This window comes from Acromyrmex echinatior, chromosome 16, assembly GCF_024713525.1.
Source record: "Acromyrmex echinatior isolate Ae372 chromosome 16, ASM2471352v2, whole genome shotgun sequence".
Classification (NCBI taxonomy): domain Eukaryota; kingdom Metazoa; phylum Arthropoda; class Insecta; order Hymenoptera; family Formicidae; genus Acromyrmex; species Acromyrmex echinatior.
Window position 1 is genome coordinate 1,304,143 of NC_141867.1, and position 62,083 is coordinate 1,366,225.

Genomic DNA, 62,083 nt, shown 5'->3' on the forward strand with positions numbered 1-62,083 from the left:
ACAATTTATTGTACTCGTCCAAGACGAACGGATGAATCGCTCTTAAAGCTCTTACCTCTCGATTGATTCTTCTTCTTGTGAAACGACGAGCTGTCAAAATTCATAGCAATTCTTTGAAAAAGAAGTTTATCGTATATTTGATTAAAAAATAATAAAATGAAATATTTCGTTAATTAAAAAAAAATGAACTCTACAATAAATTTGAAAATTAGAAAAAAATTATAATAAATTATATAATATAATAAATTAATATAATATTCATAGGTTCGTAGACGATCCATATTTATTTTTATTCTTCCAATATTGCCTGTATATTGAAGTCATCAATAATCAATACATAAATTAATCATAAATATTAATCGTCTGAAAATACTATATTTTTATATTACGTTGAGCCAATTAATTTGTACTTGGCGCAGAGGGCAGATACTTAATAATATTGCTTTGTCGTGACGTATACTTTTTATTTGACATCACCTCGTATTTACACTCATGAAAGTCCATAATAATTATATTAATTGTTACGTGATAATTACAATGAATGTGCGGCCGGTAAACGTTTAAAACCGCGTGTCAACGATAGTAAGGAGTAACAAGTCGGTTAACGGTTTCCATTTATTTCCGTGCTGCAAAGGCCAAGCCTCTCTCTCGCGCTTCTCTAGTCAATATTATTTAAGGAAATTAACTAGTCGGCGTGATATGGATGCTGTTGCGGCGACTCGCCCTCGAACAGAGCCATCTTCAGCCGCTTATTCTTGGCCCTGCGGTTCTTGAACCAGAATTGCACGTTCTTCGGCTCCAGACGTGGAAACTTCTGGCGATAGGGCATCTTGTTCAGCTCCTCCGTGTACGACAGAATGAGCTATGGACCGATCGTAAAATCATTTTTTTTCAGCGAATTTTCCGTGAAAAGAGTGCAAATTAAAAACTTCTCATAGCAACTTTTAGGCTTCAGCTATCTTGAGGCGCCATATTAATTGTATGACGTTAAAGACGAGAAATGACATGCAATAAATTAATTGTTACGAATAGCTTTATCTTTTTTCCTTTAAAAACATAATAATTTCGTAATTCTGAAATCTGTGAAATATGCGGCAAACTGAGATATCTGTTCAACGGCGGTATTTGACAACTGAAAAAGATGTACCAATATTTTTGAAATTCAGGAATTATTTTATATTTCTACGTGACATATCGAATAGAATGATTGTTTTTTTGTCGCATATTTTACAGATTTCACAATTACGAACTTATTATATTTTTAAAGGAAAATAACAAATAAAGCTATGCGTAGCAATTCATTTATTGCACTTCTCGCCTTTGACATTACACAAGTGATATCGTCTCGAGATAGACCAAGTTTTTAATAAAGTTATTTAAAAACATTCTAAGCAAGGAAGTTTAAATGTCAACTAAATATATCATTCCTTACTAATTCATGAAATTTACCAATATAAAATAGAATGCGCTTCCGTGCATAAATGTTTTGATGTAGGAAACATTTGGAATGAATAAAATTTGAATTATGACTGAAATATTTTGTTCCAAGTGTAATTATATCTACAAATATGTTATCATAATCCATAGAAATTTCTCATAACATGCTAATATCGCCATCGAATGAGGGACAAATTAGTGCGATAGCGACATACATGTACGATCGATTTATACATACCGCGTGGCTTGGATGAGTGCTCCGCTTGAACCAATACTCTAATCTCGGCACTTCCGTCACGGGATCGATAAACGTCCGGTTCCTCTTCCTTCTCTCGTCGGCTAGCATGCTGGTGGGACAACCGGCAGGTCCGCGCGGCGGCAGATAATGCGACATGTACATTATACCGTGACCGAACATGGGGCTGGGTACCAAGGAAAATCCTGGCGGAATGGGGCCCGTATGCCTGGTTTCGTCGTCCTCGGAACCAGAGGAAACCCTCGCGTCCTCTTGCTTTACCGAGGCTGGAGTAGATGTCGGCGGTTGTTGCTGATCCTCGGGTCTTGTAGTCAAGGACAGTGGACCGACAGGTGGACTACTCGGTGGACAGGGTGACCCCGATGTCGACTGAAAGCAGCGATTAAGAATCTCATCTCTTTTGAATTTTAGGATCCATCAAATATCACTCAAGGATCTTATGTAGAAATTTCCGAAAATCGCAATTTTTATTTTTTACTATTTGCCATTTGATGTTTCTTTCGAAAAGATTTCAAGGAAAATTATTATAAAGATTTCTTTTGAATGTAATGTTTAATCTTCGGTGCTTCCTAATATTAATTTAATATTACAATTTTCAATTCTTTCACAAAACGGAATGTACCTGATGCCTAGTGTCCTCCTCTTCGTCCGTGCAGTCCTCGCTAACGATGCTGGCGCCCCTCGGGCTAAGTCCAGGTGGACTGCAGCCATTCATGCTGGCTCTCTTCTGCGCTGCCCTGGCGTTCTTGAACCAGTACACGACATTATTCGCGTCCAGTGGTTTCCTGCCGCGACGCGACTCTAGAGAGTTCAATTCCGCGACATAGTGCTGTATTTGTTCGCGTGACGGATGTTGATTCTCAGCAAACCAACGCTGGAGACGCGGCAATTCGAGCTCCGAGTCGAAGCTGGTCCTCATCCTGGTCTTGTGCGAATACTGAAGAAGTGCCGGATGCGGTGGTCCGATCGGACCGCCGCCGGGAGCGATCGTGCCACCGCTATCGGGCTGTGGACTTTGCGTGTGATGATGGTGATTGGAAGTTGGTGCTATTGGATTTATACCGAGACCTATCTGTTGTTGCTGCAGCCACGTTTCAAAATTTCTCTTTGTCTCTTCTGACAGGTCGTTGCCGCCTCGACAGAGGGATAGCAGAGTCATCTGCAAGAAGAAAACATGATCTTTTTTCAAAGACTTTACTATTGTATTAGCTTTTATTTAATGGTGTTTAATTGCAAATAATCTCTTGTCACAGACGTGACCTCTTCTGTGTATACCCACTGATACATGGAACTCCTAGTTTTTTAACGCCGATTCCGAATGCTTTTCTTAAAAGACATTATCATGACATGTACTTTTAGTTTGCCATACCTTCCGAAAGGTCAATAAAATAAAATTTTATATATGTATATGTACATATATGTTTTGGGTGGATTTAAATCCGGATCTTTAACACAGAGAGCAACTCTCTATTACGATCGCTAATGTGAATAACAAATCTTGTAAAAGATTAATTAATAATTATAATTAATGTAATGACTGTTAAAACATTTTTGTTTTCTTCGTTTTTCTATGTATAATATTATAGATAATATTAAAAATTTTTTATTAAAAAGACTTTTAAGTACGTAATCGTAAGCGCATTGCAATCCTTCGTATCACATTACATTGTTTTTTTTTGAGATAAGTAAGAGACAAGATGAGTAAGAGATACCGAAATCGAAACCAAATTACCAAGACAAATTTATTACGTGAATTCAAATTCTTTCGATAATCGATTTCTCTTTAGCTTTTCTTGTTAACGCGGCTGGTTGTAAACAAGCGTTACAAAGTGACGTCGTTCAGAATCATCGTCGTCATGGCATTAAGATGACAGATTACGGAAAATTTCGCTCAGGAAGCGGTACGCGCATCTTATCTGGCCGATGATTTATAAGAACAAATATATCTTCGGGCTGGAAGATCAGGCGCTTGACGCCACTTTAATAACGCGGTAATCCGTCGTATCCCTGGCACCTTGGTAGCGTCAGATACTACCAAGACGACAATTATCCGGCCGCCAGCGGCTTCTCGCTAGTCACCTCCTCGAATTCTCATCCGCCTCAGTTTTACGACACCGCACTTAATCACTCCAGGTAGGCAGGTGAGGCGCGAGTCTTGACAGGCGTTCTCAAGATTTCAGAAATCGTTCAGCAAACAGTGGTACGCCGTCGAAAGCGGGACGGCCGGCTTATCTGACAACATTGCACCGCGATTTGAAAGCCTGATTTACACGTATTTATTATTTAAGAGCAATTGTGCACAGTAATCGGCTGATCCATAGAACGGTGGTAAATCAATCGCGGTCATGAGATCCAGAGATCAAACAATCCGCGAAATTGCAGTAAGTTCGTGAAATTCATGACGCGTATATCAAGAATTATCGCTATGACTTTCGCATATCATCTTTGAAAATATCACAATTATCAATATGTTTTGTACGTCCATAATTCCGATGTTTTGAAAGAAATTTGTAATAATAAAGTAACCAGTTTTCCTATATCTTAACTATTATATATAAAAATTGTCCGTAACTAATTTTTTTTTATTAAACTTTTATAAAGATATGCTGCTATATTTATCGCCATTCTTACATAATTCTTTATCACGAATTTTATTTTGTTAAAGAAGGATGCTACAATCAACAAATCTCTATTAAAGCTAGTAATCTTTCTTTTTACGTAAATATATATGTGCATATATATTTATAAAAATGTAAACCAGATTTTGGGATGTACGTAAAAGAATTTTGTGAAAATATATAGTAAATAAATCATAAATGCCGCTGCCACGCTATAAATATAGTTGAGCCCTAATCCTGATATCAGACCGACGTCTGTTAACATCACTGTTCTACATTTCAAACTAAATAGGATTCAAAACAGATTTTGTTGCTTTTTATTGTTTGAAATCGCGTTGACACTGATGATTTATGTTTGCCGATTCCAATTAATGCAAATTTCACGCTCCTTGAAAAGTATTTATTACCTTTCCGAAACTTTCCATTATCCTGAAAGAAATACGAGCACCAAGTACGTCTCAAAAATCATACTTTAATGCTCTCCGTTTGTATGACTTTGCATGTTTAAAATTCTAATCACTCTGTAACGAAAGCAATTTTGATATATCCGAATGCCACAAATTGTGCACTTCATCTGAATCACGGATATCAGAGATAACTGGTACCAATCTCATGATAAATATTGTTGCATCAAGATAAAAGCAAATTAAATTTACGAAACGCAGAAAATAATAAATTTTTTGTCATTTACTATAGCTTTATTAATAAGCATTTAATTTGAATTTATTTCTATTTTACTTAAAATTTATTAGGTGTTGGAATTAATTCGTAGCGTTTTTTAATGAAAGAATGTTATTTATTTCACATGAGCATTAAAAAATACATTAATGAAAGTACTTCCCATCACTTGTAAAACGCTACGAATTAATTCCAACACCTAATAATATAAAAAATTAATAAAAGTGTTTTTCCAGATAATATAATAAAAGCGTTTTCCTCTCAATTCAATTTTCTCTTTGAGAGAAAAGAAAGTTCCCTTACATTTGCAAAAAAAATTCGTAACTAACGAAAAATCTCTGAACCTTCAAATTTCTTCAAAATGATCATACATAAGCGCGAGAAATGGAATAATTTCGAATCTTCCGAAAAAGATGCCATTGTCGAGGAATATCGTATGTAAAAGGAAGCGAGGAAGGGAGATGCTTGGCAGCACGTCTTCGTGCATCATCGTCAGATTAAGCCAAATCTATGCGAGAGACGTTGGTTCTCCATCACAGCGGTTCGCCATTAGCCGTCGGGCTACGAAACTCAAGCAGGAAACGTTTGCCAGAGAAAATTGGTAATCATAGACCACCGTGAGCGGCATTAAAGTTCGGGGATGGGCGGGTAGCGGGATCTTCAAAGAGAGTGCACTTAGATAATGCCGGCTCGGAGGAGGCAGGGTACTTCTCCTCTTTCCCCCGATACCGATATCGAGGGGCTTTTGATGAAGGCTGCGAATTTGGTTGAGTAAAGGGTAATCCTATCACACGCTACGAGATCTTCCGCTGTCGGAAGGGCACGTTTGCGCGTGTGGACCAACCCGAAAAATCGCGCGTCTATTTCAATCTTCGGGGAACGAAGTCTTCAGGGAGAGAATCGCGCGACCGGGATAAACTTCCCCGAGAAGTCATTGCGAAAAGAATTTTCACATAGTTAGTTGGAATAGTCGGGATTACTTTAATCAGTTTTGTCGCTGGAAAGAAAGATTGAGTGAGAGTCACTAGTTCAACGTTAATACAATTTGTAAAATATCATTTATGCAAAATTGTTAAATCGTCAGCGAAATATTGACATTGTGATAAAATTCTTTAAGAAGTTAATTGCCGTTGTCTGTTTCATTAAGATCTTGATTAAGATGTAGTTTCAGAGAAATCTATTTTTACTTCTTTAGGAAAGAGATAAATCAATTAAAAATTTGCGTGATTAAAAATTAACTAAAAATTTGCGTGATTAAAATAGTGAACATTACGAAGTAAAATATTTCAGAGTAAGATGAATATTCCAGAGTAAGATGGAATTCGAGAAAACTTCATTATTCGAACGTTTCGATTCGCGCGGGAATGAAAGCTACCAAAAGCGCGGTGACTTCTCTCGACTAGTGATTCGAAACCAAGAAAGCATTTATTCAAGGTGAGGATCAGCGAGCCGCGAGCAAGAATTTACCGAAGATTACCACTTGCCGTTCTTACGGGAGGTACAAGAGTACCGAGCCGGAGGACTTCTTAATGAGATTAAGTGCCCCGACGACAAACACTCTTTGGCTAGATTTACATTTTATACATTTTTAAGCGGTTGCCTTACTACTATATTCCTTGCTCCGATCTCGCCTTGAATAGCCCTTAAATTTTCTCGATATACCGCGTCATTATTTAACCTCGTTCTTTAAATAAACGTACAATACAGATACATATATATATATATTTTTTTTGTTTCTTTTTCTTGATCTTTTTTTTCGTACTTATTTTTACTAGTACTGAGATATGATCGAAAATGAAGAAGGCATAATACGCCAGATGCGAAAGATAGGAACTATTTTGTTGAAGGATCTAAAATTTTACTGGATACAGATCTGAAGATACAGATCTTTGTTAGACTATCAAAATAATTATATTTAAAATTAAAACAATGATAAGCAATGGTAAAAATTTTGATATTCTAACAACCAGTTTAAATTTCCATCAAAATTATTTTTGACGGTCCAACTAAATTATTTTCAGATCTATATCCAATAAAATTTTAAATCTTCCAGCGAAAGTGTTCTTTCCGTGTGCAATATTCAGAATAAACTTATAAGTTTTGTTTGAATATAAGTACGTCTCGCTATTATATTCATTATAAACGTTTGACACACACACACACACATTATATAATAAGAAAGTGCTTATTAAATATGATATAGCACTATGGTATAGCATTCCTTTTTCCAAGTATTAGTTGATAAATTTTGACACCTAAAAACTCTCGAGATACCTTACCTCGTCCAAAGGGCACCCGGCGGAGACGAGAAGCGTGTGGCTGTGCAACAAGAGCAACCTCAGCAATTTATTTCTAACTTCAGCTGCCGGACTGGGAGGTGGCGGCCTGGATCTGTACACCTGAATCTTCAGGGTCGCCACCGATGTCAATTCGGCCAAAATATCTCCTACTGTCAGTAGTGGTCCATCGGCAACTTTCTCCATCGGCAAAGGCTTCCAGTTACGTATAACGATGCTCCCTCTAGCACTTGGTATCAGATCGCTGGAGTATCCCAGACGAACAAGTGCCTCGCCCACCAAATCCTGTCAACAAAAAACAAAGCTGCTATCAAGATATATTTTTATATCTAGATACTTATAATAATTTTAGTCAAAGAAATTTTCTACTTTCTTAAACTTTTTTATTCGAAAATAATGCATATGAAAATAATGCATCCCGTTCTTAGAGAAGGCTTTAATCTCTTTTCTTTTAAATTTATTTTGACGTTTGTTATTTTATTTTATTTTAAATAGTAAAAATAGTAAATTTCATTAAATATATAAAATATATTGATTGAAAATCCGACAATCGTATCGGCACGCAATTATAATTTCTGAAATTAATTCATTTAAATGAATATATATAATAATTCAACATTCAGAGCGTAGTGGCGCTTCGTATTTAAAGTAATGTATCTAAAATATATTTTATAGATAGTAAAAATATATATAATAAAAGAAAATTATTCTTACCTGAAAGGGCATAGCTGCCGGAATAATAACGTAAGAGTCCGTCTCCACTTGGGGACTTCGCCATTTTTCACGGCTGTTGCTCACATGGCTTTCCACAATATTGTGAATCGTCTCCACCACACAATGCACCGGTAGATTTTTCGCTGCGACAGACAAAAGTGTTTGCATGAAGTAACGTACTCGACAATCCGTTCTCATTATGGATAACAATAGAGTAACGAATTTACTATGGGTAACAAATTAGTTAACAATTGCGTCATTTTACGACTTGTAATTTAATTGTATATAACGGATAAAAGTTTTCATTAAAAATTCGTAACAAATTCCATAATCGTCTTTGGAATTTCAACTAAGTACAAGATGTGTAATTTTTCATACAATTACATCGGTTTTTAATTAAGAAAATCTTTAATTTCTACCATGTAATTGCTTAACTTTTTTATCAATTTCGATTACAAATTTCTTTCACGAAAATCCCTACTTTTTCTCTGAAACTTACTGTTTTATCTTTAAATCATCACGTATAAATTATTCAACGATTTCTCGAAAATTTGTTGTAGTAAATCTGATTAATTTAATTCGAAAGCTAAAGAGAGTGAGAGAGATATTTCCACGAAGGCTTCGTGAAGAACTCCACGAGAGTGCCTCAAATCATCTCGTAGCTTCAGTTGAAGCATTAGTTTCTGTACATCCGGCTGACAATAGGTATAGTCTTCGGCGTTTCGGCATCCAAATTCGAGGGGTAGGATGATTCGCGGTGCGCGCATTGAAGATCGCTGAGAGAGAAAGAGAGAGTTACGCGAAGCGCAAAAGGAAGAGAGAGAGAGAAGTTTAACTCCGGTGCTAAGCATATGCAGATCCACTCGTCTATCCCGAGACAATGGGACCTGTGCGATGGCACAATAGCTGCGATCCTTGTGTAACCCTGACTTAAGTCCGAGAGTCTATCCCACTCCAGGTCATAATCCCAGACTTCTGCGAAACCGAGGAAATGGAGTGCGAGAAGGAAGGGAGAGGGATGGTAAAAGAAAGACTGTAGAGGAGGGAAGGAAGAGGGGAAAATTCCGCCCGCACAATTCCACTGGTTGTATGGTGCCTGTATTTATCCGTTAAAGGGAATCACCAAATTCTCAACGAGATTATTGAACTTGCTGTTTACTGATATACTCATATATCCCGCATTGTTCGGAATGCAGAAGTATATTTTTATTATGATATCAATAGTCGACGTCAAGTGTGTCTACATAAAATGTGCATCTATAATAAAGATATTGAAAAAATGACGACACAATGATTAAAGAAATATAAATTTAACTACAAACAGATACTTTAACAGTGTATATTTTGTAACTTTAATAGAAATTTAGTTTAGAAATAAGAAACAATAAACGGCAATGAAAGTCAAGCGCAGTAATTGGAGCAAATTAATTATTTATTGTGTTTTTCTTTAAGTCATTCTAGAATCTAAACGTTTCGACTTCATTCTGAGCCATTACCAAGGAGTAAATTTAATTAATTATACATGATAAGTGTGTGATTATTTTCTCAAGCTCCAAATTAGAATGTAATGGGTGTATTTCTCACATTAGTTGTAAGATCAAGTGGGTTTTTGAATCCAAAAGGAGTCAAGATTACAATTAAAAGCCAGTGAGCAATCACATTAATCAAATAAATAAAAATTGACGTAAACATTATTCAGTACGATATTTTTGCAGCACGATTATCTGTGACGAGTGCAAAATCAGCTATACAACAAAATGATGATAATTTAGTTTAACATTTAATTATGATAAATATTATTAAGTATCCAAAATGCTAAAGTTTCAAGTTTTATTGCGGTAAAAAATAATAATTTCATTCTCGTTTGGAAAAAGTTCATTCAACTTGAAATTCATAGAAGCAATTATAATAGTTTAATATTTCTATAATAGAATAATAGATTAAATTTTTCCTACAAATTTATTTATAAGAGTAAAATGATATTGAAATTATACTTCTTACGAACATGATAAGCTAATCAAAGTGCAATATGGATTGTATCCGAATTGATAGATAGGTCGAATGTCTCTTGGCAAGGCGTTAAGTCCCCGTCAAAGATGACCAACAAAGGATTTACTGCCGGCGGCATGATATTAGGTATTAATGGCCGAAACTTCCATCTAATACGCCGGACATCATAGAACCCATTCCCTACGTTGCATAAGACAGGTCGTATCTGGCGGGTCCGAAGGCTGACCAACGTCCACCTTAATCTAGGGACGTATAGTTTTCATTAAGGCGCCCCCCGTCCTTGCATCGTCTTTGTACCGGGATCAGCTGGTTTAAGGTGGGCTTTTACGCCGCAGGATTTAATCGCAGAGACATCGTATTACTCGCTCTGTTTATTACCGACGCGTTGTCTTGACATAACTCTGCGATACACTCGTTGTTTGATCACAAAAGTGTCCACTTATTTATTATACAATTTAAGATCGTTCTTTCATAAACTGAAGTACTCACTGTGGGGAGAATTAATTGAACTTCCATATTTATTTAGGAATAAAATCGAGAGACTGATTATAAAAATATATAACTTTTATATAATATATTAATAATAATCAAATAAAATTCAAAGTGCATTTCTTAATTGTTTTATTAATTTTTACACTCACAACAAAAAACACGTTAAAAATTTATCGTAAGGAATGCGAAAAAAGAAATGTAAGAGGTGGCAACTACTCATCCGCGAAATCTTTAATCTCTGCAACCGCAAAGACATTTCTCATTTCTGGTGCAGAACCTATCGGGCTTCCGGTTATCTTCCCGCACGACGGAAGCGTCATGCCGTTTCGTCTTTGACAGCTCTCGTCGAAAGATAAGATTCATCCGAAGGGCAACCCTTGAAGAAGTGAAACCAGTTTCTCTCGATGGCTCTTTTTCATCACGACGGCTTCGTCTTGCGTTAGCGATTTCTCGTATTGTTAAGTCTTGCCACAGTAACATCTATTTATCACTAACTTGATATATTCTCTTTTATGATAATATGTATTCAAAATTACAAATTATCGACAATATTTGGAAATATGGGATTATAAAATGATAAATTCCATTAAAGTTAAGCATACAACAAACTAAAAAAATTAAGTTAGACAGTAAAAGAAATTATAAATAGATATGTAACAATTATTAAAATTCTCCATCAAAGATATTAAAAAATATATTTAAGAAATATTATATACTAAAAAAAAAAAAATAGTTTACAAAATTAAAGAATAAAGCTTCCTAATATTTTGTCTTTTTCCTTCCGCTTTAAAATCCGCTTTTGTGGCCAAACGCATCGGACTCGTAGAGTGATTATGGGAGTCACAACTTTGCAAATTAACAGAACGCTCAGTTCTGCACCGAGGCGGTGGTGCAGATACAAGATAAAAAGTTGGAACATATTTTTCGACACCCTGCTATCGCACACTCCGCACCGCCGCGATAATGGCCGCGTTCGGCACGGAAAACGCGATTTGAAGGGGGTGCGGCCAAAGAATCATCGCCGAATATTTCTTTCCGCGTCTCTTCACGACCCTCGTTTTCTGTGCGCGAGATGATTACCAGTGCGTTCCGAGATTACCGAGGATCTTTCTAAATCATTGACGGGAAAAGTACACGCCATTTAGATTCATCGACAGTGACGTTCCGCAGCTATATCAGTATACTCGGATACGATTAAGTAGAGCGACGAAGGAGAGGGAGAACAAAATGAATTTAATTTCTTGGAGACTTAAAACGGGGGAGGCGAATTTAAATTTTTTATTTAGATATTTAACACTCAAATTAAATTTAAGTGTTTAAATTAGAGAGAAAGAAGAGTCATAATTCGATTCAAATGCTTGATTTTACTCTCGTGAGGTGTGAAATGAGTATATTTAAAAATCTATAAATAATTTACGTAACGTTACATGTAGTTAAAAATATCATAAAAACTTTAAGCATTTCTAACAGTCTATATACATACATCAGCTACTTTAATAAACAGAGTTGCACTCGTGCTTATCGAGATAAAAGATATAAGTTGTTAAAGGATATAAGAAAATTATCGCTTGTCTGACATCTCCATCTGAAATACCTCGACTGAAGCGCAAACTCAGTGCATCGCAGGGACCGTTAGTCTTAAGGTTTCTTCTGTGTCTTGATGACTCGGTAATCCAAGACGACTCGACTTAATCTCTCGAAATCGAATCAGGTTACGAAGCCACGTTTAAATCGTCCGAATAATACTATTCTTCTGGGCTGACCTGCGCCTGTTCATTGCGGCCGATCAGTGTCCACGGTCGAAAAAGCCAATTTGCAGTTTGCGTGTCCAAAGAAATGAATTGTGCCACCGGGATATCTAAACCCAGCTGTGCGGCATGTGGCGGAATTCGCAATCCCTGGAAGTTGGCTGTTTCCGTCCTCGGAACTTAGCCTAAGCGTGCTGTGCACCAGAAGGAAAGTGTGGGTGGTTTCGGTATCTGGGGCTGATCCGGCGGATGTCGGTCTTTACAGATAAGCGACCGGCTCTTTCGAAGTCTTTATCTGCGACACCCGTTCTCTTTCTCCCTTCCCCTCTCTTTCCCTTCTCATATTTCCCCTCCTGCTCTTCCACATCTTTTTATTATTTTCCTCTTACTAACGAGCTGTTCGGTTCACTCCAGTCATCCAAGTTCTCGGATTAATGTTCGCTGAGATTTTACTATCGCGTCTGTCCCATGTAACATTACGTTTAATTGATTAATCTTATCGATTGGTTCTTGTTCGTCATGTATTTATGATCAATCGATCGAAAATACTAGATACTGATAACCTCCTTTCTCGAGAGTTGTATGTTTCGCGCATGCAAAGCATGTTATTGTTCGTAAGCTTGCGTGCAATTTAAGCTCTTTTGATGTTGCTAAGCTTGTCCGTTGAAAACAACGGATAAGATATAATGAGATAACCTTCCAGCTAGTGCTTATAAGATCACCGACCACGCGACGAAACCTTCTAAATCTAAATGTTAGCTGATTCATAGCGACTAGATCACGCATCGTCGCCAACGAAGTATCTTAATAGCATCTGTAGCTCACTTCGCATTTGTGAACTGACATATCTAGATAATTCGCAAAGAATATAAGATCAACAGTATATTTTCATTTTTTATTTCAGCAGGATTATTCTATATCTTTTAATGTAAATTTTGTTATCACTATAACACTGCTGCGCAGCAACATTGCAACGATAACGAAATTTGCATTAAGAGTTACAGAATAGACCTGCAGCTATTGAAACGAAATAAATTAAACTCTTACGACTTCTGAAATTTATATACGTACAATTAACTTAATTGATAATAAAAAAGTTAGAATTTTTTAATAGAATTTTATTATTTACACCCTCCGAAGTTGTCGAAATATAATACTGTTGTCGAGATCTTTTACTGACTCGTTATAATTTCTTCTAAAATCTTCAATGCTTTATCCTTTCAACTATCAAGAAAGTTCATAAGGCTGAGATGACAGCGTATAGGTTAAGAAACGGTTAGATTAGTCCTAAGAAAAAAAACGTACATCTTCATTCATTCGAGAATGGATTTGGTCGATCCCTTCGCCGAGGAACCCGATCGAGGTGATCGTCGGTTCGGCGAACGTACCATCGCTCGCTGGAAGCAAGGGTGAAAACTTGCCCTAAGATGCTTAGAGGGTAAGCTCTTATACAACGTGGAGAATAAGAGAAGGGTGTAGTTCTCCGATACTTTACCGTCGCATTCTCTGTCTGCGCTCTTCACGCATACGCGCGTTATGCGCGTACACGCGCGACCGCGCGACTCGCACGCACACGCGTGATCGGTCCGTGTGTGCGTTTTGTGTGCGTGCGGGCAGACGCACCGCCGTGTGCCCCGCGTGTGCGGAAGATTAAAATTACTTCGGTAAACTGCCTCGCGGGACGAAAGGGGTGGTGGCGCGAAACGGGCCCCCGAAGAGGGCGAACGTCTCGTAAATTTCTCGGCTAAGAAGCTTAATTTGGATTTTCGGTAACGAGTTATTGTGAACGCCAACTCATTGGGGGATGATTTAGGTGGCACCAAGGACAGGTTCCGGTCGTCTATTACCGCCGCGCGATAGACGGATTATTCCTTGGATTCTGAAGAGTAATATCTAGAAACTTCTTATCACTGCCAGGACGCATAACCGCCTGTCACTCTGAAAAGTTTTCCCGAGCGGAAGTCGTGGTGGTGATACGGGATCACGAACGCCATCACCGAAGTGCCCAATCTTCCAAATATTAACGCCCGAATCAGGAGAGACCTATCTTTGTATTAGCATATTTATTGCAGTGAACTTAAGAACTCATATCACATTCTAGTCGAACTTACGGGAATGAAGAAGGGATAATATTTCAATTTATGTATTTATATATATAATTTTCTCTCTCTCTCTCTCTCTCTCTCGCTTTCTCCCCAAATCAGAGAGAGAGAAAATCCGATTCTACAATATATTCTATAAATTTGAAATAGAACACGTCACGCTTTCAATTATACTAAACGCAATCTTAATATTAAAACCATTTATCGCTTCATGTTGATTATAAATGCATAGCTTCTCTTTTTTTAATTTCAATATTCCATTAAAGAATGTATTAATCATTGTGCAGTAATTCTAAATTTGAAGCGAAAGGACTTTATCCCTTTTTCAAATGACAATTTAATTCAAGAGATTATTTAAGTACAACGGATAATGCAAGATAGGCTAAGAATAGATGCGTAATGCAAACTTAAATGTTCCGGATTAACGTGATTCCGGCGTATAGTGCTTCTACAATGTCGCAATAATGACGAGCGCGAACGAAATAAGAACGAAACAGCACGCAATGACTCGGTCTGACAAGCTGATTTAGGAACAGGATGGAGTCCTGCGCGAAATCCTCAGAAGGAAGAGAGCTGATCCTTCCGGCGACCGGAGGAGTCCTGCAGAATGACGTAGTAATCCCGGGGGAGAGCCTCGGCCTTAGCCTTAGCTTAAGCCATGAGGGTTTGCATATAGGGTGGGTGGAATGGGGCCGACACTAAGACATCGGGCACATCCACGGCGTGCACGCGTCCTTAAAACACGGATATGCGCGCAACGAGGCACCGGCGCCGCCTAATCCACGAGGGTCTCAAGCAAAACCCGAATTCCCATTGGCTGGAGGAATACTAACGGATTTGGCTATTCCAGTCGCTCTGACCGATCTGAAATATTTAGCTGGATCGACTTGGTCGGGGACAGGTCGAAAAGTGAGATCAAACAAGCTCGCGAGTGTACTCGGGGCGCGTCGAGGGATTATGGGTGCAAGACATGCTCCTTGAAGCGACTTGCTCGTGTGACTTGCATTTTTCGCGACGATCTGATATAATGAACACCATATTACTGTCATCTTATGAAGCTGGAATCACAAACGTTAAAAAGCTTCTTAATGATCGTGTTTACCAACCGTCAATTAATTATGATTTTTATTAATCAATGAACTTTTTGTGCAACTAGAATGAATGACAAGTATAACTAATCGCATCACGTGCGGTTTTCTCCCCAAGCTTCAATGGCATTTCGGAGTGCAGGAGTTAATTGAAACACGGTTGCTGTGGATGGTTCTTTTAAACAATGACGGCGTTTTAGCGACATTGTGTTAAGGTTATGCGTAATCTTCGACGGTTTCTTCGGGGAGTAACTAAGATCGAAGTGAGAGTAGGAGGAGCGGAGAAAACGGCAGGCACGGCAGCCGCGAGAGCAGAGGATTCGTGATAGAAGGGTGAATCTTGGGGAAGGGTAAAAGGGGAGGGTTAAAGGGCTCCTTAGCGGAGATCTTAGGCAAATCCAGCGTGAAATCGCATCAGAACATCCCCTTGCCAAAACCACCACTTACTCCTACCATCTTCGCCCGGTATCTGCGGTGTATCCGCCTAAGGAAATTCTTACTCTTACTTCTTCGACCCTGGTCACGAAGGTCGCGGCTAAAATTCGACATTCTGCTACAAGCGTGAGAGTCGCATCGCAACCCTTTCGAAGAACACCCCACATTCACACATGGTATTCCTAAATTCGTGTCCCCGTTCGTAACAATAATTAAAAATCACCGTCCAAATCTCTAAATCAAACGAATCCCGATAATAAATAATCAAATTTAACACAGGAAGAACAATTTTATTGAATTATTTAGAAATTCAATTTTGTTGGACCAGCAAAATAATTATGTAGAAACTCAAGCATGATGAGCAATTCTGCAAAAAGTTTTGACATTCAAGCAATCAGCTTGAGCTCCTACATAATATGTTAATTATTAGCTGAACAAAATTATTTTCGGATCTGTATCGCAACTGTATTACGCAATTTGGCTGTCTTATTTTTCGGAGAAATCGATCCTTTCACATCATCATGATTCCGTCCACGATGAACTTAGAAGTGGTTTATCTCGATCTTCGTCACTCTCCCGGAGGAGGATCGTCAGTTTCTGACGATCTGACAGTTACAAGCGGACAATTATTCAAAGCGGCTCTCTTTCTCTCGTCTTTTCTTCTCTCGTCGTATCTCGTCCCTCCGTTCCGACACATCTCTCTATCCTTCTCGCCGCGATCGCGAGGAATATCCCGAGCTCCGCTCTCTTAATCAAAACACGGAGAGAGAAAAGACATTAAAAGCCGCGTCGAGACTCGCGTATCTCGCCTCGAAATAGAGTTCTAGCCGACCAGGGAAGATAAGACTCCCCCTTGGAACTGCTCTCTTTTCCGGCGTTCTCTTATAGGATCGCTCTATATGCGCGCTCTATTATTACAATACATTCAGACACGCCTGCGAGAAGTCGCGTGCGATTTTCGCCTGGTGAGGAGATTATGTCAGACCCCGGCGAAACGGAAAAATGTTTCGGCCCGCGTGATAAACCATGACAGATCAGCGTAGGGGTCGCGAGCGGCCAAGTATAGCGTCTTTTTACGCAATTTCCGTACGAGTGAGTCTGCGTGATACAACAGTAGCACAACGTTCATAAATAACGTCATTAAATATGTCATTAAATGCGATCTGAAATTCTGTGTTATCGATCAACGTATTATTAGCCCAAATATAGAAAATGTACGTGATATTTCTTGGCATAGAAGAGACATTGAAGCACAGTTTCTCTACCATTATCTAATTATACTTCAGCTAATCCTGCTGATATTAAAAGCTACTACATTTCATAATTGGATTTAGTAATGACGCTACCTGTAGTTAGATGAAGTCGCATTAAAGTATGCGGTATGCTTGCTGATTAAAATAAAATTAAGCGTATATCAGAAACGTACAATTCTTATAGAAATTAAGAACAATGAAACGGAATATCTCGATCGCATGACGTTTTTCACATGAAATTGAGCGAAGCAACGCGAGACTCGAAAGAGCAATGTTCCGCCGGTCGTTTCGATTTCGTTTAACGATCCGAAGATCCGCAAATCTCTGGTTGCGCGTCCATTCTCGCTTCTGACGACCCGAAATCAACGAGCTCGATGCAACGAACTCGTTCGTACTGAGACGCGATCGTTAAGCCCGACCACTCACACGCACGATCCCGACTTGCGCTTTCTTACATGCATGACGGGGAACTCGAACTAGATCTCCGTTCGAATACATCCAGGTGAATACATAATGTGTAATCCCCGGGGTATGCGGACTCGGCGTCTTAGGCTAATCTTGTTAGGCCTTGTAAGCCTCCGGCTGACCCTATAGAGCAGACTTTTAATCCCTTAACACGCTACGCATACGGAGATTTTGCATAAGAAAGAAATAGGATTGTCCTGCCTTCGTCGAAGGCGACGAGGCGCGTCTTGCGTTGTCTCGCGCGAAGGGGCTGCTTTCCATTCGGTTTCTATCAGTCGCTGTTCAGCAGTCTGTACTTTTAATTTCTAACTAGTTTTTACAGCCCTAAAAGATTACTGGCCTTTTTCGGTTAGGCTCGTCTTAATATGTTCTTCGGTGTATTAAAACAATGTTAATTACTCTTTAAATCTGAACTGTGACATCAGTCCCAATTATGATGTCACTGGCAATGAGTGAATTTATAGTGAAATTCAACTTAAAAAATCAATAAAATGTAGAATCCCTAACCTAATTAACCTTGATTTAATGTATAAATTCAATGTATGTAGTATTCAAATTAACGTGTAAAAATATCGATATTTTCCTTTCTTTTTCAGTTGAATTTCACCGAGTCAAAATTAGAGAGCAATATTAAAAATTGGAATTTGTACATGTGGGGAAAAATGTTCAAGTCGATTGATATCCTTGTTACCTCTAATGCATTTTTTTTTTTAAACAATTGCCATTTTAATGTATTTTACACAGTATTTTACATAATATTTACAATAAAATTATGAAAACGCGTTGAGATTAAAAAATGAAATCATTAATATAATATATGCGGATTTGTAGCGTAGTGGCGTCTCGTTATAAACCGTGAGATATTCAAATAATACGCACTCTGAAAGAATGCTAATGCTTTTCGTTGATCTGCATCGGCTAACGTATGCGCGCAACGATGCGCTCCGCGAACGAGCGCGAAAACGCGCATGATGTTTCAGCAAGTGATTAATGCGCGCCCCGCTACTCTCTCTTTCTCTCTCTCTCTCTCTCTTACTCACTCACTCACTCACTCACTCACTCACTCACTCACTCACTCTCTCTCTCTCTCTATCGTGATACGCGGAATTGAAAAAGAAAGTAACAAAAATCGGCTACGCAGCTGTTGCGAGCGGAAGACAAATGGATTCCCGGAGTACCAATCGTCGCCGGCAAAACTTTAAATAATAATTAATGATGATTACGGCGTAATGCGCTCGCATTCGAACAATGCCGATAAATAGCGGTCATTGTCAATATCATTTTAATAATCGTGCCGCGCTTCAGAGAATAGAAGTCGCAGACACGTATTTCATAAATGGTTGTATCAAAAATTGGCATGCTTCGTATAAATTCAATGTTTTATATCGATGCTCGATTTAAACAAAGCTGAAATCAATCTTCCCTCGATAAAACTTCAATCTTCCATAAACAAATAATCGTATAGTATAATTAACTAATTAATTAACTTCGTCATCGGAAACTTCGGTCTTAGCCAGGAAGACAAGTCTTTTCCCGAAATGAAATTCCGTGAAAGCGATGGTGAATCAATACAAACGACTTTTACGATTTCGCGATAGTGAATGCATTGTTTGCTACTTATGTAAAATTCGGTATATAACATACAACAACGCCAGTTAACAAATCCTATTAAAAATAGATGCGAAAAACCGAGCCGCGTTCCCGGCGAGCCAACGTAGTGTGGCGGTGCACAACGCGAAGATGCTTGTGAGATACCATCTTGTATTTATATTTATAAGAGCCTTAGAACATTAAGGTTCTCTCTGCCGACTATTATGAATGCACAATGAAGTCCAGCGAGTCGCGCGGCTTCATCTCTCTGATCCTCGTCGGGATAATTAAAAAGGGAGCCATTTCGACAATTCGGCTTATGAGAAGCCTCCCTTTACCAACTTCTTTACTCTTCTTATATATTTTGATTATGTATTGCACGATATCGTATCTTAAAAACTGCAAAAGCGTCTCACGTTAATCGGCAAGTAACGTTCTTTTCATTTATTTAGCTTATTACATAGCTTGTGAGAATCGTAAGATTGATATGAGCTATCGAGATTAATTCATCACTTTGACGACTGATCACAACTCATGACTTTGATTATTTAATCTGTTTTATTCTTTAAAACGCAAATCACATCGGAAATATTTAAAGATGTTTTAAGAATTAAATTTGATAATTGCAATTTTGTTATAATTAAAATAACATTGGGATTTATCATTATCCACAATAATCGTGCAAAATTAGCAAATATCGTTTAATTATTATTGTTATATATCTATAAAATAAAGTAATTCCGATAATAGTATAAATATAATTAACTGCTCTCTACTCTTTTCGAATCGTGGTATGATGCATAAATCGCATAAAAGTGTAAATCGTATTCAACTTGAAAAAATATCTGACGTAAAAGTCAGAGATGCTTTATTGGAAAAAACCATAAACTAAAACTTCACATCACGCTAAAATATTTGAGCGCAATTTTAATTCATTCGATTTATGCGACTATTTGGATTCTCGGTGCAACTTATTATGGTCAATCCGCAGCGATTCATCTCGATGGCGAGATGCTGTAAATAGATTCGAATTACTTGTCACGTCGCTTAGCCATTCTCGATGTTTTAATGATTATTACCAGTCGACTGAGAAGCACCTCCCGGCGACATCACCTGCCCCGAGTCTGAAAGAGGAGAAAGATAAATCGAAAGCAGGATGCAGAGGCGTGGATTTTCGCGGAGGCTGGCGAGCGAACGCACACGATTTCGTGCACACGTACATGCATGCTTTCGAGCGGTAATATACAAGAGAAGGAGGGTGAGAGAGAGAGAGAGAGAGAGAGAGAGAGAGAGAGAGAGAGAGAGAATGGGAGATACGCATGAAGAGAAAGAGAGACCAGGAGAGGGTGACGAGGGTGGCGGAGCGAGCGGAAAGGTGAGGTCGGTGGGATCGCCGTATACCTACACGCATCGCGATATAACACGTCGGAGTTAATGCCACTAACACAACGCCGCCACCTTCGGGGATTATCCTACGGGGGATATTTTTGATCGTGCAATAATCCCTAATACGATTTACACAGCTCGTGCTCGCAGGGACGCACGCAACAGCCCGGCTAGTACGGTAACGATTTGGCCGGTTGCACCTGATCGTTATTCCAGGTGCCGAGCGTTTCGTTTTAATCATTAGAAGCGTTAGCGCAAAAATACAAACAGCCATATTTGTATAATAGACTGCAGTGATTAATTTCGAGCTGGAAAAACGCGCCGGCCGTTTAGCGATGACGGAAGAGGACGATTCGTTCCTGTTAAAAAGTAATCTTGTGCATTCGGAAAATGCGAAATTCTTTTCATTTATAGAGAACGTTACGAAAATGTTAACGTAGGATAAAATCGCGTAGAATCATCAACAATGTCTGCAAAAGCAAAATAGATACGAGAGAGATACATATATTCTTCTTGTTTTTACGAGTAAATCGTTAAAAAAAAATATAGAAAAAATCGTTACGACTTAATTATAATTTCCAATTGTATTGCGTAGCACTATCAAATTAATGGGGTGATAGTATTTAATGGACTTAATCCATAGCGAAGGGATGTCTCTATATGGAATATTAAATCACATTACAATGATCACGCCCATCAATTCAACTTTAAAGCAGATAAACTTAAATCATTGCAAATGTTGCATCCACTTGCTCTTTCAATTGTGCAGAAATTATCTGTCCCAGCTGCCGCATTCTTATGATTTACAAGATTATTCGTGTGATACTGTATAGTACGGTGTAACGGGGCAGCAGCTGTAACATATATTTCTCAGTAACTGAGACGTACGATTATTGCATCTTAACTAACATCTCAACGTAAATCAATTCGATACTTCTATATCGTCATGCGCGGAAATGTATACGCTACACATACTGTACGAGCTTTTATTTTTTAAATGTGTCTCTGCTGTTATTGTTGCTGTTATTTTTGCAGATACTTTCGAGATACAAGAACATGAAATTTCCACCGGCCAAGAGGCTGGCTACCGACAGGCGGAAAGAATCAGATGAGAAAGAATTCCTGAGGCAATTTGCTCCGTTCCTTTAATCGATTAAAACACATTCGTGCTAATCGGCCGCGCGTTGTCATCTCGAATTGACACGTAGGAGAGCCGATGATAGCAAGCGACACTCCCCGCCGGTCGTTAGAGCACCGGATAAAGATAAGTGCCGACCCTTCTCTCCTCCTTCGTCGTCGTCGTCTTCTTCTTCTTCTTCTTCGTCTTCCTTGGTCGCGGCCGAAGATTAAGCCGGCACCCGTGGGCGCTGACCCGTGAAGATAACCGACGTGTATTCCCTCTAAAGCCGTCGATCGGCTCTCCGCGCGTACATGCGTGCCTCTCGCGCGTAAGCCGCGGCTTTTTTATCAACCCCCAGCGCGCAGTATATACGGCTCGTTGCATCGCCGACTTTCGGATTTCCAGGCGTCGCCGTCGTTCGTTGCACTTTGATCCCTGTAACGCGTCCGTCCGTTATGACGCGCGAGGAATCAACGCCTCGATAACACGCAGAGGGGGGAAGGAAGACCCATCAGAAGGCAGAAGATCGACAAGGATGACGGGTAACGGATCATTTCTTGCGACCGGCAGCACAACAGATTTTCCCCTTATCGAAGGATTACTCATCTGTCGAGAAAAGGCACGTGCATGCGGATTACTTCGTTATACTTTAAGCGCAATTGAGTCACGGTCGCGATCGTGATCGCTGATTTCGCGGATCGCGCTTCGTCTTTTTGCAGACGTTTCTTAGCCAGAGGTTCAAAGTTTCTTTGACAGCATCAAGTATGTTAAAATTTTAATATGTAACGCGTCATAGCCTGCAGTTATAATTTCAGATATGATACACAAAGCAACTTATCTTATAAATCGCATAAATCTCAACTTTGAAGTCTAATAAAATTTTATATTCAAATAACGTGTCTTTGTAAGTAATTGTGATTCATTTTGTATTTCTTCTATCATTTGTATGCATGCATTTATTAAAAAAAATTTCATAATATCATTATCATTGCAAAAACAGAATATTCTGAATGCAATAAAGAGAGTAATAATAAATCTGCCGTTTAGCGATTAAATCAAGGTTGCGTATCTTTCTTCGTATTAAGCACGGCGCCAGTTTATTTGTAAACCTCACAAAAATTTTACAACTCACGTTTCAGAATCAAGGCAAACAAAAATTACGTTCACAGATCCGATAACGCAGAGGAAAACTATGAGTGAGATAACGCGGTGTAAAATCAGAAGTGTGACAAATAACGACGAAGATTTGAGATCGAGGAGAAACGAAATTATAATACACCGGCAAACAGGCGCCAGCCGCGTTTCAAACGTTTACAATATTAAGCAGCGGATCGCGTTATCGCGGCTACGCTTCGCGCCAAGGACGAAGAAAATCTCTTCCTGCCGATCCCGATTCGGTCTCTCGCCGTGAAATTAATTCAACTCGCGCCACGCTGTTCTCCACACATTCGACATGCCAATCGATGACAATTGCGAGCCGCACTACGGCATTGTCCGTGTGCGCGACAGTATAGTATTACGAAAGTGCGCTTTTAATCCCCCTCGAGCTAAAAATCAATAGCGTGCCCCCTTGATGGTTAAAACCTCCCCCGGGATAAGCCCGGGCTGGGACCGTAGTTAAATAAATCCTGGATCAAAGGATAAGTCCTACCTACCGCTCTCTCTCTTTTTTTTTTTATTCGCATATACTTTCTCGACCCTTCTCGCGCGTTTCCCTCCCCTTCCTCACTCTCTTTTCCCGCGCTTTTCCATCCGCCGCGGATTATTGCCAAGATCATAAATTATGAATCTTAACCAGTTCGACCAAGTGAAATTATTTCCCATCCCTCTTTCTCTACCCTTCCCTGCGACGCAGGGCCTGCCCCTTTATTCGGCCGACTATGACGGCTAAGCAGGAAGATCGAGATTTGTGACGGTCCCCATTCGACGGAATTAAGATCATGTTCCGTCCTTTTTTGCGCCACAAGTTCCTTTCTCTCGTCGCTCTTGCTCGACCCGGGTTTGCTTACACGCGCTTCTCTTTCATCGCCGCCATCGTTCGCAGCCCATCGCGAGCTTTAATCTCGGATTATTTCGAGCCAGGATCGGGGATTAATTCGAGGAAGAGTTGACTTATTTGCAAACGACGGCGACAACGATGGCGCCTTTCTGAGGTGCGATTACTGACGTTGAGTTTATCAAGTTTGCAAGAAAAATTAGTGGCTACTTTCACCAAGATCGATTAGCTATAACCAGTAATTCTCTTTATCATCGTTTAATTTTTAATCCGGAAGGAGATGAAGAAGTAGTTAAAGATCAAAGTTAGCCGGCGAAACCGTGAAGCCAGTCGCGAACGATAAAAGGATCCCTGATTAATGAATCCTCCGTCGTCGTCGGTGGTGCGCTCGATTTGAATTTCTAAAAGAATACACGCCCCACCCCCTTCCCCTATAAACGTTTGAATACGAAAGCAATAGAAAGGGACCGAGATTTTCTAGCGAGCTTTCTAAGGATACTCGAGTCCTTAAGTCAGCAGGGAAGCATAAAAGGAATCGAAAGTTTGTACCACGCGTCATAGGATCGCCGGTCGCTCCCGAGATTTCCGTTGAATTCGAAGGGCTTTTTGTACCAGGATCTTATAGGATAGACACGACGAATCTCAGTGGTGTCTTAGCGGAAGAAACGCACGCCAAGATAACTACTGGCGAGACCTCGTTGATCCTGGATTTAGACGGAGTTTAGGGCGTTTTCATATCAGGAGTTCATGATTACGCATTGTCGCCTGTTCGCGCCTTTGTTCCTAATGGCAGGATCACCTGAGGGATCATCCCGGGATTTTAAGTATCCGCCGGCTTACGTATCGACCGAACAATTTTGTAACGACGCAGAGAGATTTCTTAATGAAAGGATTATATCGCTGAAAACTTTCACATTTAGTTAAAATAAAACAGCATTGATAGAAATTATAATCAATCGCTTTTCACAACCAGATTTTCCATCTAATTTAATATAACAGCTCTTTTAATTTTTATAAATTCTAAATTAATATTCTAAATTCTTAATTTTTATAAACAAAAAAAAATTTTTAGACTAGATTGCAAAAGCGTATACTTTACACGCAATATTCTTCTCGAAATGATGGACTCAATCTCGTGTGCGTAATTAATTTTTTTCCTAGAAATAATTGGGATTTATGGGGGTTGCACTGATATAGCACTGTTTCGTAAAATGTTACAAGTATAATAATAAAAGGATCATATATTTCGTCCTCCTATTAAAGCGCGTGATATTGCAAACGGCTACAGTTCACATTTATTCGTCCTGGGCGCGAAAGAAACGTGTTTTCGATTTCTGACCGACTGTACGGGATTTCAGATTAGCAAGTTCCTCCACTTCCGTTCAACGGATTTGTCTAGATTTACCGGAGGTTTTGCCATCAGGGCACTAGGACGTAAGTTTTCCAGCCGGTTCGCGCGTGCAACACTCGCCAGAATCCTGCCAAAGGATCCTTCGTATCCTGTCACCCTGGTACCGTTCTAACTGTATATCCACTCAAAATCGTCCACAGCTTTGTCTGCCTACGCAAGCCCAGATTTCGTCGTCTTCCATCCCCGTGCCTGTTGCTGGATGATGGCGGGTCATCATCCCTGTCTGCTCCCCACGATATCCCATGAGAATGTGGGTAAGGCCACTGTGTGACCTCTCCGTGCCAGGGGAGTATAACACAGGGAAAGGACCGGGAAGGAAACGACGTATTGCGACGGGGGTGTCAAAGGAACATTCGGGGTCGACTGCTCGTTTGGTAAAACAATGATAAGTGTATATAAGAAAGTTAGATTAAAATAATATGCGCGCAATGAATAGGGAGGAGACTTTCTGAACATCTTTCTCGACATAAACAGAGGAAAAACTAAAAGAATGGTCGAAATGTCGAGCAATGTCACTGCTTGACATTATATGAATAGGCGCGGTGTTAAAACTTTATATATTCAGAATTTAAAATCGAAATATCGAGATATAAAGATTTATGACCTTTCGTGTAAAACATATTCAAAGAAGATTTATGGTACTTCGGTACTCTCTTTTTTAATTAATAAAAGAAAGGATACGTTAATTTATAATAAAATAAAAATTCATAAAAATATGAATTGTTTAATCTTATTTTTATATCTTTGTTAAAATGTATATGAAATGCATAAATTGTATTTTTTTAAGTTAAATTTACTCTCTTGTAGTTTCTGTAGATAGATTCATGAAAAATCCGAAATAAAAAATTCAATTTTAACTTCTAATTTTTTTTCTAACATTTTCTAATATTACAATTTTCATCTAATATTTTCTTATATCTTACGTATAAAATTCACTTATTTTTATAATGCTTCTCTAATCATTTAAGAATATCGTAAGCAAAGATGAAATCCATAATTTTATTCTTGTATAATTTAATTTTTAACGGAGCAAAAGAAAATTCGCATATTTCCGAAGTTAAAGTCATATTTTCAAAGAAAAAGAGTAGCTATACTACCTTTCTTCTAAGATAGAAGGAACTTTTCCTTTTAAAAAGATTAATATCAAGCCGGTCCTTCGATAAACGAGGGTTGTTTACCGAGGGACCAGGAGAGCATCGGTGACAATGCTATTATTTGTCTAATGCAATCTGAACGCAGAAGCGACCGAATGGTCGGTATTCTCGATGACTTCGTTGCAATGATCAGGATTTCATTTTTGGTACTGGAGGTATAAGTTTGTCCGAGGTTTTCAGAAAGAGCGAGGAGCCGACACATATGCATCTGATTTGCGCATCTTTATTGTCTTCTGGCTTTCGTAATACTTTTTAATTGAATTGAATTAAAATAGATATCGATACGGGAAAAAAGAGGAATTGTTTCAGATTAAATAAACATGACTTTTTCCCTCAACAAAAAATTTTTAATTTTTTAAAAATGCTTTTTTGTTTTTTTCTGTTTTAATTTTCGAACGTTCTTTTCTGTAATTTAATTAAGAATTTTTACACATAGAATAAACTTTATGTGTATTAGATATCAATCGACAGATTTTGACTCATAAATATAATTTATATATTCTTTCTCTGTTGAGCATATTTATTAATTTATTAAACTTAATTTAAAATATTAATTTAAAAAACTTTATATTGATTTTTTAATTTCCTAACTATGAGTGTTGTTAAAACAAAAAAATGTAATCGGATGTGTGAAGCTGACGAATAATATTTAATGTTGTAAAAATATGATTGCTAAATATATTAAAACACATTAATTTACATATACGTCGCGTTTGAAATTGTCTCTGTCGTAATCCATAATGAATTAACCAATCTCAGAGATTATATAACCCTGGCGTTTTGTTTGGTAAGGCCGCTTTGAGGATTAGTAAGTCTAAGTCCTAAATGACGGGATTATATAATCCAGCGGATTGCTTACGTTGGGCTTACTTGAAAGATAGAAACGTGGCAATTAATTTGCTATCAATATGAATTTCATGCGTACTGATAACTGCATTTGCATACATTTATTTTCAAATATTAATATCTTAGAGAGTTATTCCCCTGTAAGGAACGACTACCGTCACATATTACTTTTTCCAATTTGTAATTATAAATTGTTGCAAATTTATTATTATATTTATGTATATACATATATATGTATATTAATCGCATCACTGTGTTATAAGCATTTATTTACATTATTTTTATTACAAAACCTAATCTACTTAAATCTAAGAAATACATCTTCATCAAAAAGTTTTCTGAGTGGCTTAAATCTTTACGTTGTGATGTATGCGAATGGTAACTCATTGGCGACAACGACTCCCAATTGGACTAGCTTATTTTTTACTTACACGATGCAATATATCATCGTCGCATTAACCGCATTGCCCTCCATTTTTGCCTTCACAGAAGTCGAACATCACTTATTCGATTTGCCTTGTAAAACAATTAGGCCGAGATGATAGCGTAGAGATCCCGAATAACAAACAAGAATAGAGACATAATTAAGACAGCTGACACCGAAAAAAGTTTATCTTTCTTAACTACATCTCTTTATATACTTTTTACGTTATCGAAATCATATATCCAATTCATAATTCTGAAGAAGAAAAAGATAAGAAACAAAACTGCGTAGATTCAATGACGCAAATATGAAAGAATTATAATTCTCGAATTTAAATACTAAATTTAAACATCCAAGATTAAACAACGATCTGTCCAACGAAAGCTACAATGATTCTGTACCGCTAATTGCTGTAGATTCATCCATGTATTATCCCCCTCCTCCGATCCAGCCACCGGTTGCTAGAATTTTTTTCACGACTCTCGTGCGTAAACAACTAGCAGGGTAGCATACGCATCCTGCTGGATTCCACGGTCCTTCGGGAGTCACAATTCGGCCGACTGGTAGAGAGAGATAGAGAGCGAGCGGCCGGGGGTAAACGAAACGAAGCGGATGCAAAGCCGGGGAGAAGAACGAAGAGGCTCGTCGATGTGAGAGGGAGAATGAGAGAACGAAGGGGAAGCAAAAGGGTGCGTGCGCGGCACATGCGTAAGAATGCCACGTCCTAGCGTCCTGCTCTCCTGGTCGCCGGGGTCCTACAAAAGCCCTTATTTGGGTCACGGGGCATTTCGAGGGTCCGGGACAGGATGCGAGACACCTTCCTGTCGCTTCTGCTGTCCGGTCAGCGAAAATAAGGCGACAGGTATCGGACAAAGGACCTCATTTGCATATTTTTCGGCAAGATAGAGTCGAGCCGAGGCGACGACCGAATAGGCGTTCCGTGACGAGGCCAAGAACCGAGACAACCTGGCTACTCGGCGCCGGGATATGCGCTCCTGATACGAGAGACGTCTATTAGGCCTATAAATTATCCACTGCATCGATCCAGAGAGTAATATTACGATAGCTCGAGGCGGTGGCTGATGAAAAAGGCACAGCGGTAGGTGTAATCGGGTCAACGGAGTATATGTGCTTATAGATGATAAAAAGAAATGAATCGCATTGTATCGATTGGGAGTTGTTAATTAACGTCTAGAATAATGGACCTTATGAAAACGACGATTTTAATCGCGATTTAGGATCATTTCGAGTGTTTTTCTGATCCTCATCTTACGTCTTTAAACCCATTATTCTGAATAAGAATTTTATGTACAATATTATAAGATTTATATTTTGTGTATATTTAGGGAACAGAAGGTACCGCTATTCATTCAATGAAATACACGCACAACTTTTTTTATATTTTAAGTTTATGAGATATCATTTCACAATAATATTTCATATGTAATTATGAATTTATAAATCCAGCTGAGTGGGTCAATCAGTCGATTATGAATTACGAAAAACAAAAGCATGCTCTAAATTGAAACAGCGAACAAATGGTTGCAAAATGTGTACAGTTAAATTCATAGCTAGTTGAAGAAAATATAATAAAATAGCTGAATATTTATAAATCGGGCAGAGATTTAAGGCTCTCTGAGTAGTCGTAGCGGCCATGTTGGAATCGTGATGTCAGAGGCGAGGAATGACACGTAAATTTATGCTGCAAACCATTTGTAAATAAAGACATTTGGATCTAAATGACGAGATTGCTTTAAAATATATCTGTACAAATGGGCAGAAACTATCCTTTTCTCTCTTAATAGTCAGTAAATGGTCGTAAAAGGCAGGTGAGCCTAATTTCGGGCAGAAACACACGATTTGAATAGCTGTTGAAATAAATGAAATATACTTTTACATATCAAATTCCAGGATAATTATATAGTTTCTGCCAATTTTTTAGGACTTTCATAAGTACGAGACACGTCACATTTTCACAATTAAGCAAATAATAACGAGATGGCATGCAGCACAAATTTCGTCAAACGTCGTCAAAACGTCACTTTTCCACGCCTATAAATTCAGCCATTTTTCGTAGCGAAGTGCTGTAACACACACACAAGGACGAGCCCATGTACATGTGCTCGCTTTCGGCGCACCGAGAGCACATATATATATGTATAGGCTTTTGTTTGTGTGTGACTACCGATTTCGCCACATTTCGCCAGGTCGCTGACTGATCTTGAAATGCTGACTATTCAGAAGCCTTAAATACTTCTGATGTAATCATGAATATAATTAAACTGTAAATAAATTAGACATCAAAGAAATGAATTCCTTAACATTAACAGTATTTGGGTGTGTCCAAATTTGTCCAGTTTTGAAATAAAAATTCAAGAATTCTTAGTTTATTTCTAATTCTCTGTTTGTCTCTTACCTTTTTGGTCAATAAGACAAGAGACAAACAGCAAGAAACAGAAAACAAAAAGCACATTGTAGAATTAGCCTTAGAAATAAATTTTAAAAACAATACTTATACACTATTATATGTAAAAAAGTTATGTTTCTTAATATTTATAATATATTATAAATATTTCAATTTTTAATGCATCACACATAAATATTTTTATGGAGACAATCAAAATTAAAAACATATTTTACGAAAAGACTTTTTGCGACTGTAAATATTTGCTATGCTATTACAAACTTTTTCTTATTCTTCGATAAAACTATATTTTGCGTTGCAGCATTGTTTTATAATTTTAACAAAACTTAACATTTTCGTTATAACTTATTTTAAATTTGTGTATATTCCAGTATCTTCATAAATCTAAAAGTAAAATAGGCATCACAACAACAAATGTTGGCATTATCATTAAAAAAAGCGATATCGTCGTTTGCACATTTAGTTGAGCACATTTAGCAGAGCAATGCTATATTAATGTAAGCGATCGATAAGAGAACGGATGGGCGTTTAGGAAGGTAAAAAAGGGTAGTGGATGACCCTTGAGCAACAGGAACGCAGAATCTTGGGAAAAGGAGAGCCTGGGGGCTCGTGGCTGCGTTTTAGGAGTCTGGAAAACCGGGAATCCAAAAATCCGCAAGTAACAGGCCTTCATATCTCGCGTCGTGAGCGCGGTAGCCGTACTTTTGCGCCTTCTGCGAGCCTGATTGCCGTCTCAGCTCCTTATCCCAATTCCCTTGCGCGGGATAACGCGGCCCGATCCGATTTTATGATCCCACTATGATGCCTAATGCAGGATCCTCACGCGACGAAACTTGGCGGCGCGTCCTTGAACGAGCAGAAACTCGAGGAGTCACGTGTGCCTTCCTTCTTTCGCGTCCTCGCACGTAGAGCAACAGGCTAACGCCGCTTCTTCGATAGCACGCACAAAGGATCTGCACGTGTCCGTGATCCTCCTCGATACCTCCTGTTATCCTGGCCCTCGAAACTCGCTGCAATAATCTCCTGGGAAGTTTCTATCCCGATCAAGGAGATAAACGTTGGCGGGGTTGCGAGACACGATAATCTCCTTTATTCAAAGGACGAGCCGAAGAGAGGACCAAATTTACCCCGCGTACACGTGCGATCGTTTGATCTAATTTCGTTTCCAGATAATGTCGTGCTAATGTAATGGTATTATAAAGGAGAGAACGCAAGCAAATAAGCAAGAAAATTAGACCATGATTCAATTTCAAGAAATTAACCTAGAAATCAATGTAGAGTTTCTCCATTTAAAATCAAACTTTTTCTTCTTCTTATATAAAAAGTAGATTTCTTTAATAAAAAAATCTTATTCAATATTATTCGTGCTAATATTATCAGTGTATCTATATATACTGATAATAAGAGGCATTATGCATACGCAGATAACCGAGCTTCCTCGAAAAATTCGCTTGAAAATTTCATACGTTTCCTTTTTCAAAGCAAAGGATTATGAATTAATGTCGTTTTATTGATACGTGAATCGTTAATTCCGAATTCTCGACGTAACCCGTTATTTCTATGTTCAACACGAATTTTCGGCTTGTCGTTACATATAATTTATTTGCCACTGTAGCGTTGTACGTATAATCCGGGATTAAGCGACAGCGGCGCGGTGATAATCAGAATTTTGTTAATAGTACTGCAAAAGGCTCAAAGTCAGCGGACCTTGATATTACTTGGCGGTGATAAAGCGCCGCAATCCCGAAATTCCACTGTATCTTTATTATACAAGGACTTTGGGATCCGAGTGGGAAATGCTGAAAAGTCATGTGACACACGGCAAAGACATTAAATCTTTTTTATGAATCATTTATTACAGCGTATTCGGCATTACGTAATCCAAGGTCACAATCCGTAGATTTATCGTCGGAGACGCCACGAGGTTTTAGACTCTTTAATCCCAAGGTGCGCCGCGGAGACAAAATAGCGGGATTATACAAATCCTCGCGTCGCTTAATCCAGGATTAAGATTATGGTCATAGACCGACGACCCCTCGTATCTTTCGGAATTTTTCTCCCATGAAGGGGAATACCGGTTGAAGATCGCGTGAAGCGCCATATGCGTCGTTCCGAATTTTTAAGATAAAATATTTCCGCGGGCATGTATGTGGGTAGCGTGCATGAAAAATAAAAGTACACAAGATAAATTGTCTCGCGAACGTAAATGCATTGTCGTTAAGTTCACATGGAAAGTTTCTGTAATATTGTACGTCTATGAATGTTAAAATCAGACTGTAACTAATTGCGACAATTTCCGTCTTTTTAATTTGTATTGTCATTCACTGTAAACTTATTGTATTTAAAATAGTACATATTGAAGAAAGTCTATTTACGTTTCAAATCGCAGTGCTTTATTATTAACAGCTGATTTCTCTAAAGAAAATCGGAGATAGTACTCAATTGCGTTTAACAGATAGCCAATCGATATTGTCCTTTATTATCAAAATTTTGTTACAAACATTTCTACGTTAGTAAAAGAAGAATCTTTATTACTTTCAGTATTACAAGCCAAGGGCACTCGGTTTTTTTTTTTTTTTTTTACGTTATCCTTACTGTGTTATCCTTACTTAATATACAAGATAGATTTATCAGCTAAAAAGAAATAGCATATTGCGCGCGATGGCAAGTGACAAATTTAAATCCATTCTACAATTGTACAAGCGTAGTTGTAGGTGGTTGCAATTGTAAGAATTAACTAATCACAAATATGAGGAGAATTCTTACAATTACAACTACTTTCAAATATGCTTGCGCAATTGGAGAACAGGCTTTGCTCCGAAACAACGGGACCAAATTCGATATTCTGTAAAATTGGCAATTTTTTCGTATCCTCGACGCATTATCTCGCGATTTGTCTGTGACGCAGCTCCGGACCGGTTTCACCAAATGCCGTCGACCGACATCGTCACCGCGTTTTCCCGTCGTTCTTCGTCCATCATTCGCGCGACAAAGCGCGCCTTGTTCCAGATCTCTTTCGCGCCGACCAATATCTCGCCGATGCAGCTCGACGTTACTCGCGAGCGCGTACGTGCACACACATACACACACACATACACACACACACCACACACACACACACACACACACATACACATACACACACACACACAACACACAAGTTAACACACAGGCACAATATCTTTCGAATCGTTCGTAGAATTCCCGTCGTATCAGGACGGGATGTAAAGCTTCCTGGGGGATGAGCCGCTTAGCCTCTAAACCTTGTGTGCTCTGCCATAGTCCTCCCGCCGCCACCCCCCTGGCAGCCTCTCGACCGCCCTTTTGTACGAGCCATCATCCACGGTACGCGTATGAGTGAGCGCGTACGTGTGCACGCATACGGGACAGAAAGCGGGCCGTATACGCGGCCCTGCACGGGGATTATCCGGGCTCTGTATTCGTGGGGATTATCTTTGGGCGCCGCGTGTACGTGTGCGAGCCGCGTTGTGTGTGTGCGTGGACCAAATCCTTTAGTGGCTCCGGTTTGGTTCCCTCTCTCTCTCTCTTCCTCTTTCGTGTATGTGTGTCAGGCACAAGGGTGCAACATATACACATACACACGTTTGCACTTGCGTCACCGAGTTTGACCGACCTGCACGTATGCGCTCGCGTTCGCGCCCGCGCGCTCGATTGCGCCTGTGTGCGTACGCGCGTACACGTGAGACCGGGATTAATCCGGGATTATTGGTCGTGTGTGCGCCGCCCGCCGTCCAAATCCAAAATCCAACGCACACAACTCAGCTAATCCTAACCCACCCCCTTTTCACCCTCTCTCGCCTGCACCTCGCCGCCCTCACCTCGCCTCGCTTCTCTCACTCTCTCAGCGTATCCTGTGTGTTCTCCACCGACAGTTCGGAGCGTTGTCTATAGGGTGTGCCTGAAAATTCGCGTCCGCCAGTGCCCTATTTTTGCCTATCCGCTTAAAGTACCGATTTTCGAGCGCGTCGTCGATCGATATTAAAGCCGTATCGAGATTAATGAAGGATTTTTGTGAATTTACCGATCAATTTTTGTCTTTAGGAAAAATAAAATATAAAATTGATCTTCGTTAAATTGTCAACAGGGTATAAATTTAGTCAGAATATGAAGATGTCCAATCACGACGATTCAATTTTATCAAAATTTCATAGACGTTTTATTGCATCAATCAATACCTTCCATATCTTGCGTACTATTTAAAACGAATATTTGTTTGATATTTGAAATATTTGTTAATAGAGAATGAAAATGTTACGTAGAAAGTTTGGGATACTTAGTTTTAAAGATTTTGAAAGAAATTTTAAAGAAATTGTACGATCGAGATTATAAAAATCAGGATAACAATAGACGTTGATTTACAACGTTTATGTGGGACATATCTATTATTATCTAAGATACCGATGACATCACGAATAATGCGACTCAGGCACAGAAGAGATTTAATTGTAAGTGATTTTTAAGTAAGGTTTAAAGTTTCGTTGCGTCCGCAATTACATTACAATCTTCATTATTCAGATTGCGTCACGACAAACTCATTATGTTAAAATATTAATTATCAGAATTAAAAAGAAATTTTTACTTTTAAAATATATGAACAAAAGTTTGTCTCGAAACTGGTCTTACCAGGATATTCATTAAAAGACTATTCGCTCCAAAAATTGCTAAAAAAGTTATATCCGAATTAACGAAAAAACAAAAGCTATTAAATATAAAAGCGTGCACGGTACGTTTTATATACCGACATTTCACAAAAGTAGGAATAGGAAATTAAATAAAATTATAAGATATACTTTGTAATTTTAAAAAAGAAGCAATTTGTAATTTGAATGCAGCGTGAATAGTATTTTTACGGATATTACTGCTTTACTTTGTCGATAGCCTTTGCATCGTAAGAATCAGACTTTGTAATGTCTTGCAAGGATTGCGTTCGATAAGCTAAATGTAGGACAAAACTCAAATGTAAGAACAGTAAAAATAAAGACGTACATGCGCACACGCATTTCTGTACATGTGAGAAATAACCATTCGCAATATGGTCCACGATTGCTCTCTGCGAGATATGATATCGATTTTGCCTTTGGCTTAACGCGTGGTCAGGTTGAAAGCTAGAACGTATACAGGGCGGCTATAAAAGAATCATTTCTGAATCGTGAGAAAAATGAGGGAAGATAACAGTTTTTTATGCTACAATTCATACGCATTAATACACAATTTGATACAATATAAAAGTTTTTACTTATATTAAATTTGCTATTATATACATATATTAGATGTTTTTGAAGCAAATAATATTACTATTTTATTTTGTTTCAATACAATTCGATTAATCGATGCGTCTTTGCTGTATTCTATAAAGCTTTCTTATATTTCTTTTCTTTGTTATTTTTATATTCTGTTAAATAAAAATATATAATTTTATTACACGTGTGTTCACAAACAAAATATATTTCTAAGCCTTTGTAATTAAATGCGCCTTCGCGTTAAAATATTCTCAGTAATTTGTAAACTCAGTTCATACTGTGAAAAATATATGAATTCGTTAAACATTATCTCACTCATTATAACATTATTTATACTTTGTGATATCCCGGTTATTTATAAATAATAGAACGACTTCTGAAAATTAAAACAAGTTAAAACTACACTGTTTTTTTTTTTACAAGCACAACGAAGGATAGTTACATTTGAATTAAACTGCGAGCTGAATTTATACAAACCCTCTGATCGTTTTTTGAGTTTGTAGTACGCCAAATACTCATTGTAAGTCTTTCCCAACAGAATATATTTTCTGATCGGGTTTTGCATCGCAAGTTTGGGGATTACTAAATCAAAACTTTTATACTCCTGCATCGTTCTGTCCACTGACGAGAACGTAAATAGTGAGAATTCAAAGGCAACTCGCCACAAAAGATGTTTCGTCTCTTGGGAGGGAGGATCGCGTAGGGTTAAATGGCGTAACGAGCCCGATCGTATGGCGCAAGACGCCATGGTGAATGTTCGCAGGTCGCCTAGCCGCATAGCCAGGGATTTGAATTTAATCCGGATTAGTTCGTAAGGGTCACAATATCCTCCCCTCTGACTGCACCTCGTCGCAGTTCGTCCCACCGTTCGTGCACACGGATGCGCGCATATAGACGTCCAGGTAAATCCGTACGGAACACACGCGAACGATTATCCTAATTCCGAGCTGACGCTTACGGCTCGCGGACTAAAAGGGAACAAACGATCTCATCTTTCCAGCTCATCTTTGATGTATGCCGACGCGAAATCACTTCTCGATAAAAAAAAAAAAAAAAGAAACGATGCCAGCTCTCTTATTTTTGGATGTATTTATTTCTAATTTCTTGTATAAACAAATTTTTATAAAATTAAGAAACTAACATTATTGTAATTATTAAAAATTATATAATCTACTCGTATTTATGCGCACCATTTTTCAAAATTTAATGTCATTGCATTACACAACAATAAATATTATATTAAATATTTTATACTGTCGCTTATTGCACGGTTCAGCGTTGGAAATAAGTAGGTCGTACTTTCAGAAATTTGAAAAATTAAAAAAAAAGTCTCGACTAAGGAAAGGTGAAGATAAGAACTGAGAAATGTATTAGGTGTTGGAATTAATTCGTAGCGTTTTACAAGTGATGGGAAGTACTTTCATTAATGTATTTTTTAATGCTCATGTGAAATAAATAACATTCTTTCATTAAAAAACGCTACGAATTAATTCCAACACCTAATAGAAAAGGAGCAGAGGGGGGGGGGGAGGAGGATTAACTGTGACGCATGGAGATTTAAGGAGGATCCTCGAGATTCATAGATTTAGGAAGTGCGTGCTTCTGTCCATCCGCATCCCCCATCGCATATTTTTTCTCCTCGTCTAGGTCGGGGCTGGAAAAGCAAATATGTACTCTAGCTCCCTGCATTCCTGCACGCCTTCGAAATGCCGAAGTACAGAATATCTAGCCCCTCCCCCCTCCTTACTCTCTTAAGAATACTTAAACCGATTCCACCCTGAAAGTTAGCCTGAGAAAAAACTCGTAGGACACAATTTGACAACTTAATATGATATACGATACAATTTCTTCCCTCCCTTTCTTGGATCTTTTTTCGTAGCGATTTTTATTGCGTGAAAGAATCAAGCAAAAAAAATGATAAAAATAGAGAAACGTATAAATATATATATTTAATAGAAAGTCTTATAAATGATAGATTAGATAAATATTTAATTATAATCACTTCTTTGATTTTGTATGCAGACTGCGATTGACGTTCTCTAGTCTGTAGCAACTTTGTCTATTTTTTGCGGAAAACTATATACGTAAAAAGATATTAGGTATTGCACTGAAAAAAAGATTGGTGTGCAGCAAATTAGGTGGTAAAATATGACATAGTATTATTAATTGGCTGCAGCAGCCAATTAAAAATGCTATGCCATATTTTATCATCTAATTTGCTACAGCAGCCAATCTTTTTTTCAATGTATTAATATTCTATTTTTAAAACAAAAAGGTCTGAATTTTTAAAAAAATATTTTTAAAATAGTAAGTTATATTATTGTCGATCGTTAAATAAAATTAAGTAGATTTACAAACACACATATATATGTTTCTATCAACATTTGGAGATAAGATAATTCAATAATAATTCAAATTCAAGAAAATATGTTTAATTAATTTGCTGTCGGATGTTTCATTCAGCAATAAACGTGTCATAAATATGTTTGCTATGTTTATATATTTAATTCTTTCTTTAAATGTTGCCATCTATGATTTTTAGTGTCGTGTAAAATTAGAATACTAAGTATCACGGACTCCGTTTATACAGCGTTTAATTCTCATTGCAAACGGACGCGTGTAAATTGTTTCCACCGCATTATCGAGGATCAAGGAAATTCCGCCGATAGTCTATCTCGTTTACGAGCTTTAACGATCCCTCTCGCGCGACCTCCATCGAGTACGTACGTCTTCGTCATTCTCAACGGAAGCGGACTTTATGACGCGACATGGCAACTGAGTTTCTGGATTGTCTCGAATAAAAGTGAAGCATTTCGAGCAGATTCTTTGTATTATTTGCAATATTATTAAACAACAACCTTTCACCACAGATAAATAAATGATGATAGCATTCTAACACTAACATTATCTATAAATTACTTATAATATGTATTATTTCTATCATAAGTAGAGTTATATTAAATGTTATCCCTTTTCTAAATGGTTATTATTAAGTCGGACAAACAATATTACATAATTTTGGTAAAAAAAAAGAAAAAAATAAAATCGAGAGCATGAAATAATACAAACTTAAAACATTTGCCCGTTTGCTCTCTTATTTATTACACAAGAGCTATATCGGCCTTCGCCGGACGTGAGACGGTGACGGCGATTAACGCCGCTTCCGTTCGTATAGAATGCATTAATGGACGTGACATCGGTGCATCGTTACCGTGTTTTCCTCATCGCCGTCATGAGTTATCCCAACCGAATTACGCGTTGTAAAGGCGTCAAAGCTGTTTTCGCACGACCCGATCTTTCGTAAAAGGTGACTTAATTCGCCCGGCAAATCGACGATTTACGACCACGAGAACCCTGCACAAGCCGCCACACCCGAGATGCAACCCAAGGTAATGGGGTGTGTACAGATGCACTCGCGTAGGGACAAGACGGTAAGGAACGGGACGATACGAAATACAAGAGTTCAAATACATTCAAATAATCGTATAGAACTTCTTCATTGTTATATTATTTTGCGATATTCTTAAATTAAAAAATTCATAACATTATAAAATAAATAGTATCAACTTCCAATTTAATAATTTCATGAAATCACCAAACTTTGTCAAAATAAAAAATATATAATAATTACTATATGCTTAGTATTTTTAATAAATCATTATTTATCGTTATTAAATGGACAATAAAATATAAACGAAAAAGAAATATTTACCTGTACTGGAGGCAGATTTGCTGAGATCGAAGCCTTCCTGCTTGGGACTGGCGTTGATTTCTTGCTTTGGATGCTGGTTGTGCGCGGAGAACGGTGTATGGGGTGTACCGAGAGGTGTTTGCGATTGCAACGGATGTACCGATGGGTGCTGAGGTGCGTTCTGCGGCTGAGATTGCTGGGACTGATGAGACTGAGGACTCCTCGGTAACGAGGACACGCTGCTCGGTCTCGATGGTGGCGAGGCTTTGTGCGTTAATGCCAACGCTTGGCTCTGCAAAACGAGAGGATATTCATTTTTGAAAAATTTATTTTGAACAATAAATTCGACAAATATAATTTCGATGCGATAATGAATGATAATGTCTATGTACGATTATTGTCGTATACATCGAAATGCGGCACATTTATTTTGTCAAAGAGGAAAAACGGGGAAAAGTGATCTCATCTATTTAAAAGAAGATGAGAATATTATACAGAGAAATTCGATAAGCTCTACATTATAAAATATAAGAATCTTTTTATGTATCAAGAGGACGCGAAAGAAAGTTTAATACCGGGAAGCATGATATGTACATTTTTACGCTTATTACTCAGGCAACAAGTTCTTCCCCAGCTTCTGTATTGTCCCTGGCAAAGTTTCACAGCGAAATATTTTCTGCGTACAAGAGCACGTTATGTAAATTATTGTGATGTTTATTTCATCGCTCGTTTGTGTATAATCCAGCGAGAGTGCGGTAATCGCCGCGGGGTAATATAAATCCTTTGCTGTCCTTAATCTCTGAAGACAAAATTCCCTGGCACATCATGCTTCTAACGGTCGCATGACTTTTTTACGGGAACGATTACCTATTATAAAAATTTCTAGAGAAACGTAGCTCCTATTAATCTTTAAAATATAAAAAGTATTATCATAAATCATCGTTGTATATATATAAATCACGTTATTTGTCCGTATCATCTTGATTTTCACAAGTTCAAAATTTTATAAATAGATTTTAATATATTATAATAACAATATATTACACGAATTAAATGTAATGTTGTATCCTTGCTAAAGTGCGTTCGCGCGCGATAAAGGATTGCCTAGAATCTGCTTCTAAAAAGAAAAAAGATATAACTCGCGCGCGAATTAACTATGCACGATTGGAGGCAATCTAACGATTAAAAAAGCCTTCGGCGGCAATTCATGGTGGGAGCGTCGCCTAAACGCGGTCAAATCTACGACGTTTCGGTCGGGCCGAGCGAGCCGGATGATCTAAGCGTCGTCGATGAAATCTGAGCACGTGCTCAATTCCGAGCGGCGACCAGGCTAAGACATAAGCGCGGACTTAGATTTATGTATGAGTGAACTGAACTTAACACTAACGGCTAAGCCGTCCACGGTGTCAACTGGGGTCAACTGGGCCCAGAATGCGACAATCCTACACCACCGCAACCGCCGCCGCCGCCGCCGCCGCCGCCGTCGTCGCCGTCGTCGCCGCCGCCGCCGCCGATGTGCGAAATGCACCGCGGAGCGATGATTTTCGTCTGGAAACTGGATCGTCGATGACGCCTCCGTGGAATACGGAGCGTCAAGCGGCAGAACGAGCCGAGATACGAGGCGGTGTTTAACCCTCCATGAGCCTTCGCGACTTCCTGCCGCGTTCGTGTTTGCTCGCAATCAGCAATTTTCGCGAGTATTTAGTCTCCTTATTTAATTACAAAATTATGAAATTTAATCAGCCGGCGCATCACACGCATCAAGGCAATCTTGAAAAATCGATGACGAGCATCGTATTAATTTGCTCCTCGAAAATGATTATCCCGATTCTTAACCGAACAGATTGCACAAAATTTATCGTCTTTTTATATTTATGTAAATTAATTCTATCGAGTCGCAATTAAACTTCAATTTTTCTTATTTTTTCTGAATAACGAATCTTTCTACTCGTGTATCTTTACTAGTAGGAAATATTAAGAAATATATACATAATCATTGAAGTCAAATCAAAAGAAAAAGAAGAATTTCTTCTTCCATCTATAGGTTTTAATATCTTTGTACATCGCTTCTCTCGAAGCGATCGATCTAACGATCGGTTGCAAAGGATCGACCGGATGATTTTTTCGCTTGCCCGGACTGTACCGAGGTACCAGCTACTGTTTCGGGAGCTCTTCGAGGTATGCACTCGCAAAAAACACGTCAGACCGCTGAAGACCCGGGCCTGGAAACGGGAGTGAGAGAGAAGAAGATGATGAAGAAGAGGAAGGAGGTGGTGAAGAAGGGAGCGGAGAAGCGGGATGCCTGAAGGTGCCGAAGAGAGCGAGAAAGAGAGATAAGGGCCAGCCGGCATCATTGATGGAAGAGAGACGAGCGGGAGCGACGGGCCCCGAGGGTCTACGTGAATTGGAAGAGGACAGAGAGGATCCCCGGATCCTCGGCTTCCACGCGAGGAATGAAGACGAACGCGAGACCGAAAGCGGGAGCGTGTAAGAAGGGGCAACAGGTGGATGGGGTTAGCGGCTTATCCAGCTAACGCCCCAAGTGATATCGCGGTAACTCTGCTGTGACGTGCGAGGGGTTACGACGTTGTTGTCGTAAAATCAGGAATTTCGGTTCGTTCATCGATCCGGCTTTCGCCGTGGTTGAGAATTCACTCGGCCTCCCGTGGAATCGGGAATCGCGCTGGGAAGGCGTCAGGTCCAAGAAACGTCCGGCGCGAGAAACACCTCTGAAATTCGCTCACTTGAGCGATAAAAATTTCTTCTTATTAGATATCATTAATTGCGCGGTAATTAATGTGATAAAGTTAACCAGATGGATCAATATAAACGATTTAGTGATGGATGAAATTGAAGTAAAGTTGGAAGAGCATAAAAAGTTTGTGATACAATAATATCACTCGTAATAATTGCCGAAATATTTTTTTGCATTTTTTTTCATGTTAAGTAATCGCCTCATTAAATATTAGTAAAAAACAAGAATAATTGCACAAGTTGAATAAGAGAAACTATAATAAAATTAAAGTACATCCGTCGTACTACTCGCAAAATATTGTCAAATATTGACATAAAGGACAACAAATGCTACGGAGGATTCGTTCAATTTGTGCGAACCAGCGTGAATTTAAACAAACGTACTCTTCTTCCGTGTCCTAATTGTGTGTGACGACAGTAAAAATGAACAAGTAAATAATTAAACGTAAAGCGCGAGCGCGATATCGCATTGCGCCACGAACGACGAGTTCGGCAGGCGGTTTATCAACGGATCAGCTTATCTACCGGGTGTAACGGAGATACGCAGCGATGGCGTTTCCTGCTAATGTTTCCCGTTAATGCGATAACCTTAATCGTTGACCGTGCACAGGATTCTCGTGGACCTGCGAGAGATTCGAGAACGGAATCAACCGCGACGGAATCATCGCGCGCGTGCTTCGAATTGTCCGCACAAACGAACTTACGTAAGACCGAATCACGATGACAATCTTTAACGTTTGACCGAATTGAACGCGTGGTCCTTTTCGGAGTGTCTTACGTCAGCGGCATCGTTCCTCATGTGGCCAATTCTATTCATCGAAATAAAAAAAAAAAAAGAAAAGAGAGAGCACTCGTGACGATATCGCCCCTTTGCACGAAGATCCTTTCTTCTCGTCTCGTCACAATTTCTACGACGATGTTCGATACGCGTGAATTATCTGCGCTTGTCTCGCTTGTCTTTATTAATTCTACGAATGCTGCATTAACGTGCGTCATGAAAAATCGCGCTTCACGCCGTGAGCGATACGTTGCAGCGTTCTCGGAGGATATGAGATCAGTTTAGGATATGAGTTCATTCTAGCTGCATTTTCAAACGGAAATAAAATGGAAATAACTCGAACAGCTAGACTTGAAATTCTTTTAAAATCTGTCGTTTTATGATCGAAAAATCTAAACTTTGATTTCAAAATAAAGAGAGAATTTTATACATTTACCATTGAGATTTTTTGCGCGTTTTTTATTGATCCGAAAGAGATTTTTATTAAAGAAATAATAATCAATCTGACAATTGACTAGTGTTGGCTCCTCTTTCTCTTATGAATTTCCTACATTATTTTTAACACTAAATTCTTGCATATTCCACTTTGGATTATCCAATCCATTAGTGAACACTGCTTGTATGAAAGAGCAATATGAATCTTGAGTATTAAAATTATACCATAATCTTAGTTGCACTCTCTTTCTCTCTAATATCTGCGTTTTATTCTCATTTGCCTAAATTTTTACTATCCTTAAAAAACTTTGTGAAATCCTATAAAATTGAATAGAAATTAGATAATGCTGATATAATCGTTTTATAATTGTTAAAGATTCCATGAAATTCCGATTATGAAGATAAACTGTTTCTGGAATATGCTTTTACAGAACATTGAAAAGCACTCGCCGTCTTCTAATCTCCGATCGATACAATAACATGCAACATTGTGTACTAATAACAATTCGTAAATTGCACTTAACAAATTTTAAAACGATTCATTATCTGTTTTAGAGCGCGTGATAATTTCGCTATCTTTTGGCGGTCATCACACGAAATGGAATTAAATGTGGCAACCATATTAATCTGCAACATTCTAATCACGCTTATCGAAATATCGAGCCGGCGATATCCCCGAACGATAATTGGATGTCTCTTTGTAATAGATAATCCGCGGATTGATGCGTTTGCGATCGTGTTACGTAAATTGTTGCCGACTGTAGTGTTAGTGTACTTCGTTCCTAAGTGCAAAATATAGTAGAGTTAAAGATTAGAAAGCAATAGATAGCATCTTGCACTGATCGCAATGATCGCTGATTTCGAGGGTTTATACTAGAGAAAGTAGCGAGAATGTAAATATTTCAAAATTACAATTTAATTGACCATATAGATAAATTAGTCTTTAATATTAACATGAGAAAATATATTTATAAATACATTTCAAATTTAATAGCAAAATATTTATATAATATTATAAAATAAAAATACAATGCTCTTTTATAACGATTTATACTGAATATAATATAACTCGATTTCTGAAATTTCTTTTTCTCCTAAAAGATATGATTATTTATTACACAAATCTTCGTGGAGTAACTGTTGCAACGTATTCTAATTTAAAAAAAATAATAATATAATACAATGAGGAACGCGCGTGCTCTATATAATAAAGTTACCTGACACGAAACTGTTCGCATCGCCGTAACCAATTTTCGCTCACAAAATATTCACTGAGAAAACAAAAGATCGTGTCTGCGGCATAAAAAGGCAACGTAAAAGGCCTACAGAGAGAGGACCGCGAGTTCTACCTGCGTTTGATATATCGGCTTCGGTGGCCGGATAGATGGATTACAATCATTCCGGGAGCTGGGGTGGTCAAATACCGTGACCATGCGTGTTTCAAACGTATCCTCGTGCACGCACACGTAGATATGTACGACGCACTTTCGAGTGCACACGTGGCGGCCCGTGCGTGTACGAGCAGTCCTGCGTGCAACGCATCGCAAGGACGCGTTTTCAAGTGCCAGGGAGGTGCGTCGCGGCAGTGAAAATTTTACATCGCGAGTTCTCTCTCTCTCTCTCTCTCTCTCTCTCTCTTCACTGACGTTTCTCTGCTGTTTAATATCGCGAGCTCGCACGGCTCTGTTACGTTTATTAAGCGTCATAGATCTACCTATAATATATTGATAACGACAGAAAATTTAATTAACTTTGCAACGTCGCGCCTATCCCTCTTTTTTATTTCTTCCCTCGCGTGCGATCATTATGCTCGAGTTTCGCGATCGCCACGTCGCTTTGTTGCTGTTACAATTGCTGTTATTTACTCATATTAGTTTGCTCCTTTGACGGTGTAATTTAACTATAATGCAAATTATGAAGGCTGAATTTAGAATTTTTACACATCCTGTAATCCAAGTTAGTGTATTGTCCTTGCGTTTTCACAAGAACAAACTACAAAATGAGTCTCCGTACATTAATACCGCAAGTATGAAGGCAGAGCTTCATGTATTTGACAGCATTATGAGATTATCCTCGGTCTCTGACTTCTTTTCTGAAAAACATCTGCATGGATAATGCATCTCTCGAGGTGCTTCCATATAAGTTACATGGATATTCTCTCTTTTAAAATATTTAATCTGTGCTTTGTTACAATGAAAATAAAATGTACATAACTCTTTTGACAAAATGGTCCACGTCATATAATTTATGCATGATAAATTGATAATTTTCTCAAATAAATGATGCATATTATGTAATATTCTAATAGAATCATAGCTGTGATAATATAAAGGTGACTCTGTACGTATATTACTATGTATATTATCGATAATACTGATTGTATAAGGTTGTAAAAATATTTAAAATATTTATACTGTTAATATTAGTGATCAATATTATTGTATAAGGTCACCTTTAGAAACATATATCAACTGTGATATATTTACATAGATAGAAGTGCACTAATAAATAAAAAAAAAAATACAAGAGTGATAAACAATGCAAAGTAGAAGAACGTGAGAAAAACATGAATAGATAAATGAAGCAGGAATATTGTGCAGGAATAAACTCTGTTCTATATATTCCAAAAATATCGTTTCTGACAAGAAACTTATTTATCAACTTCAACGAAAAGGTTTTTGTAATTGTTCTAATACTTTTTAAGTGAAAAGAAAAAAAATAATCAAAAACGTAAGTAGAACATGGGCTTTTGTAAATCAGACCGTGTTAAATGTTACCATGATAATTTTACATTAGTCTATTACGAGAATTTATGTAAACGGATTTTGACGAACGTATATTCGTAGCGTGTTTTATTGTTAATTTTTCGATAGCCATGGTGAGCCGAAGGCGGGTATGGATCGAGAGATCGAGCGGTCAATGGAGACATGCGGTCTTATTCCGTTGAATGCCAGAACATGAACATGGTCGTGGCACAGGAAGAAGGCAGGGGCACATCCGTATCGTGGTCAGAACCCGTGACCCCCCGATACGTACATACACGTGTAAACGTACGCGCGTTCGTCCGCACAGCACACACGCGAGCCGCGGCTTTGCCAAGGATTATCCCCCGTCCTACGGTTGCCCTCGGCTTTCATTGTGAGATCGCGAAGCGTCGGATCTGAATTCGGTATGCGATTTTTGATGCGGAGAATCGAGTCTAAATCCGAGCTCGCGCTCGCGCTGCGTTTAAATGGATAATTATTTCCTTTCCAAGCGATCATATGTCTGATAAATAATATAACGTGTTTTTTTTTCTTTTCGATGCTGCATAAATTACGTGAATGTTTATCTAAACATATAATTGTATCAGTTCTATATATTTTATTTTAACTTGAAACAATGCGCATCTAGATGAAATTTTAGGATAAGGAGATTCGCGTGCGAGAAAATGAAAATTTCCGTTCCAATTTTTCGAAATTTGTCACATTTTCCTAATACATAATGTTATAAGTTTATTACTTTTTTAAACGATTACGCGATGTAGAAACGATGCCTTGTTTATTTATTTTAGGTACTGAGATAATCGCGCATTACACGTGGAGTAGCCAGCTGCTTTGAGATGCGAAAGAATGTGCCAAATTGATGACGAAGAATTAAGCGGACTGAAAGCGCGTCCAGAGAAAGAGAGAGAGAGGGGTGCAAGAAGCGATAGGGTGGCCAATTGGCTGTGTAATGTCAGAAAGGGGTTGCTTCTCGCCCCTCGTACTTGCTAACATTGAGTATAGACGCTGCGTTATTTTTATAAGTTCGGCAGACCGAACGCCGAAAACGATGATGTTAGCACGCTAATCCACGACGTAAACCATTTTATCGGAATTTTATATTCCTTGTCAAATTAAGGTCACGTATTTTCGATATAGTTGTACTTTTTTTATTGGCCTCTTATGTATTAAAAGCATTTTTATGATTTTTCGGCATATACATGGAAAGGACGTTTTTGCTGAAATATCTGAAAATTTACAATTAGTTACAAAATATGTAAAACGTATAAACAACACTGATGATAATGCTGCAAAAAGTTTTAACATTTTAATAACCTGTTTTAAAGATTCATTTTTGATGGTTGAAACAAAACAAACAAAATTATTTTTAGATCTGCATCTAGCTAAATTTTTAGATACTTTAGCAAAACCATTATGTCTGTGTGAATAAAAAAGATTTTAAATGATCCTAATCGATAAATTAGTGATCCTAGAGTTCAATTACGTTTTAATCTGTTAATAAAAAGCTTTATTATTTTAAAAAACTAAACTATTAGAAATTGGAATACTCTCTTGTTCTATTTTTTCTTTATCTGTTACATTTATTCTAAAAAAAAAAAAAAAAAAAAAAAAAAAAGAAATATATTCCATTTTAAATTTTACATCCATGTGTTTTTTCAATCAATATTATTCTTAAATAAATGTAATATTTTTCACATTCTAATAAATTTTTTTAACATATTTTTCTGCGATTTTATGACAAATTTTTTCAATTTTGTTTACAGAAAAATATTTATACAATCGCATGAATGATTGATAATATTTTGCGTACAATATTTCATCCAGGCTGAAACAAAAATAAAAGATTACCTGTACTTGATCCGTCTTCGTGTTAGCAGCCATCCATGCCTCTACAAAGGTGTCCATTGCGCTCTGAAGATCCATTCCCTCCTGAGGCCTCAATAATTCTCCTGGGTCTCGGAAGTCGCCGCCATTCGTGACATATCGCGTTGTACTCGAATTCTCACTAACTCATAGCGTAAATTTTAGTCCTGGCACTTATCAATTAAGAGTCAAATGTGATCGAAAAGATGACAGGTTTTTAAAGCCGAATGTCAGTTTTTCTTGTATTCTAAATGTCACTTGGAGCACCTTGTCTACGATAAATATTAATAATCGCGCGAATGACATAAAATTTATTTACAATCGAAATCACAGACGTGCATAAAATGTCCGCTTATTTATGTAGGAGGTTCTTACTATTACAAGTTCTTAATTTCTAGCTACTGTATGCTAATGATAAACGCGAGGGTGATCATTTTTTTTTTATATTGAAACAATTTACACACCTATGATCACTATCATCTGTTCTAATTTTGCTTAGGTTAAATTGAAATATTAAATATATGATTAAATTGCGCGTACCTCTGACTAGACTGCGGAAAATCACACACGTGCTCGCAACTCATTACGATAAATATCGTCTCGGAGTAAAATCGGAGTAAATAGAGCGATCTACAGTCTCGTCCCGTTTCCTGATCACCAATCGGCACGTCAGTCTATTCAGAACGTCACAATTCTAAACGCCAACATCGATCGTAGTCTCTCAATCATCGATCACAAGATCAGTCAACGTTGCCAATCATCTCCCTGAGAAGGCCGAGGCACTGTTTCGGCGCGCGTGGGTTGTCACCAGTCATCAATACCAAACATGTGCGTAGCTCTGAGTGCTCCGAAAACTCGAACTTGATCGATTTCTTCGGACGTTTCTCGTCGAGGAGCCTCTTTGGATCACGATCGCATTCACGTCATCGTCCCTCTCGTCGTGAGTGTACCTCTGGAAATCGCGTACGATCGGCAAGCACCAACGGAATGTCATTCGCGCCGCCGAGGACGGGCGCACGGTCCGCGAGGACAACACACGTTCGCAGGGAACGGCGTTCGAGCCGCGACTGTGCGCGTCGAGGCGTCGCGGCGCTCGATCTGCTGCCCCTACGACGCCCTACCCGCGAGCGCGCCGTCAGTATCAACCCCACCACCCGGTCGTATCGCCGCCGCCACCACTGCCACCACCACCACCACCGTCACCACCACCACCTCCATCGCCCACCGCGATACCGTCGTCTCGCGTCTACCGATATCGCGGCCGAGTGCCTCCTCTGGTCCTCACTCGGCTGCTGGTTCACCCTCTCGCTCGCCGACTCCTCCGGAACCCACCTTCATCGTACCCCGCAGCCCGAGATCTCGTCGTCTCGTTCTCGTTCCCTCTTATCCTCCCCCGATTTCGCTACGAAGCTTCCTCGCTCCGGATAAGGCGTCGTCCCTCTCGCGCTTTACCATTTCCTTCTCCTTCCCGTCCTCCTCCTCCTTTGTTCATCGCGTTAAGTTCCTTTCCGATCACATTCTCGTCTATTTTTCCACCTTTTAATATTGTCATATTAATATTACAATTGTAACACGTCTTTAATTGATAAAATTGCCATTTATTAAAATCCATAAACAAAATTGCAAATTTTCCTGAAACCCGTGAAAATTTTCTTCTTCTTTGGAATCTTCTTTCACACTTGTAATCTTTGTGGTCGTTTACTTAAATTAGTTTTGCAGCTCGTATTTTTTTTTTTCTCTTTCATAAACTACTGATTTTTCCCCATCCAATTTCTTACTCATATTCATATTTGTTCGTCGCGCTATGAAAGATTCGCTCTCTCATCCCGCATCCATCTGATCTCCTTTTTTTTTTCAAAATCTGTCTCCGTCGAATTCGATTCTCACCCACTCTTTTCTCTGCACTTCAGCACTCCCCCCCCCCCCCCCATCAAGAACCTATTCCAGGGGTCTAAAGATAACGTGCACATACACTTGCAACACATTCCCTGCGAGAGAATACGCGATTACCGATGACCGAGCTTAAGTGAAGAAACATGAAGCGATATCTATGCTACTGAGTCGATTTTTTTTCGCGATCGCAATTGCATTAATATTGCATTAGAATAAGTTTTTATATCCGCGGGGATTTATAAGTATAAAACGAGTTTTCGAATCAGTTTTTAAAAAAACTGATTCTGTCTATTTACTTTGAATTATTGGAACTTGAAATAATAACTATACGTTAAATAAAAATGTTTGATTAATAATAATCTTTAAATTTTTATTAACATTTATTAAAAGGATATACATATTAATGTATTACTTGCACAACAAAAAGTAAACAATTTTTTTAAGTTATCAAACCTTAAATTTTTTATTGATTACTTTTCGGACAATCTCAATGTATTGCTTCAATATATCAATGATAATGAAAAAAACAAATAATGTATCAGATATCTTACATAATGCAAAAATACTGTATACGTAAAAATAACTTAATACGCAATAAATAATTAAATATATATATATAGTTTGAACAGATCTTTGCGTTTAATTCCATACGATAAGAAGCAACAGATGCGTATTTGGATTAGAAATTGATTCGATAGAATTATTCTTTGACCTTCATAATAACATAATAAGCGATCGAGATCTGATACATTGAAATCTCATCCACTGATAAGCATAAACAGATTAATAAACTAACATTAAAAAACTTGTATCTCCTTATATCTCTTGGGCCAAAGATATGATTGGAGATTCGAGTTGACTTTGAATCAATTTAAAAGAACAAATACAAATAAATGCAAAAGATATACTAAGAAAATAGCATTAAATAAAGATATAAGACAAACATAAAAAAACATTACAAACATTGAGAAACTTCATAAATATACCATCAGTTACAATTAAAAAAAGATTCTGAATTTCAATAATTTGTAATGTAATTTTTCTTCTTTTGCTTTATCTGATTAATCAATGAAAATAATCTTAGATTAAAATAACGGCAATTAATATAAAGGCAGCAGATTTCATCAATATATCAACCACAATTCTCTTCGTGCTGTGAAAATGGATCGTTCGAAATTGAGAGCCTCAAAGGGAACGTATACATACGTACTCGCAAATTCCTGTAAACGTCACTGCCAGATTAGACAATCTCTGGGAATTAATTTCCACAGACGACAAAAGTAACATCGTTACCGATTCCAGCAGTATCCGCGAATTTTCAGTGCTTCGCGAGCGACGTCCTTTCCGGTTACATCCTTCCGCGTTTGTGTATGTGACATACGTGCTCTCGTAATGCACATATACGACTTCACTTCGTCAGATGTGATATGAAACAGCGATGTCGATGTACTCCAAGATACAAGCGTTATTATCGTCTGATAATCCGTTTGAATTAGCTGAGTTCGCAACTCAGCCTGGCCGTTTTATCGTCGGATTAACGATGAAATGAAGTATTTGTGGTATAACCGAGAGATATCTAGGATCTGTAGATAATGCGACGGTTACGTAACCGGTGACAAAATATTTCCGACAACCTTTTATTGACGATGTTAGCTAATCTATCATGAAACTCGGTTTGATTGGATATGCTTTTGTTGATTCTCTCAGAACATTCATAGAAAATAATGTAATAGGAAAATTCCAATAACGATTATGGTTTAGATTATCGTCTCCGGTTTCACTTTTCGGTGATTAAGAATATCTTAAACTCATACAACTTTGTTGATAATACAACTTTGTTATAATTTTATAAAAAATGAATTTTTCATTTGAAAAAAATGAATTTTTTAATTTTTAAATTTATTATGTAATTACTTCAGTTATATCGAATTAATACAGTTGAATAAAACCTATCTCGTGTTATGCATTTATTTAGCAAAATAAGAGAGTGCGGACTATCAGTGCATACGGTTTAATTTCAGCTTCAATAACGTCCGATTGGCGTGCTGGATAATCCCGGGATTAAAGTGAGTGCTCAAAAGATAATGCCTGATTCACCTGCCGCGTATCGATCAATACTGCTATTACGTAACAAAAAGGCTGCGTTGATTTTTTTTTATAGAAATTATTTAATTACGATTGGAACAACACAAAGAATAGTTTACTGTTCTTATGATAACACAAGCTAGGCAAAATCGCGATAGCAATTGGGAATAACGCAGATATTTTAATTAAGTAATTTAATTAAGACTTGAAAGTCTTTCAATTCTCTCAATTAATCAAAACTTGCGTTCAATTGAAATATTTTTTTTTTATAAAAACGCTTGTAATTTAAAGCTCTTTGAAAACAATTTAAAATTGTTCTCATTTTCAAATGTTTATATTTTTTTGCTTTACTTATTTTTATATTTTTTTACATTTTTTATTTCACTATTATCTATTCTTTGAACACGTATTTACTATGACATGTGTCTGTCTTGCGTGTTTCTGTAGGTATCACCGAAAACCGTGCATGTAAATCTCCAGACAAATTTGTTTCGACAGACTAAGAGTCTAGCGAGATTTCGTTCGCCGATACAGCATTTTACACTCGCCACATCCGAACGTTTTATTTCGCGAAGATAGACAGTAACCAGACGCGTCATATAAACGCATCTGTATCTAATCCTACTGTTACATCTTAATCCGCTCTTATCCATCCTACTATAATTCAAATTCGATTAGATATTAAATTATAAGGGATTTATAAAAAGTGTTTCCAATATTTTAACAAGGCCAAAATTTATCCAAGATATTGTAAATGTATTATTAAAATAAAATTTTAAGACTATTTTTCTTTTATTCATTCTTTTCTCTTTACATACAATTATTAAGTAGAATGAAAATATAGAATAACAATGATCAGCCATATATATATATATATATATATATATATATATGTGTGTACATATATATATAGAGTATCTATTAACAAAGTTCTCCATTCCTAGAGGAAGATTAAATGGATACCGAGAATATGATTTATTGCTATCTATGCATATTAAGCGCTTCGTAAATTACTTATTCTTGTTGAACGTTACTGGTCAATGCACTCAGCATCTAATCCTGCACTGCTGATTACGACGCCGAAGCCAATAAAGCATCGTAATCAAAAGCTTCGTCTCAAACTTCCCCGTCGCAGTCTAGCGATGCATTCTTCGTTTCGCCAACGGAACCGGCGTCAGCTATTCCTCTAACGTATACCAGATACACACGTACGCACACGTACTTATTACATACACGTGCTTGCACGCCATCCGCTTCCAAGAGAGAAAGACGACGGGGGTGGAAACACGACAGTGGGGTAACGATTGCATCCGCGGATGGCTCTGATGCAATCTGTGTGCAAAGCGGTCTAAAGTTGCAACTCCTACGACGGAGGGCCATGGGTGGGTACGTCGCCGAACAGGGAGAAGGAAAGAGGAAACAGGGAGCAGGAGGGAGAGTAGCAAAGAGGGTCCAGGGGGAGGAGGGGAGTTTCGAGCCGCGGGAGGAAGAAGGATCGCGCGCCCTAGGTCGCGTTTCTGGACGAGAGGACTGCGCGGGGGGTTAACGTTATCGGGCGCGGTGGCCCTTGGCAGGGTGGTTTGCCAGGGTCGACAAAGCACCGGATGGTAAAGCCCTGTTCCCTGGGCGTGCACCCACGAGCTTGCGGGCGGAGCATGAACGGCACGCCTACTACGGAGCTTTCGTGTCGAACCACGAAGACCGGCGCGTTCGTCCTACGTCCAGGACGGCGTATCCCCACTTTGGATGCCTTCTCTGGTTGAGGCTCTCTCTCTTTCCATCCGGAGCTTTTTCGAAGTAAGGACGATCCTCGCCACCTTACGACGAGCACACGGACGTCTCACACTTCTACGAGCGTGTACGCGCTTATCCGAGATGTGGGAGGTAGTAGTAGACTGGGAAAAGAGGGAGAGAACGCGAAGGAGAAACGGTCGAGGCGGGCTGGCTCGCTACGAGAAAAGCCGAGTTTTCTCGAGAGGGGCTATAAAGGAGAACAGCGGGAGGGAGGACTAAGAAGCGCAGGAGAGGGACAACTAAGGCGAGAGTAACGTATGCCCGGAGCTAATTTGCCGGAGCTTACCCGGGAAATTATGAGCATCCCACGCGATGCATCCGAATATCCTCACCGTCCAATGGACGGTCTCGGTGATACTCGGCTAGAATTAAAGGAAGCTCGCTCGCAAGACTGGACTTTAAACTGCAACGACGTGACTTTCGATACGGAAGAGTGTTCATCTTTAAGAAAGCTAACGTTTCCAATACATCTTATACCAATCGTTGCTGCTTGCAGATTTGTAATTGTTGCTTGTTTATTAAATATTTCAAACGTTACTCAAACGTTATTTACTAGTTAAAATCAAGTGTTATCTCTCAACATTTTATATTCCAGTTTTCCAAATTCAAGAAATTATTCGGGAATTTATGGAATTAAAAAATTTAATAATCACACGTAAGTAATTGAATCGTAAACATCTTACGACTTTTAAAATATCTTGCGTTTTAATGTTTTAAATAATTTCATATTTATGAATTTATTCTACTGAAATATTCCACCGATTATAAACACCGAAGAGTCACCATATACTTTATTGACATTTAACTATATTGAAATTTATTACTAAAATATATTCATGTCTCAACGAAATAATACACGTCACTGCACAGAAAATATCTCAATTTTGTGATACTTTTTATAGTGGCATTAAAAAAGTATGTGTTGCACGTTCATACTTCGCTGAAAAACATTCATAGAAATTCATATAACTATCGAAAAATTAAGAGACTAGAAATGTTGATTATCATATTGCGATTAACATGAAAAAAATCAGATAAATCGGATTTTTTATTAATAATGATATAATTTGTTATATTTATTTGTTGTGTTATCATCATTATTTATTATAAGAGTTGCGAGGATTATGCTGTTATTTATGCAAGTTACGATTTCAATAATTTAATATCTATATACGTAAAAATAATTTTGTCTAAAGAACAAATTTTTAAAATAAATCTATAACTGACTAAACTAAAATATTAATTTGTGAAATTAATATTTTATTTGTATTGTATGAATCGATACATTTTGTTTCAATTTATTTGTTTAGGTCGTAAACTTTGTATTTTCTTATCAATTTATCTCCTTTCGTATCAATTCTTTTTTCTTGATAAATAAATTACTTAATAAAATTTTTTAATATATTAAAATACATATATTAAACAATAAAATACCAACAACAAGAATGTAACTAAATCTTCAGAATCAATTGTTTGTTTTATTATATTATCGATTATATCAGCACACATAATTTCTTTAGATAAGTTTCTAAGATAAAATAAAATTTTTATCAAAACAAATATATAATCTTTTTAATCTCATCCAGTGTCTTAAATATTTTTACTCTCAATAAAATCAGAAGTCATAAAGCTGGGAGTATAAATTTTAAAAATTGTATAAATGTAAAAAAATTAATAATAGTAATATACACTACTTAAATAAAATAACAGATAGAATAATGTAAGGTACAAGATGTACAATCGTATCGTCTAAATAGTTTAAAACGCTATTATTTATCCCGCAATTTATACACTCGCACTCGTTTCTTTCGATCGATTAGCAGCACCCGCAATAAAATAAACTTCTTTCTCGAATTTCAATTTCATAGCCCAGCAGCGTTGCTACAAGCTCGCAATAATAAGCGCAATGATAAAGAGGCGTTTCGCGTATGGCAAACCGCACAGGGTAAGATACGTACTCTCGCCCATCGAGGTATCGCCCGCGATATCTCGCCGAATCTGCACCGAGCATGTGGTCTCGCGGCGTTAAGATACAAATTGAAAACCATTTAGCAAATCTCCCCGTCATTCGAAGTGTTAATAAATTCAGGTTTACGAGGGTCGGAGGGTTACGTTATGGATCCGCGCGCGAAGCGAGACGCGGCGCGCGACGTGATGCTTTAACTTGCATAAAAGCGACCGCGCGGGTACGCTCGCTGTACGCTGGAAGAGAATCCCCGTGGAATATTTCGAGGCATCGGAACGGATCTTTTTATCGCTCGATCGAGTGGAAGCTCGCGTGCGGAATATATACGGCCGTGCAATTTGCTGAACCGAAGGTAACGTGTGCGCGAACGTTAATAAAGACGCGGTGGAGAGAGATGAAAATTCAAAGTAAGGATAGACGTGTTTTATACATTGCGTCAGTGTTACGTTATTTATACTCCGCTTGCGAATCAATGTTCGGGGAGATAGAAGGAATTGTAACAAAAATGGAAACGTAAGTTAGACGCAATGCAGGTTCCTCAATGATTTTATAAAATCTAGTAGGGCAGAGTAATAGAGATATTTTCTATATAATATTTTCTAGTTATAAAATTCATCAATTATATAATTATTGTAATTATACAATTATTATAATTACATTTATTGATTAATTAATCTCAAGAATGTGAGATTAATTCTAGATATTTTTTTCGACTTCTATTCGTTTCTCATATCTATATATATAAATCTATTAATGAAATAAGAAGAATACGAGATGAAAATAATAATAAAAACATAGACGTTATTTTTGAAAGCAATGTTCCGATTAGGTAAAATGCGAAAAATGACTATTTCCGACGGAAGATAGACGGAAGATAGAAATTTATGCAAATGCTGGCGCAAAAGATGCGCTCTTTCTCGAAAAAGTCGATCAGCTTGCAATCAGCTTTCCGGCCGGGACCGCGAACGATATAGAATTTAATACAGCTTCAACGTTCAATAAACTCCGGCTGCGGCCGCGCACGTGTGTGCTATATACGTCGCATCGTGTCATGCTAAATTCTAACTCATCGTAGGAGACTTGTACGCCGTAATCCTCCGACTACTGCCTCGGCGCGAGTCCTTTGAGGGTGAAAACGTTACCAGGAGCAAAAGGAGGGCCAGCCGCGCGAGCGAGACAGAGAAGAAGGCTATCGAGACACGGTCGTAGTTTGCAGGAAATCTGTACATATAATATGATGTAATAGGAAAGAGGAGATTTCAGTCGGTACGAGAGGAGGAGGAGGCCAAAAGGGGGTGAACCCAGGGGGGTAGTGGGCGAGGGAGGTATTATCTGCACGATGTGACGGGGACATGTATAAGTGAATGCACGAGGAGAGTTAGGAGGAGGATGACGAGAGGATAGAACGACTCAAAGGCAAATATGAGGTTTGGAAATTTGGATTAGGACCTTCGCAATGGGGAGATGCGATGTGGTTTGTCGATGTCCCTTTTAGAGTCCTCGCAGGATGATCGAGCATGTGCATGTGTGGACGTTATGTCGAGTGAGGTCTTTCTACATGGCGACCGACATCAAGCTGCTTAGACAACAACCGAGACTCGGGTTAACTCGCGAGAATTGCCTGGATCACGTATTAGGCTAACCGACCGTAAATTGCTGGCGAGACAGATACTTATGTTCAGTGAATTTAAATGATGCCGAATTCGAGAATATCGAATCGTAAATATTTAAATTATAAATAAAAAAAATTATTTTCGGGACAATCAATCCTAACAGTAATTATATTGTAATTCTCATTACTAATGAGATACATAAAAGTTTTAATTTGAATCGATAAAGACTTTCAACAGATATAAGAAATCGAGAGATGAGTATGTAAATAAATGTTCGTATTTTTATCTGGAGATTTTTGAATTATTAATCTTAAAGAAATAATGTGTTCACATATATATATATATAGCAACTGTAAAATTATATTTGCGAAATTTATGACGTTACGATAATGGAAAATGTACATTTGTATAAATCGTTCATTTTTTTATCTTATCTATAAAAGTACTAATATAATTTACAATTATAACTAAGCAGTAATGTGCTAGGTTTATCAATAATATCAAACCTGAGATAATTATTATTTCTGAAGAGAAAAAAATTGTCACAAAATAAAAGAGTCGAGTCTATCGTACGCAGTATTCCGATCTCTAAAATTCATTAGAAAGACTAAAACTCTCTGAAAGACAAAAGTGCAAAGGACGAATAAATTATTCTGAGAATATTTCTGGAAGACGTGACAATCGTTTATCTCCACCACGGAATAATTCAAATTCGAGAAGATAATGTGTCGGCACTACACCGCAGATATACCTTTCCGCCGGCGTAGTAGTTACGCAAGTTGAAGCAGCCACCCTCGGTCTTTTCACCCCTTTCAACCCGCGTGGACGTAAGGCGTTGTAGACCTGTAGACGTGGCTTCGCCTGCGCCCCTATACACCACTCGACAGTGGGATGCGTTATATATCACGGGAGAAAACTTCCAGCATAGATAACCTACTTGAGGAGTTAGCCCGCGTACATGCAAATTTCTGAATTATTATGCCGCGCCGAGTACATTATGCAAGCTACCGCCGCCCTCCATCGTCTCTCTCCAACCATCTCCTTCCATCCCGTCTTGCGCCGCGCCGGCTCTCGACGAGATGCTGCAGTTATCTGCCCCGCCCGACTATCCTCGCCAATTGCACTTTGCAATTAATCTCCGATACCGCACGTGCGACAGAATAAGGAGAGGGAAACCGGGGAACTCCGGCAAACTTTGAGTCGGAAATTGGCGAACGCGGCTTGCGTCGTTACTCCACGATGCCCGCAAAGTCAATTTCTAAAGAAAATATCATTAGTCGGGCGAAAAGACCATTAAATTCAGTAGTAAATAAACGATTTAACTTATAAATACTATTACACACGTAGTAATTAAAACGTGGTACTTTAGAATTATTGATATAATAGTCGCAACATAGATTAATTATATACTGAGAAAAAAATTCTGTTGATCCAATTAAAGTCTATATTAGAGGCATAAATTATTTCAATAATCAAGTCTTTATGTCAATAAAAATATACATGAATTAATTACTTATGTTAATGACAGCCCGTAATATAGACTTTTAATTGAATCAATAACATTTTTTTCTCAGTGTATTAATTGTTATATAAGTACGATAATTATTTTATAGTCGATAAAATTAATTCACTACAGGTTAATGTTAGGCATAGGTTTATAATAAGTTAATGCTTATTCTATTTGTAATTGACTATACCAATCGTTTTAATTACATACATTTGTGCATAATGTCATAAATTCATTAAAAGTACATGTAATCTAAAGTGTAAATATATTATAAATATATTGTTCAATTCGGTACATCAATTAGCACTCATTAAGCTATGAACGAGGCTCGCTCGATCTATGCTTTGTCTTAGAATATGTAACTTAATAATATTATGGAACGACGACATGGATTGCGAAAAGAAGAAAAATCTGTCCGATCGGTGCAGAATTAATCGAATTCGCCGTACAGTTTCCGACATCATAATGCAGAATGTCGCATCGCGTCGCGATCGAGAGCGCATTTGAGAAAAAGTTCAACACGAAGGCACTAAGCAGCTCGGAAGAAAAGACTCTTCCGCGTCACACTTTCTCCGATTAATTGCGTTAATTGTCTCGGGGCAATATCAGGTGGCAATTAAGGCTGCGACGGCTAATTAAGTTCGGAGCGGAGACATCGGTCCGAGCACTAACTCCCACCCTACTGTAACCCTTCACCCTTTGTCCTTCTATCTACCTACGTATCGTTCTATCGCTCCTCGTCGCTCGCGATAGCGCACAAAGCTGCGGACTAACTGAATTTTCTTGAGCAGTCAGGCGTCCATCAAAGATCCTGACGATGGAAGGGTTCTCGAAGGGCATACCGTAACCCGCTCGCATCCTTTCCGCGACAATTATGAATTAGACAGGGCCGTAATCGATTCTTCATAAACTATACGCGAGTTTAGTCTTCGATTGACCGAAGAAACGCAAACGATTAATTCGAGAATTACCCAACGTGAAATATTCTTTCCCGAAAACAAGCCAATCTGTTATGAATACTGAAGTTTGTACAACGTTTCGAGCGGTTTTCATTCTCAGTAATATGACATCAAAAGACTTTAATGCAATTGCTCGAGGCGCGCGTAGCGAGATGGACGTTATATGGACGAAAAAGGACAGGAAAGTAGACCGGGAGGAAAAGGGGCGGGCGACGCTCATCAGCAGGACGTAGGATCGGCCCTGGGTATCCACCTCACCTATAGCTAAACGCATCTAGTCTGTATACTGGGTGTACGCGATAAGTAATTCACTTAGACCTCTATTGAGTTAACCCTTGCTTCTGCCGTACCTCCATTTAGCCTCTGAAACCCGCTGTTCCGGCGGTACTCCCATCTCCACCCTCTCCCCCTGCCTGTGTCTTCATGGGTTGTCGTTGGACGATATTAAAATCATCGAGGACACGCATATACTTTGTACACCCCTTGCACATCGGAGCAGGTGCAACGAGCAACCGCGTCGCATCGGTGCTAACAATTGAAGCGGAAAAAGCCATTGTGTTGTAAACACGATTAGAAATTTAAATATAATAATAAAAAAAAAAATCATATTTCGATGAACTAAAAATGAGAAACATGAAAATTTAAAAAAATAGAAAAGTCAGGAACGTGAGAAATTTAAATTACCTATACAATTAATTTTAAGTCACCATATTAAAATCTGTAATTAAAAATTTGTGCAACTCAAAATTCGTGCGATCACAAGTAGCAGAATATTTTTCTACAATTAACAATTCCTTAAACCAAATAATATCATTCTTATACAGCTTGATATTGATTGTCACGTCTGATTATCAGAATTTGTAGTTTTTAGACTGTGAAACTTTCCGCACTGATGGTCCCATTGGATGAAACGAGCAATTGATATCCGCTCGATTACATAGAGTGGTAGACAAACAGTCGCAGAGGAGGAGGTCAGAGTGGAGAGGGGCAAAAGGTCAGGTCATATTGCGGATAGGCAAAGTAAGTATCTACCTCGTCGAAACGTCGGCGTAAGACCACTTAGAGCAAGGGTTCGTCTCTTTGGGAAAGCTTATGGTGGGCCCTCAAAGTGGCCATTACCAGCCGATGGTTGGCTCGTAGATGGTCAGTAAAATCGACGGCTAGCTCTTCCACGCTCCCTCCCCATGGCGTCCCCCGCCCTCGTTCTGCGCTCTTACTCACTTCCGGTTAGCATTTCCCAGCGAACTTGTCCAATTAGGTGTGTCAAGGGGTATCGAATAATTATAGCGGTTTACTACGGCGGCCGCATCCTCTAGTGCTCGATTGATATTCCAGAAATTGTCTACTTTATTCATTTTCGATAAAAGACGTCGGAACAGAATAACAGCGCAAGATTAGAACAATAGGTGCGGCAATAGAACAAATATTTTATTATCTACAAGTTATTTTCGCCTAATCAAATCTTGATTTAATTTATCGTCGCACTTTAGAGATGCACAAGCTGATTTTCTAAACAGTCTTTCAAATCCATTTCCGTGACATTCATTTCGCGATGCGAGATGTTCAACGGACAACGCGTATCACTTCTGTCATAGGGTCTAGGTCACAACTCCGTTAACATACGCGAAGGGTTTGATAATTGACCTGTTACCTACGTATATGCGAATATTTGACAGTTACTCGATAGTTCTCGCCTGCTACTATAAACGTCCTTCCGGTAAGCCTCGGGTGTTACAGTTGCTTCGTAGTCGTCGCAGTAATAATGTCGTAGTCGCCCGGCTCTGTCATTGTTGTCAGAGTTTCGGTACTATTGTAAAATTGATGTCGTGGAATTACACTGCTGTCCGTTCGTTTCGACAATTCAATGTAACTTTACATACATGTTGAATTAATAACATTTGATGTAACAAATAATTATGACAGTTATCTACGTCTTCAAAATCAATATTCCTGTTTAGATGTAAAATGATTCAGAGAAATAAATGATTAAGGCGAGCACATCAATCTGCTGTAAAAATGTGGTACAATGTCAACTATTTTCTATTCATTGTAAAAGAAAATATTAATTTATAGGGTAGAAGCTATTTTTCAAGAATTTACCATAGGCGTCTTCATTCATCTCCTTTCGATTACGAAACCGCAGAGAAATATCGCGAAGCAAAATTAATGCTGCAGGCTCATCAGACTCGAGTTTTAAAAGACGTCTCTTAACGAGGAAGGATATCGTTCGCTTCGCAACAGGACACGTTTAAAGAATTAAAGTATCTAATGCGAAAGAAAGGTCTTCGAAGCCGCCGTTTGAAAGCGAAGCATTGTCTGCTTAAGCCTGGCATTCAATGATCTTTCTCTCTCTTTCTGCCTGCCGCGCGACCTGTCTCTCTTCCTTGTCGGATATAAATTGCGAAAGATAGGATAGAACGGGGTGGGTTCGGGGTGGAGGGAGAAATAAGAAATTAAGAGAGAGTCTTAGGAGAGAATAAAGCTAAGAATTAAGGCGCAGAGAGGCTCGGAGGAGAGGAAAGTAGGAATGACGGAGAAAGAAAGACGGAAGAAGAAGAGAGAACGAAATGAACTGAAACCACTGCTGGCGCTCGCTTTGGGGCTTAAGTCCTCCGAGGGATTCTTACTCGCGCGTCATTTAACAAAACAATTAGAAGTTAACCCCTTCTTGTGCGTCCGTCCATTCTTTTCTTGCGAATCTATGTCCCAAAACTAAGGAGATTTTTTTAACTTACTGGCAATGTTTTTATTGGTAATATTTTTTTATGCAAGCT

At 38.3% G+C, this 62,083-nt stretch overlaps 1 protein-coding gene across 2 annotated transcripts; it reads right to left on the reverse strand.

Moving 5' to 3' along the window:
- Positions 1-443: 443 nt before the first annotated feature.
- Positions 444-48,622, reverse strand: dve (SATB1_N and homeodomain domain-containing protein dve). 2 transcript variants are annotated; one of them, XM_011054435.2, is made up of 8 exons: positions 48,033-48,622; positions 47,478-47,634; positions 38,919-39,189; positions 8,001-8,143; positions 7,269-7,571; positions 2,316-2,852; positions 1,676-2,062; positions 444-862 (listed from the first exon to the last, which is right to left on the reverse strand). In XM_011054435.2, the coding sequence occupies exons 1-8, from the start codon at positions 48,074-48,076 to the stop codon at positions 686-688; spliced, it is 2,019 nt and encodes a 672-aa protein (XP_011052737.1). In that variant the 5' UTR covers positions 48,077-48,622; the 3' UTR covers positions 444-685. The 2 variants fall into 2 exon arrangements, with proteins under 2 accessions (XP_011052737.1, XP_087270623.1); XM_087414497.1 differs by having other exon boundaries at positions 47,478-47,764; positions 48,033-48,621.
- Between the last annotated feature and the right edge of the window lie 13,461 nt (positions 48,623-62,083).

What these genes read in the sequence shown, in the direction of transcription:
- dve (XM_011054435.2), bottom strand. Translation starts at nt 48,076, where the DNA reads ATGAGTTGCGAGCACGTGTGTGATTTTCCGCAGTCTAGTCAGAG. An exon ending in TTTCCGCAGTCTAGTCAGAG is followed by an intron (nt 47,635 to 48,032) that starts GTACGCGCAATT and finishes GCTATGAGTTAG; the next exon opens with TGAGAATTCGAGTACAACGC. An exon ending in CCGGGTGCCCTTTGGACGAG is followed by an intron (nt 2,853 to 7,268) that starts GTAAGGTATCTC and finishes TTCTTCTTGCAG; the next exon opens with ATGACTCTGCTATCCCTCTG.